Source organism: Chelonoidis abingdonii, chromosome 2 (genome assembly GCF_003597395.2).
Source record: "Chelonoidis abingdonii isolate Lonesome George chromosome 2, CheloAbing_2.0, whole genome shotgun sequence".
Lineage (NCBI taxonomy): Eukaryota > Metazoa > Chordata > Testudines > Testudinidae > Chelonoidis > Chelonoidis abingdonii.
Genome location: NC_133770.1, coordinates 167,270,612 through 167,331,689, shown reverse-complemented (window position 1 = coordinate 167,331,689; position 61,078 = coordinate 167,270,612). Strand labels below are relative to the sequence as shown.

The following is a 61,078-nucleotide window of genomic DNA, read 5'->3' as shown; positions in this document are numbered from 1 at the left end:
TGTCCTCATGTTACAGAGGGGGAACCCAGACACAGAGGGATGAAAGGAGTTGCCCGAGGTCACAGAGTGTCAGAGCCAGGCACTCACCCCAGATCTCCCTTTTGCTTGGCAAACTTCACAAAGCATGCTGCTTTCCAGTCTCCAGCTGTGGATGGTGTTTGTGAACAAGGACAGGCTAGCAGATGGACAGAACTCCCAGTCTGTTCCTAGTTGAGATGCCATGCGGGGAGAGCAGAGGGAGAGGGGCCAGGCCAGCAAAGAGCCCATTCCAGAGAGGCCAGGGAAACAGGCAGATAATAGTTTCTGAATGTCTTGACTCCACTTCCAGTGGCTCTGATGGGCAAGATCTTAGTATTTAGATAATCCATGTCAGCAGGGCAGTTCTCACCTCATTGACCAGGGAGGAGAAACAAGTTCACAGCTTTGCAGGGCTGGGTTAACAGGGTCCCAGCCCATGAGTGGCTCTGAAAAAGCTAAAAAATTAGTTTCACAGCATCACAGTTTTCTTTTTAAACTACAACCCTCAGTAATGGCCATGGAAAGACCTAACTCAGAAACCAAAGGCAAGGTAGGGGCCACGGTTTCTCAAGGTCTCTCAGGCTAGTAGAGATGGATAAAAATGGCTCACTCTGAGCTCCCCTCCCTAGTTCTCCAGAGATTTAATCCCAGAGTCTATGGCCTGACCACTGCTGGAACTGTGTTTGTCCCAGGTTTCCTGCAGTTGCAGAGAAGCACACCTGTATCTTGAGCAGATGAAGAGTCCTAGAATGGGAGAACCTGTATTAGACTGTCCAGTAAAAATGATCAATATAGCATCTCTGGAAATAATATTCAGGCCCACCTTTCCTGGTCAGCCCTCACAGAAAACACCAGCACTTGAATCAGTTCACCCATTCCCTGCACTGCCTCCTAATCTTTCTCAAGCTGCCTAGCTACTTCTGTTAAGCATGACTGATTCGACCTGCTGACAGCACAGATCTTCATCAGCCACTGACACAACTCATCTATTGAGGTTTTTATGTGGTTATCCATCACCAGGGTATCCGAGAACCTTCCATTAAGCGTAAACGGAAATCCTGCTCTCTGCCTGGCAGCAGAAGCAAATTTAGAGCTAACGAGGGGTGAGGTGGGGATTTTATTATTAATATGTAAAGTGATACAGTGCTGTGGGTTTTAAGAGGGACCTTTGAACTAGAGGCCACAAACCTGAGGATCATGCAACAATCCTGCTTGATGTAGACAGACAGCAGATGCTGCAGACATCCTGCCCCCAGCCCTGGGGGATGCCCATTGTCTGGAGGAACAATAAGAGCAGGTGACATTTGCCTTTGGCTGGCATTTTACTGCAGGTCAAAGGGAGGAGCTGTCATTTCAGGGACATTATCACCAGTGGACTGCACCTTCCCAGAAGTTACTCACTTGTGTGGCCTCTGGAGAGGCACCAAAGATTACAAGTTCTGATTTGGGTCAAGGAGTCGGTAAATCTTTCAAACCGAGACTAGCCTGAGATACCAGGCAGCTAGAGATCCCTGTCCCTGTTATAGGGCAGCAGAGGTAGACGAGTCTGAGGAAAGGAAAAAAACCCTTTCTGGTTGTCATTGTGCCCCCAGGACAACACAGGGCTGAAAGGCCCCATGTTGCCCACCTTCAATCTCTCCTTTGCAATTACACCTACAAAAAAACCTGACAACGGGTAGGCAGCTGGTGTGCTGGACTGTTGCTGACATGCAAGGTCGGGAGGTAATATTTTTTACTAGCTCAGCTTCTGTTGGTGAGAGAGAGAGAAGCTTACACAGAGCTCTTCAGCTCCATGCAGCTCAAAGGCTTCTCTCTCTTACTAAGAGAGGTTGGTCCAATAAAAGATGTTACCTTCCCCACCTTGTCTCTCTAATGTCCTGGGACCGACATGGCTACAACTGCACTGCTCTTCGTGCTGAAGTATTGTGTCACTATTACCTTGTGCTCCTCTCTTATGTTGTATCCCCTTGTTTTTTGATGTATACACCAGACGCAAGCTCTTTGGGACTGTTACGAGTCTGTAGAGCACCCAGGACAGTGGGGCCTTGGTCCATGACTAAGACTCCCTAGGCGCTACACTACAATACAAAATAATAACCTGGCAGCCACTTCTCTACACTAGCACACTGCTCCAGGTGATTCTCTACACCAGCACACTGCTGCCAACTCAGGAGTTTAATCACTAGTCTTACACTACTTGGTGTTTCTTTAAAGCCCCAGCTGCTGGAGTCATGGGAGAATCTCAGCGGTGGTGGGGTGGCTGCGATGATGGGGAAATTTTCCTTGAAGCCTGATTCTCCAGTGCCAGCACCTAGGGCCATCATTTACGCCTGTGCAACATTTCACACCCATCTCAGTGGAAATGACAATGCAATGGGGCCAGAGCTGGAGCATCAGGCTGTAAGTTAGGGGCTTTGGCAGTGGATCTAGCAAGAAGGTGCCAACCTTCCTGCCCCTGTACCGGCATGTAGTCAGGGAAGAAAGTAGGGCTTCTTGGTGGAGTACAGAGCCTCAGAAGGCGCATACTCCTGGGGTCAGCAGCCAAGATGCCAGGTGAACACTGGTGGCTTTGCCAGCACAGTGACGTCAGGTACAAATTGCCAGCAACAGGTTACGGCACAGACCTGGCCAGTCAGCCTGCTGCTCTCAGAAAGAAGCAATATGGACACAGGTGCATGCACCTGACTTTTATACATGACTAAAAGCCACCAACAGCCAGCCTGGTGTGCAGGAGCTGGGATGGGCAGCACTGCCTTCAGTGCACCCAGTCCACATTACACTCCACAAGACCTCAAGGTGTGGGGAGCGCAAGGCCCTGTAGTGAGGGTGGGGAGGGTCTATGGGCAGGCGCTAGTCACGCTGCTCTCCATTGCCAGCTGCAGAGGGAGAGAGTCACTGGGACATCACAGCTGCAGAGAATGGGGCAGCAGCCAGGGAAGAGTTGCTCTGCTGAGTACCTGGAGCTCTGAGCCCTGCCAGCCGCAGCCTCTGCAAACACCTGGGCTTTACTGATTAGACGTTGCTGCCCAGGGGCTTGCAGAGTTCAGGGCTTTCCTGCAGCTGTGGGTAAACAAAGGAAAAAAGACAGATAAGGGGGGGGGGGTCAGGGCCAGTGGGCTAGGGAAGGAGCACATGCTATGTGCTCTCCAGTGATCACGCAGATCCCCACACAGAGAGAAAAAGCTTGACAGTGTCCTTGACTGATAACAGGGATCCAGCTACACCTCTCCATGTGCTAGCAGCATGCCCAAAGCTGCTGATACAGGGCAGCACCTGGCCTTTCCAAGCGCTGTGCCCTGGCACTGTCCAAACACTTGGGCTATTCCTTGCAGAGACTTGTTCTCCCTAACAGGCCGGTTCTCCGTCAGCCTGAGCAGGCTGCTGGCACTGCAGGATCAGGGTGCCGGCACAGCAGGATCAGGGTGCCCAGCTAGCTGTGGGGGATGTGGATCCCAAAGCACAGGAACTCAGGCCCAGTTTGGTGGTTGTACTTAAGCACTCTAACATTAGCAGCAATGCTTCCTCCTTCTGGGATCTTCTGATGCCAACCCCCACAAGGCCTCAGCAGCTGCTGGACGTGGCTGCTCTGATTCCTGCAGCTAAGGTTGGTATATGAGTGAGGAGTCAGACACCCCCTGAACAAGGAGCTGCAGCCCAAAGCCCCAAAGATGCAGCCCTGAGTCACAGCTCCTGGGAGTAGGACAGCTGTCTCCTTCTCAGAAGCCCAGAGGACTCTCTCTCTGACATTTTCCCCACACATCTCAGAGCACAAGCAAATAATTCAGGCCCACCTCTGAGCAAAAGCAACATGCCCAGGATACCCAGAGGATGATATGGAATGCAACACCACACACATAGGTGTAATGTGCCATGGGGGCTAGGGTGATGGGGAAGGAGGAGAACTGGCCTCCAGCACATCCTGCCCTGCCCACAGGAGCTTACATGCTGGTCAGAGCAACAGCACTCGGGACTTCTGGTCTGATTCAAGTGTGGAGCCCATCCCAGCCAAGAAGCCAGAGTTCACACCCTACCTAGAACTCCAGCGGTATGCAGCAGGGGTTGTAGCTGTCAGCAGCTGGGCTTCAGCAAGGGATGGCAGCAGAAAGACACTAGTGCAAGGTGAGACTCCGGGGGCAGGTTTCCCAAGCCATGCCTGTCATTCTGCTCCTGTGACTGGGAAGTGGCTCATGGGAGTAACTCCCTGGAGGTATGTGGCCTGTCTAAAAGCTGTGCTGTGTTCGCGCACTGGATAGAGTACAGTGCTTGCACGTCTGCACACGTAGCTCCCACTCCACACACATCTGTTACTTTTTGGCAGTGACTAAGCTTGGGTCAGCAAACTTGCTTTCTCCGAATCACCCTTTCATCACATCCCCGTGGCTGTCATTTCCTGCCCCTTGCTTTAATGACAGGCAGATCATCACCACTGGGCATTTCCCCTCCCTCTGCGGCCCACTTCCTCCGGGGAAGGGATGTGGCTCAAACTGAAGGCTGCGGAAATCAATGCGTTACCGGTGTCCCATCTCACCCTCCTCCTGCTCTGGATTACGAACTCATCACACAGACAAACCAGAGAGCTTGAGCCACCTTGCGTGGCAGGAGCAAGGTTTGAGAGCCCTAGCCCCCTGCATCACCGTACTGGGATGCTCATTTCCAGGCCCTGCTTTCTCCTTCAGTGCTCAGCTTAACATAAGAACAGCCATACTGGCTCAGATCAAAAGTCCATCTAGCCCGGTATCCTGTCTTCTGACAGTGGCCAGTGCCAAGTGCCCCAGAGGGAATGAAAAGAAGAGGGAATCATCCAGTGATCCATCCCATTACCCATTTCCAGCTTCTGGCACGCAGACGGTAGGGACACCATCCCTGCCCATCCTGGCTAATAGCCATTGATGGACCTATCCTCCATGAATTTATCTAGTTCTTTTTTGAACCTTGGCATAGTCTTGGCCTTCGCAACATCCTCTGGCAAAGAGTTCCACAGACTGTCTGTGCATTGTGTGACAAAATATTTCCTTTTGTTTTAAACCTGCTGCTTATTAATTTCATTGGGTGACCTCTAGTTTGTGTGTTATAAGTAACATTTCCTTATTTACTTTCTCCAAACCAGTCACGAGTTTATAGACCTCAGTCATATCCCATCTTAGTAATTTCTTTTCCAAGCTGAAAAGTCCCGGTCTTATTAATCTCACCTCATATGGCAGCTGTCCCATACTCCTATGCATTTTTGTTGCCCTTCTGAACCTTTTCCAATTCCAATACAACTTTTTTGAGATGAGGCGACATCTGCACGCAGTATTCAAGGTGTGGGTGTACCATAGATTTATATGGAGGCAATATATTTTCTATCCTATTGTCTATCCCTTTCTTAATGATTCCCAACATTCTCTTTGCTTTTTTGACTGTTGCTGCACACTGAGCGGATGTTACTGTGCTGTGGCCTGGGATTGGATGGGAAACAAAGGAGGCTCCCTGCTGGCCTCCAGTGCAAGGGCAGCAACAGCGCAATGACTAACTCCTCCCCTCTGAAAGCACCTGGCAAACATTCATTAATGGAAGAAACCATTAACACCTCCTCCCTGTCCAGTGGGGAAACTGTGGCACAGAACAGGGCAGTGACTTGCCCAAGACTGCACACACTAAGTAAATCAGAGGCAGAATAGGGCAAAGAGCTGCAGGGCCAGGTTTGTAAATGTTTTTACACACCTAAAGTTACAAACAGGCAGCTGGTGGGATTTCAGAACTACCTAAGTACACTAGGCACCTGCCTTGTTCATCTCAGTGGGACTTAGGCAGGGCCTGCAGGGGTCAGCAAATGTTTTGGCCCGAGGGCCACATCTGGGAATAGAAATCATATGGGGGGCCATGAATGCTCACAAAATTGGAGTTGAGGTGTGGGAAGGGGTGAGGGCTCTGGTTGGAGGTACGGACTCTGGGCTAGGGCCAGAAATGAGGAGTAAAGGGTGCAGAGAGGGGCTCTAGACTGGCACGGTGGTGTGGGGTGCAGGGGGGTGAGGGCTCCAGCTAGGGGTGCGGGCTCTGGGGTGGGGCTGGGAATAAGGAGTTTGGGGTATAGGAGCATCTTCTGGGCTGGGACTGAGGGGTTCAGAAGGGAATGAGGGCTGGGGCAGGAGTTGGGGAAGGGGTGCAGGCTCTGGGGTGGGGATGAGAGGTTTGGGGTGCAGGAGGGTGCTCTGGGTTGGGATCGAGGGGTTTGGAAGGCAGAAGGGGGGATCAAGGCTGGGGCTGGGGCATGGAAGGAGGCTCAGGGGTGCAGGCTCCAGCTGGTGCTTACCTCAAGCGACTCCCAGAAGCAGCGGCATGTCCCTTCTCTGGCTCCTACGCGCAGGCACCACCCCTGCAGCTCCCATTGACCCGGGAGCTGGTCAATGGGAGCTGTGTGGGTGGTGCTTGGGGGAGGGGCAGCATGCAGAGCGGAATGGCCTGGCTGTCCCTTTGCATAAGAGCCAGAGGGGGGCCATGCCATTGTTTCTAGGAGCCAACTGGAATGGCCCCGATCCTGATCCCTGGCTGGAGCATCAGAGGCGGGCCATGCCACTGCTTCTGGAGCCGCATGGAGTGGCTCCCCAACCCCGCTCCCTGGCTAGAGCACCAGAGCAAGCCCCAGAACCCATCCCCAATGGGAACTCGACGGACGGATCTGGCCTGAGGGCCATAGTTTGCCTACCCCGGCCTAGTTCTTTTGAAAAAATCCCAGTAGGTGCCTCTCTGCATCTTCAAATCTGGCCCCAGGTTCTGGCTCTTGGCACCCTGCTCCAACCACTCATTCACCACCCTCTGCCTGCAGCGCAGGGCAGTGCTGTCCTGTGGTTATCACGGAGCATTCATGGGGAAGGAGGGAGGGTGTTTCTATGACACAAAGATGGTGCCACAGGTGCTGCACTTCCAAAGGTAGAAAGGGCTGAGGGCAGCAAGCTCCGGGAGTGCCACTGGTGGAGAGATCCAGCTTCTCTCTCCTGCCTGGGACAGCAGGAGTGACTTCCCTCTGCTCTCTTCCCCCACCCTGCTCAGACTTTGCAGCTCTAAAGCAGCTGCCTGGACAACTACTTGATTAAACAGAATAAGGTGAAGGAGAAAGGGGTCCAGTGAAAACGTGCTACAGAGAGAAACTCCAGCAAGTCTCTCCCACAGTATCTGTTTCTCCAGTGGAAACAACAGTGATTTGTCCAGGAGCTGAAGAGCCCATTGGAGGATTCTCATAGTGGTTGTCTGTAGGGGCAAGGCATAGATCAGACCCCCACTGTGGGAACTGTAGCCATCAGCTTTTGGTGCCATTTCTTTAGGATCATCAGGAATAGTAACATACAAAAGCCAGTAGGAGAACACTTCAATCTCCCTGGACATTCTATAATGGATTTAAAAGTAGCCATACTTGAAAAAACCTTCAAAATCAGACTTTAAAGAGAAACTGCAGAACTAAAATTCATTTGCAAATGTAATGCCATTAATTTGGGCTTGAATAGGGACTGGGAGTGGCTGGCTGGCTCACTACAAAAGCAACTTTCATCAACTACATCCACCCTGATTGAATTGGCCCTGTCAACACTGGTTCTCCAAGTGTGCGGTAACTCCCTTCTCTTCACATGTCAGTATAATAATGACAGCATCTGTAACGTTCACTCCATGCATCTGAAGAAGTGGGGTTTTTACCCAGGAAAGCTTATGCCCAAATAAATCTGTTAGTCTTTAAGGTGCCATTGGACTCCTCACTTGTTCAGGATTAAACCCAGATTCCTCTTCACGTTTGTGTCTAATGAATCTTCTTGACATAAATGGATTCATTAGGGATGCACTAAACCACAGCACACGCAGAGCTGCTCACCCTGCATTGTACTGCACACATGCCATCCCTATGCCTCCTGCTGCACAGGGGAGCTGAGCTGCTCCCTCACCTCCCAGAGAGCACGTGCAGGGGAGGCCAGGCCCTTTGAGGACTGCAGGTCTGTGCCCTTGGATACACCCAACAAACCCATGGCCATGGCAGGGGGCAGAGAGCCCTGGAAGTTACTCAGGTGACTCCCACATACACAGAAGAGGCATGTGAAAACCAGCAAGGAAGGAGGAGCTTTTCTTCTCTATCCAACAGGGACAAAGGAATTAAATGCCTGACCCAATGATCCCTCCAGCCCAGTATCCCAACTCCAGCAATGGTCAGACAGAGGAAGACACAAAAATCCTGCCATGGGTTGGGGTGGCATAACATCTTTCTAGGAGAATTTCTTCCAAGCCCCGGCAGGTAGCTTGTGTGTCCTGAAGCATGTGGCTTTAGATTCCTTCCACATCACGTTTGCTGTTGCTATTCTTATTTTTCACCTTATTATAATCCCACTAAGCTCTAAGGGGAGGGCTGGAGAAAGGAGAACCAGGAAAGGGGATTTGGTCTCATTCCCTGGCAGGACTCTATTGCAAAGTTGTTCTGGGAAAGCCACTCCCTGTCCAGAGCACCAGTCACTGCAGGCAGAAAGCCCAGTTAACAGGAAGGCCACAGGGACTCCCCGGAGCCACTTAGAAATTCCTCCCAAAGCCCTCCTGACCTGCAGCCACCATCTGATCAGGCAAGGCCCTTTCTGTGCACATACAAAGGGCGGGGAGATAATGTATTTGCATTAGAGTTCATTGTCTGAACCCCTTGGAGCGGCCTTGGGTTTGGAGATTAGCTGTGCACCTCCCTCTCCTCTCCCTGAAGCAAATCAGTGCAGACAGAAGCTAAGAGAAGGTCCTTGACCTCCACACTGGGCACTACCAGAAGCAATGGCTCCAAAGCAAAGTCAGAGGATTTCAAGAGGTAAAATGCCAGCCACCAAATCCTCTGCACAACTGTATTTGCTCTGGCAGTGGCACCGCATAGGGAGACAAAGCCTGGGGCAGCTGTGCCACAATCACCACCTGAGCCAGGCTCTCAGACAACTGAAACCTGCAGATGTCACTGAGATTCTGGCACAAACACACACTGCACATCACTGCCATGGGGACCACACCTCCTGTCTGCATATCTAGCGTCTTCACTGCAGAGTCTGACCTGTAGAGAAGCCTGTAGCCACAGGAATTACTACACTGTAATTAAAAAACCGAGGAGTCCTTGTGGCACCTTAGAGACGAACAAATTTATTTGAGCAGAAGCTTTTGTGGGCTAGAACCCACTTCATCAGATGTATGAAGTAAAAGATACAGAAGCAGGTATAAATACATGAAATGATGTGGGTTGCTTTACCAAGTGTTAAGTCAGTCTAACGAGATAAATCAATCAACAGCAGGATACCAAGGGAGGAGAAATAAGGTTGGAAGCGGTAAGAGAGTGGCCCATTACGGACAGTTGACAAGAAGGTGTGAGTAACAGTAGGGAGAAATTAGTACTGGGGAAATTAAGTTTAGGTTTTGTAAAGACCCAACCACTTCCGGCCTTTTTTCAGACCTAAGCTGATGGTATCTAGTTTGCAAATGAATTCCAGTTCTGCAGCTTCACCTTGGAGTAATTGTGGCCACTCCACACTGTGAGCTGTGTATGCTGCTTTAGCAGATACCCTGCCTGTCCCCACAGGAGGAGCCTTCCCAGGGTGCTGTCTGCCCTGCAGGGAGCAATGTTCAGGCCAACACCCAGGCCATTCAGCACCCCATTCACCTAATGAGGTACTAACCTCAAAGCTTCCTTTCCCCATTAATATCATCAAGCTGGGAAACAAGCCAGCAGCCCTTTCACACTGTGCTGAGGTAACTTGGTATTTAGCACATTCTGAACATTAAGCTATTGTTCCTCAGCCCCCACACAGAAGGGTCTGCCCAGCACTCTCTCCACTCCTAGCTTTCAGTCACCCCCACTTCTACTATTTGCAATGGAGAATCTATGCACTGTGCTTTTTGGCTGAATGGATCACCTCGTAGACTCATAGAATATCAGGGTTGGAAGGGACCTCAGGAGGTCATCTAGTCCAACCCCCTGCTCAAAGCAGGGCCAATCCCCAGCTAAATCATCCCAGGCAGGGTTTTGCCAAGCCTGACCTTAAAAACCTCTAAGGAAGGAGATTCCACCACCTCTCTACACCTGGCAAAGGGCAGTGCTAAAGTGGAGGTGGGCAGGTCACAAGGGGACACAGACCTGGCAACCAACTTTCCATCAAGCCAGGATGCCAGTCTTACTAAGGTGCCGCTCCCAGAGTGTGACACAGACCACCCGCTTTTGTCTGACCTTGGTAAGCACTGGTGCCCCTGTGCTTTACTCCCAAGAGGAGGTACTCATACAGACCTGGAGACTGGAATGCTCGTCGGGAAAAACTGAGCGGCCCATGCCCGGGCCATGCTGGATGCAGTCTGGAGCACAGGCTGCCGGCTCTCAGGAAGAGCCACCAATTGTTTAATGGGTGCCACGAATACACTAAAGTGAATCAAAATTGCTGTCAGGGACGCAGATGACACCTCCTCCTCACTGACAGCTAGAGCCAGAGATACGCTGCTGGTTTATTTGTGCGCTCTCAGGCCGATCATTCTACTTGCCATCCCTCGCCTGTAAGAGCTCCACAGCTCCTGCAGGTTCCAAACATGACCAGCCCCACCCCAGGCCATTCTGGGCTAGGACCTGCTGCAAACCCACACAAGCACTCATCCATTGTCTAATCCCCTCCCCACACAACATTTTAGCATCTCTCCTAACTTAGCTGCACAGGAGGCTTGGATAGGATCTTGGGCAGTGGGTGGCAGTGCCCTTTTAGGCACATATGGAGAATTTGCAGTTGTCTTTATAATGTACCTCGCTCACACTGGCACATCCTCCTCCAACAGTCACTAACTCATTGCAATACCCAGAGCATAAGCATGGCAATGGTGCCACCTGCTGTCTCCACAACAGAGCAGCAGCTTTGTAGAGGCCCCTGCTGGGTGGAAGATCTGGCTCAGCTTTGGCAGCAGTGTCCCCGTTCCCCAGACAGGGGCACTTGCGGATGTCACCTTTCTCCGGCTGTTTGTCTTCCTGTCCTCAGGCTACAGAAAAACCGAGCTGCTGGGTCCCCGGGCTGGGCTGGATGGGTATTTACAACTGTCCACAACTGTTGTGCGTCCATGCGCTGACTGGCACAGCGATGCTCTCAGGTGGTCCTGTGCACAGCACTCGCCCCCCAGACTCCAGGGCCTTCTGCCTGGCCACTTTAAGTCTTGTGGTGTCTTAAATTAGCTGAACTGCTCCAGAGGCCACTAGGGGGGCAATGGTTTTGTATCTGATCAGATGCTGTGAGCCCTCCTCCAGGTCAATCACATATTCCCTGAAGGGGAAAGAAAGACAGGTTCAGATGGAAGAGCTCAGGCCAAGAGGAGAGATGTGCTGCACTCTCCTGGGGCTCCTGCTTACTTTTCAGGGTTTCAGCGGCAACGTGACCAGATTAGGCAAGGACGACTGCTGCTCCATCCAGCCCACCCATCCACCGCTGGACAGGCAACTCACAGACACACCCCCTGCACTCTCCGCAGTGGGAAGTTGAGCAGAGTACAGTCAGGATGGCATTTCTAAGGCATGCATGTATCAGTGCACAGAAAAGCAATATGCCACTTACCTCTGCTCATCGGTCTCTGGCTCCACCAATATGTTTTCCTGCCTCTCCTGCACCCTCAGGAATACAAAGGAGTCCAGGTTGGGTTTGGGAACTGCAAGGAAAGTAACACACTCAGAGCCCTGACCCTGGCTCAAGTGATTGAGCACAGGGCACTTGTGCTGCACAAGCCACTCCTGTGAACAGTCTCTGCTCCTTTCCAGGACCTTCACGAGGAGCTGGAATGCTCATGAGGACACAGTGCAATGCTGGTCAATAGCACCAGCAATGGGGGCATCACAGGGGACTGGCCAACCCCAAATGCACCAGCCAACACATACTTGAGAGGGCAGGAAAGTCAGAACACAGAGACCTGTGTGAATAGCTTGGTGACCCCCTTGTCTTTCCCCAGAGGGTGATTCTAGGAGAGGGCCATGTGAACATATCCAGACCACCTAAAGGGCCAGCAGCATGGAGAGGGCCGTGCTCAGACACCTGCTTCTTCTAAGCACTCGCCAGTGCTCTAGCGCTTACACTACTTGCTCTCTAGGACTTCAGGTTACTCCAGGGCTCATCCAGGATGTGTCCCCAGGGAGCCTCTGCTAGAATTCTATTGCCTGTGCTGCAGTCGGGCTTCCCTTACCCAGTCTCAGGAGATCCACTTTCTGCAGGTTGGGAGGCATGTGTTTCAGGGCCACGTTTTTCAGGTAGGTTTCTGTGTTCGCCATGTACCTGAAACAAACAGCCCTTATTGTCAGTTAGATCATGGCAAAAGCTGCTGGGCCAGAACTGACTCCAGGTGCCAGCAAGACATGCTGAACCCATAAGCACAACGGGAACACAGCAGCAGCAGCTTGGTCTGGAGGAGCAGAAGCTGAAATTAAGGCTTCTCTGCTCCAGCAGAACAGCGCACGCAAATCCTTCAGTGCCCAAGGGCACAGCCTCTCCCCATAGGAAGGTGACACAAAAGGCAGTGAGGGCTCTTTCCACCAGCAGGATTCAGGAAGCAGAGGGAACTTTTCTGGCATAAGCAGCAAAGAGTCCTGTGGCACCTTATAGACTAACAGACATTTTGGAGCATGAGCTTTCGTGGGAGAATACCCATTTTGTCGGATGCATGTAGTGGCATAGTTTTCTGGCATAGTTTAGGGTGGCTGAAGTGAGACCTCCTGGGCCAATGGCCTGCCACAAACTGCCAGCAGAGGGCCGCATAGAGACGAGAGGAAGCTGTGCAGCAGTAAGAGGCTCTTGTCATGAATCTGAAATGCACATGGAAGGAGGCAAGTAGCTAGACACCAAGACTGATGGAGGCTGAGCAGGGATCTTTTTTCAACCCCTTCCCAGACTGTCAGGAGCACTCAGGGCCAAGCCTCTAGCTTCACTGCAGACCCAACAGAGAGTGAGGGACTTGTTAGCTGGTCACTAGGGGACAAGGTTTTCCAACCAAGATGCCACGGCCAAGTTTGCCAAGGGAAGATCTACACATGTGAAGCATAGCCTCAAAGGGAGAGCCGGAGTGCACACAACCCCAGTTCTCCAGGCCTTGATCTAGCCTGCAGAGTAGACCTGACTCACCCCGCTGCCCAGCCTCCTTCCACACCTACTCACTCTTTAGCAAAGGCAAACTCCTCTGGAGAGAGGATGGAAGGTTCTCCTTCCGCTCGGGACTTCTCCTTCTCCAGGATATGGGGGAAAAACTTCTCAATCTGCCAGGGGAAGAAAAACCCCAAAGAAGTGTCAGCAGGGATTGAAACAGAGAGCTCCGTTATAGGCAGCTCCTAGCATTCTCCCTCTCCGAATTCAGGCTTCTATAGCCAGGGGAAATCTGTCACTGCGGATTGATGAGGTGCAGAGGTGGTGCATCTGCTCTGGGATTAGTTCCTGACCAGTGCAGGGCTGTCTGTGCCTGAGAGGCGGGATGACAATGGAGTTTCCAGGAGGAAGATGGCACTTTGCTGACCCTCCATAGAGTAATAAACATGCTCACCGCAGCACTGTGACACCCTCCACCCCCCAAGTCACTGTGATACCCAGAACAAGATGCTGTGCTTGACACCAATGAGGACTGGATTTCCCAGGTGAACCTTGGTCACTCTAAAAACATGTCAAGGGATCGTAACTCAGAGCCCTGGGCCAAAGCAATATGCTTTTGGTGTGGCCAGAACGCTGTGCCTCCAGCCACTCTCCTGAGAGTCACGTTGCCATGGCACAGCACAGCAGAGTGTTACCTTCACAAGCCTGCAGCGCAAGTAGCTGCTGAGGACATAGCGGATCCTCTCAATCTCCATGCGGTGGATGCTGACCTTCAGGTCTCCGTGCTTGGCTCGTTTCAGATTTGACTCCTGCAGAAGGGGCACACAGGGGAATATCAGACTGTTCAAACACTCAAGACCTAAAGACACAGAGAGGCCAATGGCCACAGACAGAGTCCCAGGAAAGAGCCAGATTGCAGCTGCCTCTGGCAGACATAGCACCTGTACCATGAATGCAGGTTACCACTCCTCCCTGCCATGTGGGAACCAACATGTGGGACAGCTCCTTGGAGAAGGGAATCCAAGAACCAGGTGCCAGATTTTGCAGCATATATGATTTGAGCAGGTAATGGTCAAGACTGCAGATGGCTGATTCTGTCATCCAGGCAACTTCGAGGCTGTCTGGCGCAGGAGATTTACACCGTCTCTGTAGCAAACTGCATAAAGAACCAGGAACTGGCTAGCAGCACTGCCCCCAACACCAGCCCACACTGGCAAAAAAGCTGCAGGCCAGGATGAACAGCAATCATGCTGAAGGCCCTATGGAATAGCAGATGGGCAACAACAGCTAATGCCAATATTAAACTCTGTGACTAACAGCAACATGGCAGGAGCATGGGGGCTCTTGCTGCTCTCAGCACATAAGCATGAACCATCACTGCTTGGGCAGACCATGCAAGTTAATCATAAAGATGCTCAGGACTACATCCACCCCCTGTGGGAGATACTGGAGAGGAGAATAGATAGTAGCACTAGCTGGAGCTCAGGCACGGGACCCCAGGGCATGGAGTTTAGCAATGACAGTATGAACCTGCCCAGCCATTCCCAAACCCTGACCCCACCTGTGTCCCCAGACACGCACCATGTGGTCCAGCTGCTCCATGACACATTCCACAATTTCAGACTTGCTCTCCAGCAGCTCTGGGGCAAACTTCTCATTCAGCCAGGCCTGACAGCATAGTAGGACAGTGAGTCATAAACCAGCCTAACACTGAGCCCCCCTGATCTGACCCACCAGGGCCTGCTCCCCTCCTAGAATCAAACCCAGGAGTCCTGGCTCCCATCCCCTGCTGCTCTAACCACCAGCCCCCACTCCTTGCCTAGAGCCGGGGAGAGAACCCAGGAGTCCTGGCTCCCAGCCCCCCCTCGCTCTAACCACCAGCCCCCACTCCCTGCCTAGAGCCAGGGAGAGAACCCAGGAGTCCTGGCTCCCAGCCCCCCCCGCTCTAACCACCAGCCCCCACTTCCCTCCCAGAGCCGGGGAGAGAACCCAGGAGTCCTGGCTCCCAGCCCCCCCCGCTCTAACCACCAGCCCCCACTCCCTGCCTAGAGCCGGGGAGAGAACCCAGGAGTCCTGGCTCCCAGCCCCCCCCGCTCTAACCACCAGCCCCCACTTCCCTCCCAGAGCCGGGGAGAGAACCCAGGAGTCCTGGCTCCCAGCCCCCCCCGCTCTAACCACCAGCCCCCACTCCCTGCCTAGAGCCGGGGAGAGAACCCAGGAGTCCTGGCTCCCAGCCCCCCCCGCTCTAACCACCAGCCCCCACTTCCCTCCCAGAGCCGGGGAGAGAACCCAGGAGTCCGGGCTCCCTGGGGACTCAGGCGTCCGGCCCCGCCCACCTGCTCCAGGCTGCGGAGGAGCTGGGCGGGGGTCAGCACCAGCTCCTCACTGCTCCCGTCCGAGTCCAGCTCGCGCACCTCCAGCCCCTCCGCCATCCCGGCCCGGATCTCCCGCCAACGGCGGGCGCGCGGTGACGTCAGCGCGCTCTGCCCTGCGGCCGGCGCTTCCCCTCCCCCTCCCCCGCGGCGGCTTAAAGGGGCCGCGACTCCCGGCCAGAGCCTCGAGCCACGTCCTCCCCCCCCGCCGATCCACGCGCAGGGCGGGGCAGCCCTTCGGACGGACGGATCCAGGGACCGGCCCAGGCAGGGATGGAGCAATTCCTGGATGGACGGACGGACGGACGGACCTTGGTCCTGACTGGCTTGTGCACCCCCAGGTCCCCCCACACAACCCCAGGAGCATCTGCGCCCCCTCCTGGGGTGCAGCCCAGGCCAGCACTAGCCGCCTCCTCCCCCCAGTGTGAACATAATGACTCTGTGCCCTTGCGACCCCTTAGCAGTCCGGGGCCTCAGTAGGGAAACTGGACCCCATCATGCGAGGCGCTGCACCCACACACAGGGTCACGACTATTGTGAGAGGGTGTGGGGCCCAGCCCCCCTGTGGTGGGTGACTGTCACACACACACACACACACACACACACACACTCTCTCTCTCTGACTGAACTAGGGGGCTAGTACAGGCCTCAGTTCAGACTAACTTCCACAGTTTTCCTTCCACAAGGTCTGTAGAGTAATGTGACCAACTAGCGTAAGCCTCAGCTCAGCACAAAGCATCAGTCCCAGTTTTATTAGGCCCCAGAGACCTGTAACAAGGGGAAATTTTTATTTTAATGCAAGGTTCTATGAAACAGTTAAACACAACAAGGTAATTTAAGAGTGAAAGGAGATCTAAGAATGTATTGAAAAATATTTTAATTTGTGCTCAAAGGGGGAGGATTTATTGATGCAACCAATGAGAAACAGGGGTAGCTACCTGGTGCAATAAATGTGCAGAGCATTGTTAATTACTTTAAATTACAGTCTTAGCAGACACCCTGAAAGGGCTAGCCTCGCTGGAACACCACTCTGCCCGCAGAAGTCCCAGCTCCAGGGGTGCCAGGAATAGATTGCAGAACTCAGCACCGATGAATCCACTCATGGATCATTCCAAATGGAGCTGGATAGTCAGTACACAGGCCAAGACTCCTCTGACTAGGATACAGCATCCACGGTCACTCCCCTTGGATCATCAGTCAATAAGGAGGGCCTCTCAGACCATCAAGACTTTGGGTATGTTTTCCTTCACATTGACTAGCATGGAGAAGCATCTCGTAAATCAGGAACAGAAAGATAGAGGGAAAAAAGATACTGAACTGGGGTGGTTTGGTACCACATGATATTGTGATTAAACTAGAATGGTATCAAATTAACATTGCACACATTAAATAGAATAAAAGATGGCTAACTGATAGGTCTCAATGTTATTGTAAATGGGGAATAGTCATTGAGGGGGTATGTTTCCAGTACAGTCCTGCAGTTTTTGGGCCTACACTATTTAACATTTTTATGAATGGCCTGGAAGAAAACATAAAATCATCCCTGATAAAATCTGCAGATGGTACAAATTGGGGGAGTGGTAAATAATGAAGAGGACAGGTCACTGGTTCTGAGCAAGTTTGATTGGTTGGGAAAATAATATGCATTTTAATCTGGCTAAATGTAAACGTATCCATCTAGGCACAAAGAACGTAGACCGTACTTACAGGATGGCCTACTATATCTAGGGAAGCAGGGACTCTGAAAAAGATTTGGGAGTCATGGTGGATAATGAGCTGAACCTGAGCTGCCAGCGTGATGCTGTGAGCAAAAGAGCTAATGCTATCGTGGGATGCATAAACAGGGGAATCTCAAGAAAGAATAGAGAGGTTATTTTTCTCTCTATTTGGCACTGGTGCAACCATTGCTGGAATACTGTGTCCAGTTCTAGAGTCCACAATTCAAGAAGGGTGTTGATAAACTGGAGACGGTTCAGAGAAGAACCACAAGACTGATGAAAGATTAGAAAACATGCCTTGTAGTGATAGATTGAGCTCTTTGAGGCTATTGAGCTTTAGAAAGATAAGGTTAGGGGGTGACTAGATTACAGTTTAAGTATCTACATGGAGAACAATTATTTAATAATGGGCTTTTCAATCTGGCAGGGTAAGGTTAACACCATCTAGTGACTGGAAGTTGAAGACAAATTCAAACTGGCAATAAGATGTAAAATTTCAAGGGAGAGAGTAAATGACCATTGGAACAGTTGACCAAGGGATTCTCCATCACTGACAATTTTTAAATCATAATTGAGAATAATATCCATAGATCTTCTCCAGGAATTATGTTGGGGAAGTTTTCTAACCTGTGTTATACAGATTGGACTAGATGACCACAATGGTCCACTTTGGTCTTGCAATCTATTAATTTATTTACAACCTGACCTACAAACTCATGATTCTCTGAAGGGGAGCCAGGACACTCCAGAACCAGTCAGTGGATACACAAGTTGAGCTGCCCTAGGAAATGCTGCATGCAGGATCAAGTCTCTCCAGGTTGGTTATGGGCAGGTCACATCCTATTTCTTGATCATTACTGTATTCCTTACAGGGAGGTGCTCAGCTATCTTCTATAAACAACCTTTACTTAACCAAACCAAAAACTATAAACTATTCAGAGAAACCTATTCATGTCCTCTTGACTGCTAAAAATCCAATTTATCATTAATTCAGACAATTTTATAATACAGATCCATTTTTCCATTTACTAAGCTCCCTTACGGTTCCCACTTTTGGGGAACAAACTTAACAGACTTTTGGCTGCTTATCTAAAAGTATGGAGTTGCATCCTACATTTGTAAATACTGTCTAATTGTAAACACTGTCTATAAGATATTGATGTGTGCAGCCTGAGCTACAGTGCGCTCAGACATAGAAACCTCTAGACTGAAACCAACATGGGCTCAACATTAGATGTGATCACTAATGTTGCTGCTAACATTTTGTGTTTACACAAGCAAAAATCTGATGCTTTAACAAAAAGTAGAAAGCAGGGCTTTGGAGCGGAGCGTGGAGCAGCTCATTTTACCTCATTTTGCACAGCTCCAAAGCCCTGGTAGAAAGCCCACCCCCTTAATGTGTAACATTCATTATATTAGTAAGATAGCAGTGTAAGTGTATACATATTTTAGAATCTTGGTGAGCAGCCATCAGTTTTACTTAGGGAGTTATTGGATTCATGTCAGTACCATAAAGTATGACACAGTTTATTTAAGAAAAATTTATTAATCCATTAATATTTCTTCAAAATTATTGCAACAGGTCTGAAAAGGCCAACACACTGTTACAGCTTAGAAAAACAAGTATTTTGTACAGTTAAAATATTACACAAGCCTCCAGGAAAAAAAAAATCAGTGTATGAGAAATTAGATCTGGAAGCTTAGATCCAGTATTAGCACCTACAGTATCACAAAGCAAAATGCTCTCTCTGTTCTGGACAGTTGTCTTCTTTTGTAAATCTCTTCCATGGGAAAGGACGATAGCTCTCAAAACGGAGGGACTCTGCTAACTTAAGCCAAGGCTAGACAGAGAGCTCACTTTAATAAGGGAGAAGGAGACAACAGAAAAATATTACACCAACTTGATTTGTAGGAAGTTTTACTCAGAAGATGTCCAAGGTATTTTAACAGACGTTGCTGAGGAATGTTTATGCATGGGAAATATGACATACTGCACAGCTCTACTCTTCAGCAGTTTGCCAGTGACTAGAGTTAAGAAACTATCTTACACACTATTTAGTACTTTGTCAAATCAAATTTTCCTATAAATTATATTTATAATAAAACCATAAAGAAAGTTTATTACACTTCACATATTAAACATTAAGGGATAGAGTAGGGATGATTACATTAATTGGTTCAGCATTCATTTTATTGTGCTTACATAGCTTAATGAAACAAGCAATACATTATCTCCTCCCTATAAATTTAGGACAATGCAGTAACAGTAGATTCTCAAGCAGTAGCAAAACACCCAGCAATAATGTTAGCTAATGGTTCTTAGGAATAATTAGAACATGAAAACAAAAAGCATTTGCATTATAATTCCCAGAGGGCATCAGCTCTGGAAACTTAAAATGCTCTATGCCTTGAGTCACTTGCTGCTAGGCAGAGGCACTCTGTGCAACGGACATATCTACCTGCTTCCCGTTCCCCTCCCCCCAAGGATTTATTCTGGAGTGAAGATTTTGTTTTTGAAACACACACATGCTCCCAAAGTCAGACTTGTTGCTTTCTGAAGTCTGTTTGCTGTATAGGAAAGCCTGTATGGCTGTGGAGGAACAGTACTGCTTTCAGGTGGCTTGATCTGCCAGTTAATTTCAAGTGCAAACAGCTGAACTGCCTTTTCCTTGGAAATTAAGATGATCCCGTCACTTAAAGCTTGCCATAAGGACAGAAGATGGATGCTGACCAGCCAGAGGTTCACTCCATGTGGAGCAGAAGTCTAGGAAGTTAGTCCTTTAGTGGATGGCACCATGGATCTGGCAACGGAGAGGAATGATGTTCTAGACAGGAGGTAGGTGAACTTTTTGGTACAGCAAGTCCACCACCTAGCTGGGTGCTAGAAAGCAAGACAGAACAAGTTTAACAACATTAGGGACACTGCATGAACCATGCATGAGACCTTTACATAAGGGTGTCTGTTCTCCCAGAAGTACGGCAGCAGGGAGGAGATAGCACGTGTAATGGTTCACAATAAGGGCCTGGGAGCCAGCACTTAGTTATATTCCCAGCTGTGCCACTAACTTGGCAAGTGCCTTCACCTGTAGGTCCGCTTCTGCAAGACAGGGCATAATACATCTCTGTGTTTCCCCTGCATCCTCTGCCAATGAGGCCAGCATGCCCACTTCACTGCTTTTTCTACAGTAAGCCTTATGCATGGAACATTCTCCTCTCAGGACCTGCTTCTGCTGTGGCATCTACAATCAGCCACCTAATGATGACTGGGCTGTAAGGCAGCCAGGAGAGTTTAATTTGTTTAAGGAACAAAAGATTAAAATGATTTGGAACCATCACATAGTGAAACAGCTACCTCTGTGGCCACAAGACCACTACCATTACCATGTCATTTCTCCTATAAGCAGCTGGCTTCCTCAGGAGCCTTGCAAATTATCAGCCACACCAAGTGAGGCTTTACCCCTTGGTTCTGGGCTCCGTTTATTGTCCAAATGACCACAAATGATAACAAAGCTTTCAAGTAGGGCTTCCTATCCTGCCAAGTTTACCACCAGGAGTCTTCCTTCTTCAGGGACTACTGCAGGCCACCATCCCTTCCTGAAGCTTCCCCAGCCATCCACATTCAACAGAGACACTTGCCGGTTTTTACAGTTACCTACTCTCTTCCCAGGTGAGTCTGACAATTGACCAGGGCTGGCTGGCCCCAAGCCTCTGGCCTTTAAAAAGTACACCTCCCCATTTCACTGTAGTCCCCTGCTCCAAAGGGGGTTGTCTGTCTGTCTGTGTTTGTATGGAACCTGGCCCAAAGGGTTCAGTTTAATTGGGAGCCTTTGGCTGCTACTGCAATACAAATGCCTGTGTCTCCAGTTGTAAGGAGTGGATGTGAAGTACTTTGGAAGCCAATAAGGATACTAATTAGGTAATTCTAAAATTAATGCAAATTAATCCACTTTTCATAAGTGAGCACTGAATATTTTCAGCAGACTTGGTGAGGGGCACCCAGATATTTTGGTTATGCAGAGTGGGATGACCACATTCTGCTAGGGAAGATTACTGAGGCACAAAGAGCAGGCAGGCACTCAACTCCACTTCCCCTTTGTACCTCTGAAAATCTCCCCCAGGGACCTGCAAGAAGATTCAGACACACCAGTCAGAAGTCTCTCAGATCATTGTCTTTCCAGACAAAGTAATCAAAGTTAGAGTTAACTTACAGGTAAAGTATCTAGAGAATTGGACTATTTAGTGTGTACTGGTAAGAGCTACTGGCAGTTTGCATCTCTGCTCCTAGCATAGGCATGTAAGATGCAAGTTGGTGGCAGTGACAAGCTGGAGGGACTGCACTAATGCAGTTTCTCGACGTCGTTGAGTAAGCTCAGAGCCTGACTTCCCACCAAACAAATCTTCAATGGATCACTGAATCAGCAGGCCACATTCTGATATTAGTAATACTGGTGAAAGTTACTCTGAATTTACAGACATTGCTGAAACCAGAATCTGACTTAGAAAGTGCATCCTGTTTTCAGCTGTAGGCATATTCCCTGCTGTTGAAGATTCTCTCTCTAAACTGTATATGTAACTCACACGCACTATTCAGCAGTCAAACAGATTGTCTAGGACACTTTGCAGGCTGCAGGTTGGGGGTGCTGGTGGTTTAAGTTTGGGAAGACAGATACCTAATAAGACCCTTGTTCCATATTGGGCATGCTCCTGATACATATGCAGCTTCAAAAACAAAGTTGTGTTGAACAAAAATATTTGCAATTCATGAAACTATCCAGAAGTTCCTAATGTAAATCTTTCCCCATTTTAGAAATTTCACAGTTGTTTGAACTTTGATAGAGTAGGCTCTTGTGTGTAATTGCTCAAAACCTACACCACCTAGGAAAAACATTGTTTAGCAATAATAGCTGTGAAATGAGTCATGACAAATGGATTGTGCCAAGTGGATGCAGCTGCAACTGATAAAACAAACTTGCTCCCAATGGCAGAAAACAAAAACCACACAGTATATCAGGCTCCAGAGTGCTAATAACTAGAGCAATCAGTTTGGACATTCTAAATCAGAAGAGTCATCTTTAAGTAACACATTGTTACAAACTATTCTGATATCTCACATCTTATTGTGCAGCGAAAAGAATATTCAGCCATCTACTCTAGGAAAGTTTCCTGTCATGGCTTGGTGAGCCTCTCAGGGCTTGTCTATACGTACAGTGCTGCAGCAGCACAGCTGCACTGATGCAGTTGTGCTGCTGTAGTGCTTAGTGAAGACGCTACCTAAGCTGATGGGAGAGCTTCTCCTGTCAGTGTAGATATCCCACCTCCCTGAAAGGCAGGAGGTATGTCGATGGGAGAAGCCCTCCAGCAACATACCACTGTCTGTCTACACCAAGAGTTTGGGCCATATAACTGCATCACTTAGGGATGCAGATTTTCTATACCCTGACATAGTTATACCGACATAAGTCTATAACGTAGCCCAAGCCCCAGGGCTTGTCTCCGTGGTGCTGGCAAAGCACATTAGAGGGGTGTGATTTGTAGAGTGCTCTAACATGCTGCGCTCTAACTGCCCCAAGTAGACCCTGATGGGGGGAACTAAAAAATACCCAGACAATGTTAATGCAGACTAGGTATCTTTTAGTTCACACCAACAGGGTCTCCACTGAGCAATTAGAGCACAGCAGGTTACTCGCATGTGATTTGTAAAGCTCTCTAACATGATTTATGCACAGTGTAGACAAACCTGTGGAAAAAAAATTCCATTTAGAAGAATTGTAGGCACAGGTTAATCAAGAGGCACCCAGCAAAGCAAAGGAGGGAAAAGCGTTGGGAGGAATTCAGCTGTACATGTTAGGTAGAATTTGGCTTCTGCTGTGAGATATTCCTACTCAGGCCAGCAGATAAAATACTTTGTACTGAGACTGAGATTCTTGGGTGGGAGGCACTAAGTGCTTTATGAACATGAAGAGTCACAACCTTGGTTGTAATTAAGAGATAAATGGCGGATCACTTCAACCAGCATTGAAATGCAGTGACTTTAGTAGTCCACAGGAAGTGAATACTTCATCTAGTTGAACCAAAAAGATAATGCTGATGGGGTAAGATAACTACACTCTGCTAGGGAATTGGAGTCAGGATACTGGGGTTAATATCTTGATTCCTATGAAAAGTGCAAGAGGAAGTTTTAAGCACAAGATGGCAGCTCCAGCAACAGAGTCCCTAACCTCAGGCTGTGGCATTGATTCAGTACAGACTATAGGGAGCAAGCGGCACCACAGCACCTACTAAATTGCCAACACTACATCTTGCAGCTCCTGGATTTTTCTTAGATGTCTCCCACCCAAGTACTGACCTGGGTTGACACTACTACTTAGCTTGAAAGAGCCGATAGCATTCACACACTAGTTTGACTGCAGCGTTAGCATGTTAGACTAAATGGGAGTCCCATATCACCTTATGCAATAAGTAGGAGTCACTCTGAAATCCAGAATAGTCATTTAAACAGTAATTAAATTCAATCATTACATTTTAAACATGATTTTTAAAGTTCTGCACTGATCAGCAGAATTGGGATCTACTAAACTCATGAGATAATGATTTTTGATGCAGTACAGCATAAATTAGATTCAAGTTTATGCATGTTTAATTAAAATCTGGTTTTCATCAAGGTTAAATTTGGTGTCTTCTGAAGTACATCATCATTCAGCAGCATACTGCCAAGTATTGGTGTTTTTACAACTTCCGTGGGATTTCAAAATCTAATCCACACATAAGATGTATTTAAAAAGCCTTATGATTATATGCAGTGGCTGGATAAACATTCAGTCTCAGCAGGGGAGAAGACCTGCATCTTCTGAATTTACAGAAGCAGGTTATTGACCTTATATCTAATGCAAAGTTAATATTTACCTTAGACTCCTTAGTTTTATCTTCCACTGCTCAGTCCTCTGTCTTCGTAAATGGTAATTTCAATCTGCACAGCATGGCTGTTAAGAAAACATGCTATATAGAAAAATCATGGCGATAAAACAGGCAAGTGAAACAAAAGCAAGGCAGTGAAGTACTTGATCTTTCAGCCTCACATCTGCCATCACAGAGAGGGAATTTTGCTAAATTTCTGAACTATAGTAAGCAAAAATTCTTTGGCTTTTGGCTTTGCATTCTGGCCTGTGCTACAACCTGCCTTTAGACAAAAACGTCTGTTTGGAGGCATAAAGAATTTGTAATATTGCAGTAAAGCGGTTAACATTTTTACGAACAGACAGCTTGGTCATTAGGCAAGTTTTTGCTTTGCACTCTTCCACTGTTCAATTATCAAATTACCAAATTAAATCACTATTTACAGGTCTGTTTACCAAATGCAAGTCACTTTTCTGTACTTACAGTTCCCCCAAAAATGCACAGCACATCAAGAGTAATGAAATTACACAACTGACAGCTGTAAGCTATTTGGGCCACTACTCAGATAAACTCAAGGAACTGCAATTAATTAGGATGACAACTCACCACACACTATGAACCTATGCATTTCAAAGGGGCTTTGAGTTCAGAATTCTTGACAGATGAAATGTATTACTCATACTTCCTCTTTTATTGCTACAAGATGCCCCCACAACCACCAAGAAAAATGGTGACTAGAATGCTAAGCCATTTGCAGTGAGGTCCAAAGCCTAGAAAAGTTGTAGGGAGGACAGCTGTAGCCAAGAGCAAAATCCGGGGGACAGACCTCATCACTCAGGCAGATTGTGGAGGAGATTTTACCATAGGCACCAGTGGGAGCAACAATGCATTGTTTCTAAGCCAAGACCAACATTTAAAATAGTTCTACAGAGCATTTATATTCCATGTTTTATTTCTATTAGGAAGTCAGCTAGCCTTTCTAAATGGCTAACTTGTATCTTCCAGAGGTAGCTGAGGTTGAAGGAAGATACTCTGCTTCTGAATAGTACTGAAGAAAGCTCTAGGGAACAGATTTATCCAATTCATATTTTATTAGAGACTTTCTAAACGGATAGTATTTTTATCCTAATAAAGTTTGAGAGGAACCGCTCAGTATGTTACACATGAGACCTTATAAAACACATACTCCTTGGTGTTTATAACATCACAGAATCATGGGTGCCTGCAGCATGCAATGCAGCCTGTGTGAGGTAAGATGCACTATTACCGCTCTGAGGACAGAATTCAGAAGAGGATTAAGAAGCCATAAAAAGATACAACTCTTAGTCCTCGCTCGATGGGGTCCGTCAGGAGGAGGCCCTGGGGTGCGTAGATCTTCTCATTCTGTTCCTGAATGAATTTGGCAATTTTCTTAAGAACCTGGTGATGGAACATACAGACTTTACAGTTTTTCTGTTTGAGTTTTCACATCAGCCTTCCTTTAAAAGCCCCATCTACACTACAAATACAACCAGGTCAGGAAAGACCTAGCAACACAGCTCCACTAACACAGCTAGGACTGTAGCCCTATTGCATAGCTAGGCTATTATTTTTTCTTTTTTGGCAGGAAGTGGGTGGGAAGGATACATGGGTAGTGTTCTTGTCTATACCAGCACTGAAACTATATTGCAAGGAGGTCAGGAGACAGCTGTATCATAACAAGATTCTCTGACAGGGGGACATTTGTATAATAGTGTGTCTGTGCTACAGGAGGTTAATATAGGCTATAGCCTGGAAAAAAGCCCTGTATAGTGCTATGAAAATATGCAGTTTAAATTACTCAAGCAATTTGCTTACTATGTGTCATGGTGTGACTCTAAAAGAGAGAAGAGGCCCCTTTCCTTACATGTCAATTTCCCATTAATAATAGAATGCCAAATACAAAGTGCTGATCTTAGCTACTCCAAAAATAACTGTTTTCCCCCCACATGCGTCTTCCACAGATTCAGAGTTCAAGGCCAGAAGGGGCAATTAAATCATCTAGGCAGACCTTCTGTGTATCACAGGCCATTAAATTTCACCCAGTTACCCTTGTGTTAAGCCAACAACTTGTGTCTGGCTAAAGTATAACTTCCTGAAAGGCATATTGATTTGAAGACTTCAAGAGATGGAGACTCCACCACTTCCCATGGTAGTTTGTTCCAGTGGTTAATCATCCTCACTGCTAAGCCTTATTTCTAAATTGAATTTGTCTGGCTTCAGCTTCCAGCCAGTGGTTCTTGTTATGCCTTTCTTCACTAGAATAGAGGATCCTTTAGTACCTAGTATTTTCTCCCCAGGAAGATACTTAATACACTAATCAAGTCCCCTCTCAATCTTCTTTTTGACAAGATCAATAGATCAAGCTCTTCAAGTTTCTTACCATAAGGAATTTTCTCAAACCCCCAAATCATTTTTGTATCTGCTCTGATTTTTCACCATCCCTTTTAAAATGCTGACATTAGACTGGTATGTGGCATTCTAGTTTCAGTCTCACGAGGGCCACATACAAAGGTAAAAAGAAATGACCTCTGTGCTCCTTTTCACTACACCCTTCATACAGCCAAGCATCACATTAGCCCTTTCTGTCAGAGCACTGTGCTGGGAGCTCATGTTTGGTTGCCTGTCCATTATGATCCCTAAATATTTTTTTCAAGTCACTTCTTTCCAGAATACAATCCCCACTGTGTGTAGATATGGCCTGCATTCCTTATTCCTAGATGAATTTTTACTACTGTTTAAATGCAAAATTATACATTTTGTTTGAATGGGCCAAGGTTACCAAGCGATTCAGATCAGACTACCCTGTACTCATTATTTACCACTCCACCAATCTGTGTGTCATCCACAAATTTTATAAGCAGTGTTTTTGCATTTACTGCTAGATCACTGATGAAAATATAGAAAAGCATGAGGCCTTCTTTGCGCCATTTGTTCTACTGCTTCGACTCCTCTAGTCCAACAACTGTCTCTTTACTGGATAACACTCTTCTCCCCCACCTTTCAAAAACTCAGAGGTGCTGTTGCTGTCTCCTAATCCAACAAGTCCTGCTACATTACATGGCGGTGGGTGCGCTTGGATGAGGGAGGGCAGTTTTGAAGAGGTTGAATTCTGTTGGTTGTTGGGTGGGGTGTAAAACTACTATTTTATATTTTGTTCTAATAACTTATGGCAGGAATACCCAGTGTCTTGGGTATAAGTCCAAATAAAACAAAGGTGTCTGCTGATGAACAACATAGCTACTGCTTTTCCCTGCATGAATGTCACCTTTGTGATGTACCAGTTGTCACCTGTCTAAGCAGCAGGAGTCCCCAGGCCAGCATTCCCTTTAAATGAATCCTTTTGCATGTTAGCATAGAGCACTGCCCTTATCGAAATAGTGCCTGGGGCAAGTGCTAACTTGCATTTCTGGCCTGTGTGTAAGCCAAGGCAAACAGACTGCACTAGTTTTATATAGTATAATTTCCAAACGCTTTGACCCAAATAGTTCACACACTGATTGTTAAAGTCAAAACAGAAGAGCCATCCATACACTTCTTGCTTCATACAGGTTCAGTCTACTTTGTCCCAGATAGGACCCTGATTAGTAGACTTAATGCAGACACAGGACAGGCTTTTACACAGATGATGTTGTTTCTGTCACTTCACTACAGAAATGTTTGGTAAACTGATAACTTCAAGAACAGAATTCACTGAAAGCTATTTGATAAAAAAAAAAAAAAAATGAACAGAACCCTAAAGCAAGATCAAACCCAGCTTTTGCAGTTGGCTAATCTCCAACATTACTAGTTCTACCAGTTTTATGGTATTTCCACAACCGCTGAGTCATGCATCTATTTAAATATTTAAGAGATATTAGAAAGAAAGGTGAGAAAATAAACTGAAATGGGTTCTAGAACATAAAAATACCAGAGTGGGAATGCTTAATCTGCATATATACTGGGCCAAGAAAAGTTAAAATACTTTGAGATATTAGATCTAATAGTCACCAGCAGGGACCCTTAGATAATCTAGTCTGACTTCCTGTCTAACACAGGCTGTAGAATTTCACCCAGTTACCCTTGAATGGAGCCCAACAACTTGTGTTTGACTAAAGCATATCTTCCAGAAAGGCATCCAGATTAGGATCAAACCAAGGAAGTAATTTCAGCAAGGACACCTTAATATAAAGCTTTGCATAATGCAACTAACTTCTGGAAATTGAAATTATATGTATGTATAAAGCAAAGAGTATCTTGTTTTAAGAGAGAGACTATACACAGTAACAGCAGAAAACCAATACAATCTCTGAAACAGTCTTAACTGAGTGACTTTTGTATTTTATTAGCAGTGTGAAGTTTCACTTTGGTCTCTCTCACACACTGCTCCTTCAGATTTATGGAAACCTCCCAAAATTTCAGTTCAGAAAGCTTTTACTAGGCAGAGTTTTGTTTCTTATCTCTCAATGGGTATGTGTCAGCCTTCTTCAAACACATAATGGAAGCAAGCAAGCCATAAAGATATCCAGCTCAGATCTCTCCAACTCTCCCATTTCCTGCTCAGTCAAGCCGCAAGAAGTGGAAACTAGAGATGTCCTATCCATCTCCACAATCTATTACTACTTAAGTCTCTTACAAAATGACTGCATGACTGATTTCAAATAAAGAATTCCTGAAATGCATCGATCCATACTCTGCTAAGGGTTACTACTTAGGGACACACTCTAGCTCTGTTTAATCAAATGTAAGTTTTGATGGATGAGCTTTCTGGTGAGCTTTCTGCAATATTTCGTATTTAGAAATCTATACTGATTAAAGAAAATGGCATGATGATCACATTACGGAAATCAATCTTATTTTGAGGGAGTCAAAAAAGTTATTTGTAAAATCAACTAGATATTCAAATAAATTACACAGTATAGTAGTAAGAGCAACAGACACAAAGTTAAAGAGAGTTAGTCAAAAGAATTAACTATCTCTTTGCTCTGTTCTTATTAGCATGACCAGGAATGCTATTTTCTCCGATGAGATTTGAAAAGAAAAATTATCTGCCTTGCCATCCCTGTCCCAATCTAGTTCTCAGTTGTAAAAAGACATTTCAGCTGGTGCAGCCTAAGGTTTAAAGTCACTCTTCTGACATCAGATAGGCCAAAGATATCTAGATAAATAAAATATCGCAAACAAGCACAATTTATCAGCCAGCTCAGAAGGGATGACAAAAAAGGCTTCTGTTCATATATAACAGGGGTAGGCAACCTATGGCACGGGTACTGAAGGCGGCACGTGAGCTGATTTTCAGTGGCACTTACACTGCCCAAGCCCTGGTCACCGGTCTGGGGGGCTTTGCATTTTAATTTAACTTTAAATGAAGCTTCTTAAACATTTTAAAACCCTTATTTACTTTACATACAACAACAGTTTACAGACTTATAGAAAGAGACCTTCTGAAAACAAAAATGTATTATCGGCACGTGAAACCTTAGAGTGAATAAATGAAGACTCGGCACAGCACTTCTGAAAGGTTGCTGACCCCTGATATATAATATGCAGCAGTAATCTTGAATAGAATGATTTGGAACATGTTGTTATTTCAAGTCAGCAATATTAAATTATCAGGCTTCTTTAAACTCTCCTTTTATTTAAAGAAGGGACACTGAATGTATTCAGATACTGACTTGCCCGTCTACTCACTGGCTTTGCGAACTCAGACTGTATAAAAATAAAGAGAAACTGGCAATACCAAATTCAGACCACATATGTAAGCATGGATGCATGTGGGTGTGAAAGTATGAATGTTCTAGTTCCTCAAGCCAGTGTGTCAGGGTGTTTAAACAAGAATGAAAATCTTCATTTTTAAAAAGTTATCAGACCACAACATTTTTATAATTTAGAATTATCTAGTCGTTCATCAAAGGACTGGAAGTCAGCAGTTCTGTACAGCACAAAGCAGGTCACTTAAAATCTCTACACTTGATTTGACCTGTATAATGGGCATAATACTGATTTCAGAAGAGGGGAATATGGACTAATCCAATGCTCAATGAAAAACTTGATTTTATCTGGAAATATTGTAATGGGTATTGGAGTGGGCCCTTAATGAATGTTTATCTGGTGCTTGGAGAATCTCAAACAGAGGGTGTTGTATAAGTGTATGAGAGAGGTAGATCTGGAGTAGTTATACCCCCACCATCATCTACCTTAACATCTCACTAAAATCCAAACACACAGGAAGACAAGTAATAAAACAAGTAGTGGAAGACAAATAGAGGAAGATGCTGAAAAGTAAGCTAACAGCAGTATAAACGCCAGAGGATTTGTGGTGGTGGACAAAAGCCAGTGACTGGAGTGTTTAGGGGGAATGAGGAGCCTTCCTTGGACTACAGAGCTGTGGAGCAACTCTCTCCTCATCAGTAATTTAATCCCGTAAGAAATTAACAAACATTCAGTGTAAAATTCTTTGACTTTTCTCCTAAAACTGCACATTATCTTTGTATGGTTATAGTTTATCCAAGCAGCAGGATGATCTCTTCGCACATCTGGAACATGACATTTTATTTCTTTGCTACTCTCCAACTAGTGACTCAAGTTGGCATTTATTCCCTGCGTATATACTTGCAACTCTCCGATATAAGTGAAAGGAGAACAGACCAGGACTTTTCAGGAAGCTAGGCTAGCAGGTGAAAGCTTATTCTGTATTTGTACTACAGTGATGAACTATACTGTTATAAAAGAAAACCTTATAAACAAAGTTAAAAAGCAAAACACTTCTGTTGACAGATCATAACTTTCATACACAACATTGTGAGTTTCATTTGCTTTAAGTTTATTGCATGAAACGTAACAGGCTCACCTTTTCATAATGTGTCTCCATACACAAAAAGATAGTGTAGGCAGTCAGACAGGCCAGACATCCTTCAAGATAAGATTGGCCCCCAAGCTTCTCAGCTTCTGCATAAAGGTTATTTAGAGTTTGAACCGTCTCTTCAAACTGCTGCCTATCAATCTGAAAAAGAGACTGAATTTAACAAGACTGACCAGCAAATTTCTCATTCAGAACTCACTGATCCCCAATACAGAAATCTAGCTTCTGTGCTAGAACAGTCCATTAACCAGCCATGTCACCTCCAGACAGTTTCAAACACAACATGGAGAGCAAAGGTTTTGTTTAGGTACTGAATGACTTCCATAAATTGTAGCATTTGGTTAAATAGCAGCTAAGTGATCTAAAGTTATTAGATCAAATGCATATTTCCACATTATTTATTTATTTAGTGTGTGCACAGTCATCTAGCCAAGCGATGGCATCTTCAGTGGTGTGATGCAGGTCTTCTACGCCACCGTTGAACCCAGTCAGCAGGCATTCTTTGACAATGTGGTTCATCGTCCGTGTCTCATTTACAGCCCTTGTTTAAACTGCATTATGTGTAAGTTTTTAGGTTCAAACTACAACCTAGTTGAAAACTGCTGATCTAGAGGGGAAGGTCCTCTAGATTTCAAAAATAAATTCTTCATTGAAGGCCTTGACTATTTCGCATTACTATGGTAGAGTTGATCAACCAAGTTATTAATAAAATTAACATGGAAAAAACAAGGTGATTAGTGTTCCCTACAGGGCAGGAGAGAAAGAAACAGCACCTAAAGTGACATTTACCAGCTATAGAAGACAAGAGCAATTGGCAAGGAGGGGTTATTTTGTAGCTTAATAAAACATTACAATTGACACTAAGAAAATGAAAGAAAGTACTTGAGAGGTTACCTGTGAGGCCACTGACATGCAGGCTCAGCAGAATAGCCTCACCTTGAGAAAGCTCTGTGATAGACATAACTGCACAACAATACATGCTTTCTTTTTCACTGGCATAACAGATGTAGTTTGTGTTATTGTTACAAGGGACACCTTTCCTCAGGATTACAGAAAGCGTAAATATCAATGTTTCATAAATGACGAGAATGAGCATTTTAAGCATATTGCTATGGCTAGATTTTCACATCAGAATCAAATGTCTTCTAATAATGATCAATGAACAAAAAAAGAGCAGCTGACAAGAAATAAGAATTTATACAAATGAACAGAATTTCTACTTCTTTATCAAAAATAAAGATTATAGTCCACAGGAGAGTTGGGTGCACAAGGGATGTGGGATCTAGCCCTTAGCTTGCATTAAGATAAATGCATGGGCTTTTATACACTGCTTCCTATTCAGTGTTTCAACCATTCCTGATATGCGCAAAGTCAGTATTTATAATAAAGACTTTACAGTGTTTAGAGTAAGAGATTGAGACTTAGGTAGATTTAGTTCCTTTAATCAGACTTTATAGTGAAAGGACTCCTCCCACACCTCTGATTCTAATTATGCATGTTTCAGAATGCTTGGTATGAACTATAGGTTTATTGAACATTCTGTATTTTAAAGACTGAACAGCAAATGAAAGGTGGCAGAGTGATATCCAGATAAAGTCTCCATCCCTTTCATTGTATGATATTCAGAGTTGAAAGCAGACAAATGCAGACACAAACTTGCTTCTATATAAAGCAAGTTACGGAAGCTGGAAGGATCGATTTACTAATATTTAAAACATATTAGATTTTATATTAGAACTTCATGTATAAATATCTTTCCCATAGTCAGACCTCCCACACTCACAACCGCTCTTTAAGAACTTTATTGATTTACCTCCTAAAGGCTGCTAGTCTAGACAGGACTGTAGAGTTTTCATGTATTTTATCCAGCTTGTGAGGTGCCATTCTCACCCTTGCTACTATTCAGTTTCTTCTGTTAGTGACCAGCTGCATTCCCAACACAAATCATGACACCAGAAGGCCTTCCTGAAAGGCACTGCTACGGATTGCTCCTTTATAGCCCTGTCCATACCCTTTTACTCAGTGACAAAGTATCACCTCACCGCTGCAATTACCTCATCAGCACAAGCCACTAGGCTGGCAAGAAAACATTTGTTACTATGTCTACATCTTTCTGACAATTTTCGAATAATTAACACTGAATGCACCCAAGATGGCATTGTGCGTTCCCATACAGTAAATTTAAATTTTTTTTAAAAGTCAGATTATTAATGTGGGTTGGAAGGCAGGCTCCATTTTTATCTGTAGTAAATTTGGTACTATTTAAACCATAGTCCTATTAACTGAAAATAAAAGATAGAATGCATCTTACAACCACTTTGATAATCTCATTTCCCATGGGTTCAAGTTTCTTCTAAGCAGAGGCCTTCGTTGAGGAAGTATCGGCGAAGTATAATCTCCAAGAGATAAAGCAGCACCATCCACTGAATAAAGGCAGTTTAAGATTAACTATTAAAATTCATTTTTAATATATGGTTTCCAATTTAATACTCCATTACTCTTTTAGAGTGCCTCATGGAAGGACCCTAAATCTTTAGCAAAACAATTAAAGGGAGAATCCATTTTGCCTCTATTTAAAAAAAAAAAAATCTACCCTGATTACTTGAATCAAGCAAGCTCACTGAAAAAGAGCAGAGCAAAAAAATATTTCCTTCTATTTTACCAGTTAGTGCACTTTAGAAAATGTTGTAAAACCACAAAAATTGGCAGTAGATCTCAGGTATGGTTTTATACTAGAGACTACGTTTAACTCTTATAAAATTGGTTAGATTTCAAGCTGGTAGTGTCCCTTTAAGACTCAACCACTCCGAGTTAGGCAGGTACAGCTTTTACAGGTTTAGGAACTGAGGCACAGAGAGTAAAGTGACTTGTCAAAGATTACACAGTAAACCAGTCACTGAAGTAGGAAAAATAATAATAAAAAATAATCAGTCTTGACTGCCTGTCATCTACTCTAACTACCACCCCACAGCTAACAACTCAAACTGATAAAAAAAATTGTGCACAGGGTAGTTTGTATAAGCATGTAGGAAGTAGTCACCTTAATTACTGGGAAAACACCACATACATGGTTGGCTGTAAATAATAAAGGACTCATTCTGAGCACATCCTATCACATCCTCTTCTTCCAGCACAGGAAGCAGGGAGGAATGTACAGCACATATGCTTTCTGGTCACCCATGTGCAGCTAGCTCAGGCCTTTCTTGATCCCGTCCTTAACACAACCCCTGATAAGTTAAAACAAAATGTTTACCCTGTTCTCCAGCTCCAGGGGGAACTTGGTCTGGAACTGGCACCTGGTGCCACTACTGTAGTCTCGCTGGACAAAGACTTTACCAGAAACAGGTGCCTGCTGCGGCCGCATCGCACAGCTGGAACTGCCTGTTCTGTGAGAAGAAACAAAGGGTCCAACACACTACATGATCACCACCAGCGTCACCCTAAAATCCAGCAGTACACCAAGCTGCCCCCCGGACCTACAGCCCCTCCACAAGGATGAGTTTCCAGACAGACTTTGTCCTACCCCTCAGCAGAGCTGCTGTTTTATTGTCAGTTTCAGTGAGAGTGTTGAAATCTCCCTCATTCAAACTGTCAGCTTGAAACTGACTGGAAACTCACCCCCTGCCCTGCCTGGTTATCCCATCCCCGCAGCCCGCCCGAGAAGCCCACCTCCCTTCCGCTCTGGAACAAGAACCGCCAGGAACCCATTTCCTCTGCAGGTCCCCTGCCCACTCACACTCCCACCAAGGACACTGCCCCCCGAACTCCGGCCCACGCCCCCCCCTTACAGACAAAGCCAGGCCTCCTCCTCCTTCCAGTCCGACTCCAGCGCCTGTCGCGCGCACTCACTTACGACTGCCGTAAAAGCACCACCCCAATCTCGCTGAGAGCCGTATGTCGGGAGCCCTAGGAAGAGCCCTGCGCATGCGCCGCTCCCACCGGGTGTACAGTTGGGCTGTTGTACGCATGTACCAGCCTCTGCGCCCGGAATGAGATTCTGCGCATGCGTCACTCTTCTGTTCAGAGGCCTGTAACCTGTCATGGGCTCGTAGACTTCTTGTGGCGCTTCAGGTCCAGCCCGGCGGCACAGCTGCACCCCGCCGTGGCACAGCCCACGTACACGGGCCTCATGGCACAGTCTAAGGTACCGTCCCCCCTCCCTATAGCACGGTCTATGGTACAGTCCACATGCACTGTCCTCCCTCCCCATGGCACAGTCTGTGGCCCAGCCCTTTCTCCCCATGGCAGGGCACGGTGTCTGTGGTGGCAAAGCCCCATAACCTGTTGGTGTGGCCCCTTACCTGGGAGACACGTTTGACAGATGAATGCAGGCTGATAATATGATTGTTTAGCTGGGTTACTCCACTCCCTCCCTCCCTCTGATTTTGATCAATTTCCATGTTTGCACTGGAAGGAAGTTTAATACACTTAATATTTAAGCATTGAGAAAGTTAATAATCATTTTTCAAAGTGCAATGGGAATAGAGGCTGCAATTCACAATAGTATCAGAAACAATCGTATTTGATTGTAATAGTGTTTAATAAGTTCTTATTGTTATATTTCTAATGTGACATTGGATTTAAAAAAAGGCTTCAGAGCCACTACTGGCTATTACAAGCCAGTAAGCCTAACCTCAGCATGCAGAAAATTGGTTGAAACTATAGTAAAGAGCAGAATTATCTCACATAGGTGAATACGATTTGTTGGGGAAGAGTCAACATGGCTTTTGTAAAGGGAAATAATGTCTCACCTCTCTATTAAAATTCCTTGAAGGGTCTACAAACATGGACAAGTGTGAACCAGTCGATATAGTGCACTTAGACTCTCAGAAAGCTATTGAAGCCAAGAATGGTGTGAAGAAAATGAGTAGGGAAGTGTTTTTACCCCTTCATATAACACAAGGGGTCACCTGATGAAATTAATAGGCAGCAGGTTTAAAACAAAAGGAAGTACTTCACACAATGCACAGCCAATCTATGGAACTCGTTGCCAGGGGATGTTGTGAAGGCCAAAAGTATAACTGGGTTCAAAAAGAATTTGCTAAGTTCCTGGAGGATAGCTCCATCAATGGATATTAGCCAACATGGTCAGGGATACAATTCCATACTCTGGGTATTCTTAAGCCTCTGATTGCCAGAAGCTGGGACTGGATGATAAGGGATAGATCACTTGATAATTGCCCTGTTCTGTTCATTCCCTCTGATGTAGCTGGCACCGACCTCTGTCAGAAGACAGGATACTGAGCTAGATGGGCTATTGGTCTGGCCCAGTTTGGCCATTCTTATGTTCTTATCAAGCATGCTATGACACTGACTTTTTTGCTAGAACCATAGGGAACTCTCACAGACACAGGGATGCCATACCATGCATTATGGGCCATGTGGAAGAAGGCATGGAAGCAGTTATTTAAAAAGCTGACAAATGGAAAGTTCAGGCAAAGCAGTGTGGATGGGGTGGGAATGGTGTGAAGCTGAACAAGGGAAGATAAGCAGGGAGAGGCAAAGTTATATAGGGCAATGTTTCTCAATGGCCGGTCCGTGGACTGGCGCCAGTCCACGAGATCTCCCTGACGCAGTTAAGGAAGGCAGCAAGCCAGTCTCTGATATCAGAAAGGTTGAGAAATGCTGATATACACTATGGAAGGTGATCACAAGCAGTTTGAATCTGAAGCAATAGTAGATGAGCATCGTGTGGAGGGATCTGAGTAGGGGAGAGAGATGATCAAAATGGCAATCAGGGAAAGTGACATTAATGACTACATTCAGTCTTGCCAACCCTCAGTATTCAAAATTCATGAGTCAGGCCCCATAAATCATGAGATTATTTTTGGGTTTTTTATTTGTCTTTTGCTTTTGAGTCTTTAGGGTCAAGTTTTTCCTGCTTTTCTCTGCAACCACAAGATCTGGAAACTTTTTTTTAAGTGAAAGTGGAGACTCTCCCATAATTACATAACTCTAGGAGCTGGGGCTTTAAACCACCAAATGGTGTGAGACTTGTAATAAAATCACAAGAGCTTCGAGCACTGTGTTTTTGATATGGACTAAAGGGACTGGGGAGCCAAAAACTGTACAGAGGAAACCACAGAGGAGGTTGTGGCCATGGTTGAGGTAGGATACAATGAGGGCGTCAATGATTGATTTGGCTTAAAAGGATGAGTTTTAGAGGGATTGAGTAGGAAGGAATGGCAGGATTTGGACATGGCCTGGATGCAGACGCATTCTCTCTTTTTCCGTAGGACTCAGGACATATTTACATTTTTTAAAGACATTTTCCCTATCTGTAAAATCAGATTATTGACTGCTATTGATATTTTTACCGATTAAAACTGATAGCTTCCAAGTCCATCATACATTGGCAACTTTGCTTGTTTTGTTCCTTCATTTCCAGTTTGTAGCAACGTACTGATCTACACTGTAAATATCATCATCCCTATTGATTATGATATCCATATCTTGCTCTAAATCAACCCTCGCTTCAGACACTCTTGAAGTGTCCTCCTTGCACTGAAAACATCATTAACATACCTGATATTATAACATCTGTTCTCTCCCATTAACACACTCTGTTCGGAACACTACACATTTCCATTTCAGCATAAAGATGGAATAGATGTCATGGCAGAACAGAGCTTGACTCTTGGCCTACTTTCCTGATACTTAACTGCTTTCTTGTGCCTTTTTAATACTGAATTATGACCTTTTGGTTATGACACAGACAAATTGGCCAACTGCAACAAAATCCTGTTTTGTGAAAGCAAGTGCTTCTGTTGCATAGACTCATGCTTCATTTAACCAGATGTTTGCAAAGAATACTCCTCGTACTAAATGTTATTAGAAATACACCCAGGAACATGGATATCTGGATTGTTATAGCCCCTCTTCTGCTTGTTTTTGACACACATTCAGTTGTATGGTGTTTTTCTCAACAGCTTCTACTAAAACACATTTCTCTACTTGTTCTGTGCACAATGTGTTGTGTGCCTAGATGTCATGGTGGTACGTGTAATAAATAATAAATGTTCATCCTCTGGATTGTGAACTGAAATGATTTCTGAGGACGAAAGATATGAGAAATTCAGATCCTTTAATAATTAGCACAGTGTGAAGAGTGTACGTTTAGTTGCGTTAGCAGTGGAGGACAGGAATGGATGGTTTGCAAAAAAAATTGTCTTAAGTTCCCAACTCTTTTTAAAAAACTATTCTGATTGGCCATAGGCTAAGAAACACTGTTTTGCAAGAGAAATACACATCCTGCATTCCCTTAAACCTTCTCACATTGCTTCTAAGTAAGAAGCAAGCACAGGAAATCTTGATGCTTGAAATGTCAGTGGAATTCAGATGAAAGTGAACCATAAATGTCCTCTGGACTTTCTTTATATTTGATATATTGAACTCCATCCAGCTTTCTGTGGACATTTTTTCTAGGAAAATTGATAGAGATTAGCCATCGTGTCTCTTGCCCGTCTCCACGTTGCTGTGCAACATCTTGTGTGCCATTTGCGCCCTGGCTGTCACCTTTTTACCCAGAGGGGGCGGCATTTCTGGGGTGGTACAATGTAGATATCAATAGAGAGAGAATTGAGGAAGTGCTTGGGGCTCTTTGGGTGGAATGTGATGTATAAATGTAAAATATTACTGTATTAGATGTTACAACAAAGAGTCAGATCTCAGAGAGGTGTTCATCTAATTACTGACTCATTGACTCATACTGATCCGTCTGTATAAGTGTGATCAGTATTCAGGAAAAGGAGTAAGAACTGATTTAAATTTCATGTTGGTAATTGAACATATTTTGCTGCATATATGTTCTACAAGGTCACCATATTCATCACTTGCAAAGGAATGCTCAAGAAAGAGCAGTCTTTTATGAAGGATGTGCAGCCCCAATCAACCTTTGCCAAGGGCTACCAATGAGTTTTCTTCAAACTTCTCATATGAGTGGAGCTCTCACGCTGGCTAGTTGATGTACCATACTAGTTGCCACTCAGCATGCAGTCCCACACAGGAGGTTTCTTAACTCAACCTGGATCTTCATAAGGAACATTATGGGATGTACACATGTTCTGAATAGGAAAATGAGCACACTGCCCCTATGGAATGAGCTAAATACTGCTGTGCAGAAGATCTAGATATGTGAGCAGAATTTGGGCTCTTAATTTTGCAGGGGGAATGATAGCAGAAAAGAGCATGTTGCTGAGCTGCAGGCAGCCATGAAGTCCTCTTAAGAGTCCAAGCATTATATAGGTTTATGGGGCAGATTCTGGCCCCTCTGCTCCCTGACTCACTGACCAGTCCCCTGTTACCACCAAGGAAACTATCACTGTCCTCTTTATTTATTTATTTATTTACATTTTCAAGGGACATTTCATCACTACCCTTTTCTCTCAACCTTGTTTCTTCTGCTCTGCCCTTGAAACTTCAGGACCCTTTACGGGCACTGCTTTGTTCTTCTCTACACAGTTGGTTTGTACAGATGCGCCCCTCCCCAAAGATGCTTCATTGCAGGTGCTGTGTGTATTCCTGAATGGTTTTACTGATGTTTGTAGACATATTTAGCATGGGGCTGTTTATACCTAATACCCCCACCCTGCCCCAGCAGACTGATTTAGAGATGCACACAGATTCCACAGCCTCTAGTAGGTCAGGAAGAAAACATTTTGTTTTGCAGAAACAATCCCTCCAACTTTAGCAAGTGAGTTCAAGAAACTCACCATATGACCAGAGAGCCCAGACCTGTCACAGTGGTGACTGAAACCCACAGACAAATTGTGTCTCAGCTATATTTTGTATTTGTTTTACAAGACCTCCTGTATCAGATGCTTTCTAATGCCAAATATTGTCTTCCTGGGCTCAGAGGAGCTACTGTATTCGGAGAGTAAAGAGAGGCTAAGACCTCAGCAAGCTTCAAGCAGGGTTTGGACATTTCTATGGAGAACACTCATATCCGGAGTTAAATAGTTAATACTAAAAAGACTTTTAAGGTGTTAAAAACCTCATGCTTCAGGGTTAAAGCCAACCTCTAACTACAAGGCCTTAGGAGGAGATCTGCCCATAACTGCCCTAAATGTATCTATTAGTTCTGATCCAGTCTGCCAATTCCTAGCTTCTAAGGTAAGGAATTTTCCTCTTTCATTATCCCATCCCAGGAGCACTCTATCCAGCTCACTTTTCCCACACTCCTCCAATAAAAAGGAGAACTCACTTCCCCTTTTGCTGAGTTATAGTTTCTATTTAGGGAGTGAATAAGGCACTGCTGATGTAATGCTGGGTTCTGAGCCTCATCTTTAAAACTTCCAAAGTCCTTTTCAAGATAGATCTTTGCCTTCCCTCCGCCCTCGCACTTCATCCTATTTAATTGGCTCTGCAGTTTGCAGATAGCCATGGGACTGGCCATATGGATTCAATAAGCCTGTTTTCAGTATCTCCTATGTTGTCTCCTAGATGATATAGAAAGATGTGTCAAACACATTTAATTAGAAACAGATGGATCCTCTTGGAAATCATTCCTTTTCAGTTAACTGCCCAGCACTATCTGGGCAACTTTTAATCATGTAGGTAATTATTAAAATCCCAAAGCTGTTTGGGTTCAGATTCAGACCCACATTAGTATGTTGATGTCCCAGTGACTTGGTCTCCCAATGTGACACCAAGTGTTGCTTGCTTCACTTACAGTGTCTGATATTCTGCCTTTGGTGTTAAAGGGAGTTTTGCCATTAACTTCATGGGAACAGGATTGGGACCCAAGTTTCTTTTTCAGGGTTAGAAAGCAGCAAATAAACAACTCCCATTGTGTCACTGGGCTGCTCAGAATATCAGCAACTGACATGCAAATAAGTAGTCCACATGAAAGTCCACCACAGAGCCTCGCAGGCTTGTGAAAATATTCACTCTACAGGCTGTTACTGCCCAGAGTGTTTATTTCATTGTGTTTTCTTAGGAAGCTGAGCTGGTGGGAACAGATTGGCATTTGCTCCAACATTATTCCAAGTTTATTTTGCTGATAAACATATGATAATTTCCAGGCCCATTAACCTTTGACCTTCAGACTCCTGCTTTTGCTAGAGGCAAGCAGGGTCAAAGATTATTTAGTTTGAGGAAACCTTGAAAACTAGTTATGAGAGCTGGGCAATCAGCAAGAAAAATCATTAACATCTCTGTGAGTTTTAGACTAGAATTTTCCATCCACTGTATTCACACCCATTTTTATTCACTTTATTTTAACATTAATCAGAACAAATGATTGTGCAAAGTGCATTTCAGGCTAGTAGCTGAAATTACAAATTCATGGTGAAGCAAAATTTGTTTGGGACAGAGATAGTTTATGAAGATTAGATTACACCCTCACGAAACAAATAATGCCACATGACTTAGTGTGACACAACTCAAATAATGAACCCACTAGGTCTTTAGATAGCTTATTATATTATGGGAATGTTTCTATTCATCTTTGTGATCCAAAACCCACTGAAAGACTGACATAGATTCAGTAACAACTGGATCACACTGTGACTGTTAGTGCTCATTTCAAACTCTCTTGTCTTAACAATAATACAGTATTATCAAGAAGCTTTGTACATCTAAACCTGGAACAAGTTTTAGCCATTTTAGGTAGTTTTAGTTGGTGTTCGCCAGAACACTGTACCTTTTTCAGCTCTCTGTCACCTTGATTTGCAGCACTTTAAAAGCACTTTTTACAGACAAAATATAGTAAAAATGATAACATGAAGCAGTTGGGAAAGCTCAAGGTCTCACAGAGGAAAGATACTGCACTTCCTACATAGCTCCTGCATACCCCTCCCAGAGGCAAGGTAATTATTGAAAGAGCTTTCTCTGTTATTCCACACTCTCTGCCATGTGCCCATAGGACTGTCCACCGCTGTTCGTACCCTAACGCTCATCTGCATGTATAGTAAATACATACATAAATAATAACTCATCTTATGCAGTGCCACTGGTAGGCATGGAGCTTTGCAGGCAATTTAAAAGCAACAGGTCCTTGCCCCAGGGACGCTATAGTCTAAATTAGCCTAAACACAGTGAGCAATGAGAGTAAATAAAAGGCAGCGCATAAGAAGATGAAGGATGCAGCAGTGACTGAACCTGAGATGTGCTTACTGTTACATACAAGTCTCATTAGTTCATCTTTTTAATGTATTAAAATTAGGCTTCCCTGGATAGTCAGTAGGTGGCACTCTTCCCCTCTAAGTGAGTAATGATCTGATGCCCCACATGGTGTTAGGGGGCACGTTGCTGCTGGATGGGCAGGCTTTGAGAGGGGATGCAAAACTGGACTGGTGACCCATCAGACTTTTGCAAGAGCAGGCATGTTAACCCCAACGTCCAGGCCAAATTCCACTTTGGGTAATTACATCCTGCCTTTATAAATTCTCCCTGGAGTTTCATATGATGCAGTATTTGTCTTCACTCCCTCTTGGAAATGCAAGATTCTTTGAAGCTAGCTAGGAGACCCTAGAAGTGTCAATCAGAGGAGAATGAAGATGTTCCCTATCCGTATGGAACTTCTGAGGGTCCTATAGGAGATTTTCTCTTTGTGTGTACAGGTGTCACATTACCAAGCTGATTCAGAGCTGAAGAGACAGGGTTGAAAGAGCAAGAGTACATTTTCCAGAACCACCGGGAGCCCAGCATGGATATGTCCTGGGTAACAGGAAATTACATTTGCCCAGAGATAGTTTAGTTTGAAAACTGTTTATATAGTGGGAAAATCCATATGCTACAGCTAAATGGAATCTGGATTTAATGACATTATTTAGAAATATTTTAACTAAACAAAAATGTAAGACAAGAGTGAGTGAGTCTTCCCGGGAGGTGGAATGCTTCTGTTTAGTATAACAAGTGTAAATGTGGCCCCCACAAAACTTCGGAGAGAGGGCAGTGCCCTCTCAGCAAATTAAAAGACCAGGAGAACAGGAGAATGAGGAAAAGAGTTGAAAATTTTAGAGCTTTCTATTTTAAGTGGGGGATTTGGGGTTAAAACAAAGCAGCCCCTCAGAGTACTGCATGCCCAAAGCCCCGCTCATCAACAGGCAGAGTTTAAGTCACACAGGAGAGATAATGGGATGGAACATTTTTGCAAGACCTGTTGGTCACTTATTTAATGCATGTTCATGTTAATTAACCAAGTATTTACAAAGAATCCCTGTAGAACCTTGTGCTAATAGAGACACACAACTTCCTCCCCCAACCTCCACAGCAGGGAGTAGTTCTGTAATTTGCCTACCAAGAAAAATCATCTAGAATCTTTTCTTTTCATTTCACGTATTGAACACTTGAAGTATGAAGTGGTGACACATTCGGTTGCCTCTTCAGATGTGGACTCAGAAATAGCTGTGATAGGACTTGACCTTTCTGGCTCCCAGTCCGATTTAGGCAGAGTATGTCACAGATGGAATGCACTGTGCCCCCGGGGAAGAAAGCTGACCACCTTATGCACTAAGACTGGTTACCATCCAGACAAAGGGCCACAGGACTCACAGTGTTAATGAATCCTGGCACCTGCTTTACTAATTTGAGGAAAGCAGATCAGATAGTAACAATTAGCGGAAATCTGGAAAGAAAAAAATAAGCTGAAAGATATGGCAGGTGCTCATGGGGCAAGTAGTTTAGGTTGTTAATTATTCAGTATTATTCCTAAACACTAATCCGGAGCTAATAGGGGTTTTCATCCTGAAACTGTGGGTAATTTTGGTTCTTCTGAAAGTAAGACACTGATTGCATAAGCATCTATAGAGATTTAACCCCCATGCCCAGCCTCCCTGAGCTGTGACTGCCAAGAGTGAATGTTTGTCTGATGATAGAGAAAGAAGCCTTGTATGGATTAAGTAGAGTTCATTACATTCATTTCACTGGTGACCTAATGTGGACATGACCTTCGTGTCCAGGTGTCAGGCTAGCTCACTGTGTCCCCTAGGCATCTATTGGCACTAATATTGGCCAGAAATAACTTGGTCCGTTCTACTCATGTTCATATTGACACAACAGCTCACAACCAGCGATGGTTACGCTTTGTTCTAACATGTAGCTTTATCGTCGCCATCTATAAATCATTTTCCATGATATCATTGACGCAGGAGCTGGGCTCTCTTGTCCACTTCTCATTGGAGCTGGGTTTCTTTGCTCATCTAACTTCCTCCATCACATAAGGGGAATTCAGCTCTGTTGTAAAGTTTTCTTCCATTAAGAAGTATTACTCAAGCATCACAGAAATTAGAGATGGCAAATCAAAAGCTACTGGGAAACCGCAAGGCTGGGTCGCTAGAGGCCACCAAACAATGTTCAGGCTCTTGGACTGACATCTTCTTCCTCTTGGAAGGAGGGGGAGGTCTAGCTTGGGCCATAATTGAGTGTTTTTGGCTAAGCTCTGCCTGTATAATCTGCAGTCTTAGTTCCATGGTTCATTAGTCAGACCCCAGATGGCCTTTTGTCTTTGCTTTTTCTGGGGTTCTTTTTCTCCCCTGGAAGTTGTGAAATCACAAAGCATCTGAAGATATTGTTCTAAGGCTAGGAAATTAGCTAATCAGTGAAATGCTTATTAAGAAAATTAGTGGAAATCATTATTTAGTGCAAGAATCATGGGTGGTTATGTTTTATTATTATTATTTTCCTCTCCTTCCCCAATGCAGTTATACCTCCCTGTTTGTCATCCCTGCATAATTGCTGCAGTGCATTTGTCCAGTTGCTGGCAAGGCTCAGACCAAAATGGCTGCTCAGCAGGATGTGTTGGTGGCTGTTCAAACTTCCGGTAATGTGCAGGGTAGATGGTGAAGTTTTCCCAGGCTGCACCATGGGCAAAGAGTTAGAGCAGCCACATTTCAGGAGAGTGTTAGGGAGTCCGGGCCCAGGTCTGTGTGTTGTCGTGAAGACGCTAGAGCCCCAGGTTTGAGACTCGGCTAAAACAGCCTTAACCTAGGGTCAACAATCAGCATAGAGGCTAAATCCCTGGTTTCTGTAACCCAGCATCTGCTGTCTCAATTCCCATTAATCCTAGGCTTACATTGTAGTGTAGGCATTCCGTTATAGTCTATCAGAGGGGCTGGTTGGGCTCTTGAAAAGTTTGATGTCCCTATACATTTTGTATCTGTTACCACGGTACTCCTTTACTAACTAACTTTTATCCCTCTTCTTGCTACCCTGTGTAGGAGATTGTATTGTTATTACAATAATAGGAATAAAATTAGAAAAAGCAGGAAAATGCCTTTATCATAGGGAATCATTGTACTTCTCTCTTTGTTTTAATAAATCTTGACGCCCACTTGCTTCAGCTCTGAGACTTTAATAAAAGAGCAATTTATTACAACCCATTATAAACAGCAAGTCATGTTGGGACTTAAGAGACATTCCTTTCAGTTTCATGTTTCAGTGCCTTTGTCTGGAGCTCTACTGAACAATTGATAACCTAAAAGCCCCTGCTTAATTTCAGGTGTCCATTTCCATGCCCACTGCCTCTTTCCTCCTCAGCATCAGAAGGCTCAGTGCAGAACGAGGTACTGTATCAATTACATGATGCGTTCTCATGCAGCTTTTGTATTAAATACATCCAAATGAAGAAATCTAGCTGTCTAGCTGGCTACACAGCCACCAATAGAGCCGTTCTGGGATTACTCTGGACTTCTAGGCCAGTCAAAGCAAAACATTTTGGGCTGGTCAATTGCATTATTTGTTTAACTCTGACACAATGTACAGTGCTGTTCAAGACATGAATTGAAGAGACTCCTTGAGCCAAAGAGTTTACAATCTAAAAGATGATGTATAGCAAACAGGTCACAGGATTAACTCAAACCCAAACTTCTCCATCATGCATGGTCTTTGGATCTGGTGTTGAGATTCAAGTCCCATCTCTGATTTATTTTAAGGAGCACCCCCTGGTGGGATGATGGCAGCATAATGCTTTGTGCAGCTTGGACAGTCCTGTATCTATGCCAAAACTCACAGAACTGAACAGAACACCAGCCCAGCTGGTCTCAAAGAGAAATAGTTTGGATGTCTGTCTAAAAGGTATGTTCTAGGTCCAACAGAAGTCACTCGATAGTGCTTGATGTAGTGTTCACTTGTATTACAGGTAAGAATAACTCCCTGCTTTGCTGGAATCACTGGAAGACATTTTATGAGCTGCTTTATGCAGGAGGTTGGACTAGACAATCTAATGATCCCTTCTGGCCTTAAACTCTATGAATCAAGTTTGTGTGGAATAATCATTAATACGTCCAAAAGGAGAGGCATCATAGCTTACACTGTACAGAACTTCACAACAGTACCAGTCCAGGCACCAGGAGATCAGAAGGATAGAGACAGGGCCGACGCTTCCATTTAGGGGACCTAGGCAGTCACCTATGGCACCAGGATTTGGGAGGGCGGCATTTTGCCGCTCTCCGCGGCAATTCGGCGGCGGGAGGTCCTTCCGCACTCCAGGTCTTTGGCGGCAATTCGGTGGCGGGTCCTTCACTCGCTCCGGGACCCACCGCTGAAGTGCCCCGAAGACTGGGAACACGGAAGGACCCCCCCGCCGCAGAATTGCCACCAATGACCGGGGGCACAGGAGGACCCCCGCCTAAGGCGCCAAAAGCCCTGGCGCCGCTCCTGGATAGAGATGCACAAGTCTGTTTAGATCACCATCAACAAATGACAGAAATGTGGAGCAGCTTTGCTTCCTGGTCAGCAGACAATGCTGCAGACCTCCCAAGAGCTTTTCAGAAACTCTCCTGGAGAAGTTTGCAGCCCTTAGCTCCATGAAGGTGAACCTCTTTGGCTCCTTGTCAGCCCTTATCTGAAAACTGTCTCAGCTTCAGATCAGAACTGGACTGACCAAATATTAATGGAAGTGAAGGTCCTCTGATCATTTGGAATTATAGTTATGGGAGTGGGGGGAGGATATGATAATATATTTATCTGCTTAAGACAAGGAAAGAAGCTCATCCTAAGTCACTTCACTGGCCAGGAATTCACCTAGGATTCTAGATTGAAATTTGCTGGTGGAAACACTTTTGTTTCATATTTTGTTGAAGTTGAATGTTGCACAGTTTGGAGAACGTGTTGTTTTTTTTCCTCCCAAAATTTTGTTCTGTTGCAAGCAGATGGATGGATGGAGAATCCTGAAATGATTAACCCTGGGTGGGTACAGATAGCCTGCAAACCTTGTAGGGAGCTCTGGCCTACTGGCTGACTCACTCCTGCTCACATGTGGCTTGGGCCTACTGGTCCGAGTGTCTAGCTGGGATGCATCCTGCAAAGAAGAAGAGGAGTACAGAGATTCAGTTAATGTTCATGAACCAGCAAGCACATCATCATTATCACCATCAGAGATCAGGGCCCCATTGCGCTGTGTGATTTGCATAGGACGAGATGGCCCAGTCTCCAAAGAGCTTTAAATCCGAATAGACAAGGTAGACAAAACCTGAGAGAAAGGAATTATTCTTTTAATAGTTAATACAATATAAGTATTGCCTTCAACAATGTTACTGTCCAAATTAATTTGGAACTATTTGACAGATCTCTAGTTACCATGGCAACAAAACTACACATTTGAATGTATTAAAAATCAGACAGTAAATAACATCACATAAAATTTCTGAAGTTGCATGTCAATAACTTTGGGTGTACGTGTGTGAGAGGGAGAGCTATGTCCACAGACAGCTCAGCCTGTGTAGCTCCCGTATCTGAACAGGCCTAGATTATAGAAATGTGGAGTACTTTGTGCAGTTCTGAGTGGATTTAAGACCAGGTTTCTTAACAAATTGTTGGTGCACTTGTTTGGCATATCTGCAAATGTAAATGAACAAGCCTAAGTGCCAGAAAATGCAAAAGTGACTCAGCCTGTCTTTTCATTAAGGAAATTCTCTTTTTCTGTTAGTTCTTGACATCATTTTGTTAAAACAGTTTATTTTTTCCCCAACATCTTTTTCATTGTTGCTGAGAAAAGGAATATGAAATTTTACAGTGCAGTAATAAACCATTATTATTTATTAAATAAGAAGGCCCTGTAAAAATAGAAGGCGAATTCAATCCAGATGCTATCTATTTCAAGGGCATTTGAATTCCAGATGTTGGTAGTAAAATGTGGTGTCTAATTCATGTTGTTGGACAGAAAATGCTCCTGGCTGGGTAACCTGCCCTTACTTATTGAGATTGTGTATTGTTTCCTGGGCCCGCCCACCTCAGGCATGTTAGAAAAAGAGACAGTATCTAACTGTGGGATTAGACTTTATTCCTCTGCTGAACATACTTTTCTGCATTTTTATGGCTCAGGGTGAGATTGTAAGCACATCCAATCGACTTAGTACTTGCTTTATGAAGGTCATAAACCAAGAGTTCATAGAACCCCGCAGCCATGTTTGTACAAATGATCTGAGAGGATCAGAGCCATGGTGGACACAAACAGTTATGCACAAATCACTAGCAAGTGTTAGGATAAAAAAAGATCAGAGTGTGTTACCTCATTCGCCTGCACTACTTGTTATTTGTGTCCCTTGAGAGAATGCAAGCGTGCCCTTTTCACACTGAGGCAGTGGGTTCCACTCCACGTTTCATATTATCACTTACTCATGTTCTGAAGGGATCCTGGACAGGGGAAAGGAGTTGGATTGGTAGCCCTGGAGAGCAGTGTATTCTGCTTAGCCTCATGCCAGGTACAGCATCAGCAGTGGTAGTGCAGCATTGCCTCCCCAAGCCCTAGGCCTCCCATCAATGTGCAGCATCACTGCTGTGAAGGGACAATAATTTGACCCTCATGCTCCCTTAATACGTATACGCCGTCTGCTCTGAGAATGTCTGTAGGGCACTATCCAGCCCGAATGTTTGCTCTGTGCCATAACCACAGTCTGTTCTGAGGGGGAATTTCCCTAGAGAGCCACTACTGCCTTTGATGGCTGCCCAGCCTCCTAGGGCAGAAGTTTCAGACTCTACCCAGTCTGTTACAGAGATTGGACACCATGGAAATATGTGTCTGTGCCCAGCCAACTACGACCCCTGGCTGTGTGGCCCAAAGGCCTGTGCCTGCCTGGGCTCTGTTATGGGCTGAGCAGACAAAAGAGTGATTGCGGTAAGTAGAGTGGCCATACCACGGGGAACCATGTAGCAAATGACATACAGTATAATAGATAAACATCTCAAACACACCACGTCATCTACTAAGAATGCTGAAAGCAGATAGTGCTGCACGGTTTGGATGCAATGAATGGGTACTGTAGGCAGCCATCTGGTGAAAATGGGTACTTAGTTACCACCATTGTGGGGGCATTAGAAATAGCTGGATAGATACATCCAGAGTCATTTTAGTAACAAGGGGAAATTGAATTGGTCCCTGAAGGTACTGTAAGGAGTCAAATGGCCAGTATAGTGGTTTGCTGGGGGAGTCCTTAAAGGCACACCATATCCATAGAGATTTTACTTCCATGATGACTTTACCAGAGGAAAAGCCTTGGTCTTGAACCCTCAGATCATTGAAGAATGGACCCTGGATGTTGCAGTGTAAGGAGTCAGCAAGTCTGTCCAACTGATCAGTCACACTCTGTTAGTGCCTCCCTCCCAGGATGCGGTATCCAACCAGGCACTGATATGCAGGCATCCGTCTCACCACTGATGACACTGGTGATACAGGTTTCAGAGTAGCAGTCATGTTAGTCTGTATCCGCAAAAAGAACAGGAGTACTTGTGGCACCTTAGAGACTAGCAAATTTATTTGGGCATAAGCTTTCATGGGCTACAGCCCACTTCTTTGGATGCACAGAATGGAACACACAGACAGAAGATATTTATACATACAGAAAACATGGAAAGGTGGAAGTAGCCATACCAACTATAAGAGGCCAGTCAATTGAGATGAGCTATCATCAGCAGGAGAAAAAAACCAGAAGGCCTGGAAACTCCACCTAAACCTTCCTCCACTTGGTTGCATTATATAGAACCATAGAATATTAGGGTTGGAAGAGACCTCAGGAGGTCATCTAGTCCAATCCCCTGCTCAAAGCAGGACCAACACCAACTAAATCTTGTAGATGATGCTTACATATAACTGTCCCACTGTTCCCACGCTGGGCAAAGTCTATGGAGGCTCCATTGGTAATGATGGTAGGAGAATCTTTCTCCACTGCTGTCTGCCTCTTGTGATGCTCCATTAAGAGGAGAAGGCAAAGAAACAGATGAAGAGAAACAGCTGTTTATGCCTCTGAAGTGCCTGATATGTAACAACTTAGGTTAATGGGTCTGCTCCCATTAACATAAATGTTTTCCCACGGACTGCAAAGGGAGCAGCACTGGACTGTCAAAGAGAAACCACACAAAGGACAGAAAACAAGTTTTATAAAAAGATAGAGAGCCTTAAATTTGAGCAAGCTCCCACTGGGGGATTTCCCTGAGAAGCAGAGCTTCCTTTTGTTGCTTTCATCTGCTGTTTCTGTCAATATCTGCTCAAGGTTGAGGAGCTATTTTAATGAGGATAGGTTTGGCAAGGCTCCTGTTTATTTTCACTGTAACTGTAAGTAGATAGATTGATAGCTGCATCCTTCCATTGATTTCAGTGGCACTCCATGCATCACCACCAGCAGAGGATTTGTTCCTGCATATCTGAGAACTTCCACTATTAAATGTGTTCTGTGAAAACTTTCTAGTCCCTCTTTGCCTCCTCCTGCTTGATTGCCTCGGAGACCCTGTTCTAAGGCATTGTCCACAGTCTGTTTGTCACATTTACAGTTTGGTGAAGATATTGCTCTTGTGTGGGTAGTTTTTGGTCAGTTCACTCCAGCTGTGGGGCATTGCCAGCACCCTGAGAGAGAGATGGCAGATTCTAACAGTGTCACTAAACACTCTGATTTTGGAGGACTTCTCCTTTTTGATGATGGATTGAGCAGTAACACAGATGTACACCAGGAGCTGGTAAATAAAATAAAAATCAGACATTTGTGCTGGAAATTCCAAAGGATCTTGGCACCTACATGCTCGGGAGTTGGGTGCCTTAGAGCTGCACAGTTAGAAAGGTGTGGATTAGCCTGCTACAGGGAATTTTCCTGGGAGGTCCCAGGACTTGAAGACCCCCCCCCCCCTGATTACGTCTCTCAAAGCAGAGGAAGATTGAGCACAGACCCATTGATGTGTGGATACAAGTTCTGGCTGGCTGCAACATAGGCTAAGATAAAGTCATTCCCTTCCTGTTAGCCAGCCAGTCCTGTGAGGTGCATGGGGTACCACACAAAGGAGGTGGGATTTTAGGGCAAAGTTCTAACTGCAACAGACCTTTCTGTACAGTAATTATAAAATGCTAATGCACAATGACCAGCTCTCCAGGGAGTCCTCCTTCAAAGCCCTCATGTGGCTGTGGCAGGGGAGTCTTGGAGAAGTTACAGCTTCAGATCAGAATCACCAGCCTAAAGATCACACAGAGTGGCTTTTAAGTGGAAATCACTGTTTTTTCACAATTAGATGGAGCGGGAATAATCAAGCGGGGCCAGAGCAATCATTATTGTTTATCTAATTGCCAAACAGAGTTTGGTATGACAGCTAGTTGTTGTATTGTTCCACTGATTTTCCACCTCTCTTCGCTATAAAGCTGGTTATGTCTGCACACCACAAACAAACATTTTTTAATGGGAGCTTTGATAACACCCAAAAGTGAGCTAAGTATTTTACAGGCAAATAAATCACCTGAGCTGCTTATAATCTAGCCAGTTTACAGGTATCCAACATGGCATCCATGAATGTGTGTGCATACACGTGCATATGGAAAGGAGGAAGCACAAGATAATTTTGAAAAGGCCTTTTCCTCTTCATGTTTAACCCTGGCTTATTAGTCCCGTTGTGTTCTTGGAGCCGAGACTGCTTTTATTTACCTGGGAGACTAGGGAACCCTGCAACACAGTGAGGAATGAAGTCACCTTCTCTCATCCCTGTGCTGAATGGCACTTGAGTGGGATGGAGAACTAGCCTTTGGGTTTCTCATGAGGACATGAATCATAGGTCCTGCAGTAGCAGCATTTCTTTTGCATGTTGCATATGCATTACTGCAGGGCTGGCTATTGCTAGCAAGCTGTGTCCTGCTGCATCACCTAATTCACAGGGTTATTTGGTGCCCAGTCTCAAGGACAGCAACCTTGGAGTGATAGAAATAGGGCGTTAGGGTACCAAGGCTTCAAAAAGCACATGAGTTATTAAAAAAAAAAACACACAGAAAAGAGAGTTCTTGCCTGAGAGAGAGTCTGTGTTATTGCAATTGCAATACACATTTATCAGGGGTGAACTGTTGTGGTATCTGGGTAGGAGCAAGTGAGGACAACATGGCAACACTGTACTGTAGGGGTAGCTGACTAGGATACGCTAATCAGAGGTTTGTTGGCATTCCCATCAGACACCCAAGGGTTTCTAGCAGGGCAGTTATATTCATATCACATTGAAATTTGATGCAGAATTGTCCTTCTGCCACAAGGGGACCTTTTGTGGCTGAGATGAATGTAGTGTTCATGAAAAAGCTGGAGACCAAATTGCTCCGCTCAGCCAGACCAGGTACAGCATGGCCTGCAGCAGGGCAAGCTTCCCACGGGTACTGCCTACCAAAGTGACTCAGTCCTGACCCAGAGGGACCAGGGGCAGGGGGGAAGTTTAGTCTCCACAGCCCGGTCAGTCCTGGATCACTCTGCTGCCCTGGGTAACAGAAAGTTCTCTGGTTCCAAATAACCCCTCAGTGTCCATGTGCAGTGGGACCACCATTTGCCACATTGCAGCAGAACCTGCAGAAGGAGCGCAAGTCACCTAGCAAACTCCATCCCCTGAGTGGACCCGCCCTTGCTGACATCATCAGTGAGACTGATGCACAAACACAGGAATAACAAAGGTCCTGGGACCAAGTCAGCCTGTTGGTTTCAGCACCACTGAAAGCAGCAGAACAGCAGGGCTTCCCACAGGGAAACAGCACCAACTGGCCGGGGGAGTCTGCTCCTTCCCAGCTGCTGCCTGGGCACTGCAAAGATGGAGACTATCAAGAAGAGGCTAAATACTAGTCTTGGTAAAAGCAGACAGAGAAGTCACTGTAGTGCTGCCTCTCCTGCCATCTCACGCTAGGGCTTTCACTTTGGGTTTCGTGTTTGTGAGTCTGAGAATAACCATCCCAGAGATTCCGCTGGGCCCCAGGAATTGCCATTCCTACTCACACCCATGACATCCACAGCCCAGGCTCCTGTCTCCAGCAGTGGCTAGCACCAGCTGGTTCAGAGAACGATGCAGAACCCCCTGAGTGGGACAATTATGGATTCCAGTCTCTTTAAATGAAAGAAAAATTCAGACACATTGCCCTGGTAAATCAGTGTTGAGGTATTTTATTTCCTTTGACTAGTGTCACAGGCTCATCTTTTAACGTTGAACTGGGGACTGGGAAAAGCTCGAGTGCTGTTGTACCTGGTTAAAAATACATGGCGGGGCAGCCTGCAGGCATCAGTGTATTATTTATTGATTTGGCATCCATGAGGCCACAGGAGACCCTTTCCCATGGTCTCTATGTGTCTACAAGGGGAGAAGATTTTGGATGATAGACAACTCTTTAATGTAGCAGAAAATGGCAGAATAAGATCCAGTGTCTGGAAGCTGAAGCTGGACAAATTCCGACTAGAAATAATCTGCAACTTTTGTACTATGAGGGTTATTATTTATTTGTCTTATTGTAGTGCCTATGAGCTGTAGTGATGGACCAGAATCCCAGGGTGCTAGGTGCTGTACAGACATAGAGCAAAAGGATGGTCCCTGCCCCAGACAGCTTACACTTGAAGTATGAGACAATAGATGACTACAGGCTGCCCAGCGGGAGTACAAGGAAACAATGAGACAATATTGGTCAGCATGACTGGCAGTAGTCTTATTGGAGCAGCTTGCCTGGGGATGTGGTGAGTCTCCATCACTTGAAGTCCTTGCATCAAGACTGGATGTCTGGCTGAAAGCCCTGCTTTCGCGCTGCCAGAAATTGTGAGCTTAATGCAGACATTCTGGTGGAATTCTGTGGTCTGTGTTATGCAGAAGTTCAGACTAAATGATCATATATAATGGTCTCTTCCGGCCTTAAATCTGTGGCTCAGCCACTGCCACCCATAAACTGAAGCATAATGCAGCAGTGAAGGGGTTAATATGAGACATATTGATTTACTTATCTATATACTGAATATAGTAAAAGATCTTCTACCCAATGCCCTAGGCACTGCAGGCAACGTTTGAAACAATATAAAATACATAGACCTGTCACTTCCCATGGATCAATGTTGACACCCAGCAACAACAGCACTATAACCGGAATTCACTGGCCTCCCGTTCCACACAACCTCCCTGGCATCCCACCTCTAGCCCTATTTCCTCGTGATGAACCTTGGAGAGAAGATGGACCTTGCAGCATGTTGGCATGGCCGACAAAGCTGGTCTGCTGCAGAGCTGGGGAGAGAGAGTTCCAAAGGCCCGAGACCGTGATAGAGAACACCCTGCCACTGCCCCCCACCTTTATATCCAAGGGGCTATAGCTCAGAAGGAGACACTTCTCTTCCACAGGCAGGTCCCAGACCATATAGGTCTTTGTAGGTCAAAACCAGCATCTGACTGTTAGCAAATGTTCATCTTCCTAGGCCGCCAGATGACCCCTGGTTGACTGCCTGTTTATCGATTCGTTCTGGTGGGAGGTGGGGGCATGTGGGAGAGCTGCGGGCGTGTTTATCCTTTCAGTGCACTAGCACTGTGGTGTGGAAGCTATTTCCCAATGCAGCCCTGTTTAGAACCTGTGCGCACCCTCTGGCCCCTCTCCCACATACCCTCTCTTCGGGCTAAGCAGTTGGTAAATGTGGTAATGACAGTTCTAATTTGCTTAGCTAAAGATAAAACAAAAAAGCAGACTAAGCAGTGGGGTTGCCCTGGGAACTTGAATATCAGCTGTGCCTGCTATTGCTTCCTCCTCCACCCCTCTACAGGAACAGCCTGAACTAATTAGCCCTCTAGCACTCCATAATGAAGCTAATAAACACCTAATGGGTTTGCTTGAACAAACAAGCCCTTTACAGACCATAGGAAACCTAAAGTCATATGGAGAGGCTTGGGGGAAGACTGAGGTTGAGGGCTTGTGTTACCATTGCCTCTTACCAACTATTGCATATTGTGCACTTGAGGCTGAGGGACTGCTTTACCCTGCTGTCCACAGTTAGGTCAGTCGCCAGAGCAAATGATTGTGGATCCTGTCCGGGATGAAATATCACGGTGAGAAAAGAAAAGAATTCTCGCTGTGCAGGTGACAAGCCTCAACAATAGCTACTTGGTCTGCAAAACACTGGCTCATTTTATTGTTAGCTCGTCTTCCTGACCCTAACCTCTGTCACTAGCCTCTATTGTCAGCTCTTTGGGGGCAGGGACTACTTGTTTGTTCCTCAGTTGTGAAGAGTGCCATTCAATAGGGCTCTGGGCCTTGGCAGGGTCCCCAGGGCACCAGAGTAATACCATAATAAATTCAAGTAATAATTGCTGTTAGTAATGACATTAATGTCTCAGCTTGTGTTACCCAAGAGATCCATCTTAGCCTGGCACATACATACCTGACTATTCAGATCCCGGAGGAAATGTGCTCAGAAAATAATCTGTTTAAAATACTGTACCAGATGGACTGCATTTTCCTAACCTTTAACTAGTTCCAATGTGCAAACAGTTAAGATCGTAATGTTAACATTTTCTCAGATGTTTTATGTGCATATAAAATATTCTCAAAGAATGTGCTTTTGAATGCAAAGTTTAATCCAATTATAATTTTACTAGAGTTTATAAAAACATAAAAAGTATGTTTTCAGGGTGTCTAAGATCCTGTTGGCTTTTGTAGTAAACTCTGAGGCTCTTGCAGTGGAGTATAATTGCCACTACATAGGAGATGACTCTGTCGAGTTATAATTATGTAAATATGCCAGCATTTCAGTCCAATATCCTGTCAGCTCTCAGGATGAATGAGATAATGAACAGAATTAAAAACAAATATGTTCCTTCTTTTTACCAGACTGGAAGCATTTTCTTTTTTTTGGTTTTGTTTTCTGTCAGAGACTAATGGCAAGACTTCTATTGACTCCAATGGGCTCTGGATAGGACACTAAAAGCACAAGTTAAAAAAGAAAACACCAGCCCTAACCTGACCAGTTTGAGTTAATCATGCTGCCTAGTTTATCCCCAGGCAGGTCCAAGCCTAGAACTCTCAGTCAGAGGTGGAGACAGCAGCGTTTTGAAGTGCAGAACTCACAGAGCTAACATGTTAGAATATGTTTTTCCATGGCTCAGTCCCAACCCTGAGTAAGTCAGAAAAGGAGGCAAGTGGCCCTTACTGGATGTTCCTTTTGATACACTTGCTATTACATTGTTGGAATATAAAAGACAACAAACATGTTAACTGCTGGGAATCTTCCTGGTTTGCTGTGTTCTTTTACACGGAGGCTTTGTTTCACTGCATGGAAAAGTAAACCCCATAATAGGTCTCTTTCTGAAGACCTACTTATTGCATTATAGCATTTTATGATTCAATGCATAAGTAGTTCATAATTTTAACAGGCTTATTCCTATGCAGAGATGGTGAATAGGAATAAGCCTGTTAAAATTACATAGCATGTGTGCATGGAATTGTAATAAACGGCAATAAATTACCCTGTTAAAGATACTGAGCTGCGATTCCATTCTGTGCACCAAGCCAGCCAGCATCCCTCTAGGATGCCGCCCATTGCTCGGTAACAGACACGACCTCACAAGAGCCTGACAGCCCTGCATTGTTGCTCAACGTTCTCAGCAAAAAACACTGCATTTCCTTACGGCTGTAATTTTAAAAAGACAGAAGAAGAGCCAGAGTCCCTGGTGCAGATCCCATGTGGAAGCAGAAAGGAATGGACATTCCTGTCTAGTGCAGGGAAACTCACATACAGCAGAGAGATATTTTAAACTGGTAAATATTTTGTTAAATTATACACTGTTGTATTGAGGGGAATAATTTACGTAGGGACCCATTAGTTTGTTGTAATGACTTTTTTTTATGGCTCTTCATGTACGTCTAAGGAAATACATGATGGAATAATACAAACGATTGTTTCAATATTAGGAATGAATGAAGAGGGAACAGACTCTGCTTTAGTGTCTGCCATGCAAATAGCGCAGCATCCCTGTAGATTCCACCTTTCTGGTTGCTCATGATACTGGCAATGGCAGGCACAACAATTTGCCATGTGCCAGGTACAACTGCACCCGGCAGGGCCGTGAAGCCAAAGGAAGAACCAGGATAATAAGTTGTTTTGAAGAAGTTTTTCACAGCTGTGTGAGCTTCAGGTGGGGCTCAGAGTATGGCTGGGAAGAGCTAGCCCACACGTGGTTGTTTAGCTGAACGGCTCTCCCTGCAGGGATTTGAGAGCAAGGAGAGATCTTCCCCTCTCTCTGGTGAGCTCCTACATCCCCTCCCCCTTTGTTGTAGTGAATTTCTGCAGGATTCTGCCTCCCTAGCCCTCTGTAACTGCCCCCTGGACCTGGACTGAGGAGTAATTTGAACCTGCCCCAGTGGGTATCCCGTTCAGTGTTTACAGAGAAAAGACAAGCGCAAGGAACAGGATTGTATTTGTTATTTGTAAGTCAAACCAGCTGGGATCTAAAGGCTGCAGATCCTGTCTTTGAGAAATACCAAATGTCACTGCTGCTTGCAGCCACTTTTTTTTTCCACAGAGGGTTGTTTTTTCTTTGCTTTAACCCCCAGGTGTCAATTTCCTGGGCAAAGCCTAACCGGCTTCAGAGGAACTCCAAAGAGAGCATTGTCTGGGGAAACACTAGATGAGGCCTACCTGTCAATGGGGAGACACCAGTATCCGCATGGGAAAGAGGCTTGGGAGAAGACAACAACAAGGGCAAACTTTCCAAAGATGCTTTGAAATCAAGCTGTGAAGCTTAAAACTGCCCCAAAAGCACCATGCTGGAGCATCAGAGCCAGCTCAACTGCCTCCATTACCAAACCTGCCCCCAAAGGCAGCGATCCTTCGGCAGCGCATTGTTCAGCCAGTGGCATGAACCAGCCTCTTCCAGAGCTGCCACGGTGAATGGTGGTGGTTTGCATCACAGGGGTTTGTGGGGCTGTGTTAATTGACTTTGATCCTTGCAGCGATTTGGGTTCAGCCTGGGTTTGCTCATAACTGAGTCCTTGGTCACCTGAGATGGGAGGGGCCCTCACGGTAAATCCTGTCTAAATTTGAATGTGTAACAAACTCGGCACCAGGAAAGTTTCCCCCTGAATCTGGGTTGTGTTGTGAGCATTTCAAGAAGTTCTGCTCTCACTACTTTATTCTGGTTGTCTTGCACCTGCCCCTTTGAATCATATCCCAAGAACTACAAGAGGCCTCACAGAGCCCAAGACTGACCCTACTCCTACTTTCAATTTTAATGTCTTCTGAATTCTACCCCAGGGTTGGCTTGGCATCATTTACATGAACAGACAGAAGTGTAGGTGTCCACATAGCATGTGTTTATTTTATCCCTTTCCCTGGGCGGAGTTTTTCATGGCTTTTTGAAGTGCCTTGGGGGAGCTTCAGTAAACTGGTCAGTTTCCCTCAATATCCTCAGGCAATGGCATAACCCACTTTCAGTGGTATTCTGTGTCCCACACAATGTCTGAGCCATAAGAGGATAAGGTGCCCTTACAGTGGCTAGTTGAGGGACTTGCTCCTTCAGCTCAAGCTGCATAGCCTTTGCTCTTAGCTCTAGAGGCACTGGGGTTCAGTCCTTGGTAATGATCAAGACTGGTCATTTTGCTCTTTCCCAGGAGCTGCTGATCTGCTTAGATTCAAGGTCCCTGGATGTAGTGATTCAGGACAGTGAGGACCTGGGGTGGGCACAGCCAGCATTATATCTTCCTTGCCTGTTTGGAAATATCTACGTATTCCCAAATGTTCCTACAGTCTCTCGCATCCACATTGTATTTACACCCAAAGGCTGTTCCTTTAAGTTGCTGTAGATGGGGTGGCTTCACAGCAGGGGAGTTCCACACATTTTGTCTTTGAGTCCTGCTGAGACTTGCAACCATAAGCCAAGCTGCTGGACCTCCACCAAGCTCTGGATATGAGCATACCTGAGAGTTTCCTAGTTCAACACAGCCAACTGCAGATACACTGGTCTAATGGAGAAGATGAGGAACTTTAGAACAAAGACACATTCATGTCACCTAACACAGCACAGATCCAAGAGGACAAATGGACTTTACAGGCATAGCTTAGATTGTGAGATATGCTTGCAAAGCCAATTTGTTTCATTTTATAAGCTTGAAAGAGTCAAGTCAGGGTTCCCTGTATGGTTTGAATTACATTTGGATAGTGGTGCTCAGGAAAGCTAGATATGGAGATATTGTCTCTCAGTCAGTCTGTAGCAGAGCAGGGGCCATCTAGTACTTCTTCAATGGTTTAAAACCAAATAATCACTTTCTTGGGGGGAAAAACAAACAAACTAGAGGTTTCTAAAGAGTTTGGAAAATGGTGGACGCCTGAAAATGGAGGTATCCATCAGACCTCCACTTTTCTGGAATCTACTTCCCCAGAGACATCAGCAGAGAAAGCAGGGATCTCAGCTTGTTACTTTTACTGGGAGGAAACTCTAAATAGCACCAAAAAAGAGACATTTTTAACTTGTAAGTCACTTTGTATTAGTCTATGTTTTTGGCAAGACTAACACAGCTGCTACACTAATACTTGTGTTTTGCTTGTCCAGTAGTGTGCAAAATGCCATACATATCACCAGTTGCATACATACAAGTGCAAGAGAGCCAAACTTTCACTGGCAGCATCTCAGCTGGTGTGCATTCAGTGACGTTCACCAGCTGAGGATCTGGCCCCAAGTCACTGTGGAAAGAACAGTGACTTTATTAGACAGCTTCCAAGGAGCAATGTTTTGGGTGCTTCTGTCTGTCAGGTACAGTTCTTCCTCTGAGAATGAGGCTTTGTATGCTGGCTCAGCTCCCAAAAATAGGGAGCGACACCACCACACACAACAAGCTTACCCCTTACATTGCCTTAGTGTATGTGGAAACTCTTCCTCACAGGATGCCATGCATTGATTCAATAGCTGCTTATGGTTTTGATCTGCTACTGCTAGTATGGAGCAGACATAGTTGCTCTTTAAACAGCTGCCCCCTGCCATTTGTTTGCTTATGACATGTTTTGATCTTTGGAGAGCATATTCTTTTTATTCCTGTGCACTGTAATATCTGTTACATTGGTCATGTCAGTCACCTCTGCCTCCAGCAGATAGAGTGCAGCCATGTGGAAAATTAACTAGTATTACATAACAACAGCAATAATTGTAATCATAATAATAGCACTCAGCGCTTACAGAGGCTTTCCCATCGTGGGAGCTCTTCTCAACCATCAGCTAACCCTCCCCACGCCTCTGGGAGGTAGGGTGAGAAGTGTAATTTGCAGTTCACACTGCAGCCTGAAATGCAGCTAACAAGAGTTTAACAGCCTTCTTAAGAAGGACTCTCTCCTTGGGACCTGGAGCCTTGTCTGCACTGGGAATTTGCTGGGATTCCAGCAAGCAGCAGCCAGCCACTGATGTACCTGCACTTATTCAAACCCCCAGGCTAGATAAGGCAAGCTGCAATTTACACCAGCTTCAAGCAAGAGTAAGGTGCATTGGTGCAAATAGCGGTGACTTGCCTTAGCTAGCCTGGGGAGTTGCACTGCTGCAGATACATCAATGGCTGGCTGCTCTTGGAGCGCACTGTAGCGAAATGACAGTACAAGCCTTCCAGCTCACAATAAAGCACGGGTCTACGTTTCTGTGGTCTAGGTAGGTGTCTCTGCTCCCCCTCTGCATGGTAACTCAGCCAGGCAGGCTGTAAAGAGCTACGAAGACTGGAGACATAACGGAGAGGGAAGTTTCAGGGAGCTGGTCCCTTGCTCAGCGCAGCAGCATCTGATGCCAGTGCACCCTGGGCACAGGAAAAGAGGAAACCGTGGGTCATTCCTGTTGTGACATGAATATTGTCTGGGCTGTGAGAGCCAAACCATGCACTTGGCTATGCTGGTGATGTTGGTGAGGCAGCAATCTGTATTTCTCTCTAACAGACAAAGAACGTCTTCTCTGACTGTAGCTCATGCCTGGGAAGCTGTTTAGAGATGAAGGGCTAGGTGCTATTACTGT

General features: G+C 45.3%; 2 protein-coding genes across 3 annotated transcripts; both read right to left on the bottom strand.

The window, feature by feature from the left end:
- Positions 1-9,121: 9,121 nt before the first annotated feature.
- Positions 9,122-15,544, bottom strand: GINS4 (GINS complex subunit 4). Of its 2 annotated transcripts, none has more exons than XM_032774566.2 (7): positions 15,419-15,540; positions 14,664-14,750; positions 13,778-13,891; positions 13,158-13,255; positions 12,193-12,281; positions 11,574-11,664; positions 9,122-11,285 (listed from the first exon to the last, which is right to left on the bottom strand). In XM_032774566.2, exons 1-7 carry the CDS (start codon positions 15,512-15,514, stop codon positions 11,189-11,191), a joined length of 672 nt encoding a protein of 223 aa, XP_032630457.1. In that variant the 5' UTR covers positions 15,515-15,540; the 3' UTR covers positions 9,122-11,188. The 2 variants fall into 2 exon arrangements, with proteins under 2 accessions (XP_032630457.1, XP_074918886.1); XM_075062785.1 differs by having other exon boundaries at positions 11,103-11,285; positions 15,497-15,544.
- A 3,154-nt stretch (positions 15,545-18,698) lies between these two features.
- GOLGA7 (golgin A7) lies at positions 18,699-34,799 on the bottom strand. Its single transcript, XM_032774567.1, has 6 exons — positions 34,714-34,799; positions 34,179-34,311; positions 30,914-31,066; positions 25,384-25,485; positions 24,076-24,139; positions 18,699-20,053 (listed from the first exon to the last, which is right to left on the bottom strand). Exons 2-5 carry the CDS (start codon positions 34,287-34,289, stop codon positions 24,092-24,094), a joined length of 414 nt encoding a protein of 137 aa, XP_032630458.1. The 5' UTR covers positions 34,290-34,311; positions 34,714-34,799; the 3' UTR covers positions 18,699-20,053; positions 24,076-24,091.
- Positions 34,800-61,078: the final 26,279 nt, after the last annotated feature.

Bases quoted from the DNA above. Each gene is read 5' to 3' on its own strand.
- GINS4 (XM_032774566.2), bottom strand. From the start codon at position 15,514: ATGGCGGAGGGGCTGGAGGTGCGCGAGCTGGACTCGGACGGGAGCAGT. The intron at 14,751-15,418 runs GTGGGCGGGGCC...CTATGCTGTCAG, and splicing joins TCCTCCGCAGCCTGGAGCAG to GCCTGGCTGAATGAGAAGTT. The intron at 12,282-13,157 runs GTGAGTAGGTGT...TGTTTGTTTCAG, and splicing joins GAGTTTGCCTTTGCTAAAGA to GTACATGGCGAACACAGAAA.
- GOLGA7 (XM_032774567.1), bottom strand. From the start codon at position 34,289: ATGCGGCCGCAGCAGGCACCTGTTTCTGGTAAAGTCTTTGTCCAGCGA. The intron at 31,067-34,178 runs GTAAACATTTTG...TCTCTTTTTCAG, and splicing joins CCCTGGAGCTGGAGAACAGG to ATTGATAGGCAGCAGTTTGA. The intron at 25,486-30,913 runs GTGAGCCTGTTA...TTCCATCACCAG, and splicing joins TGGAGACACATTATGAAAAG to GTTCTTAAGAAAATTGCCAA.